Genomic DNA, 72,089 nt, shown 5'->3' on the forward strand with positions numbered 1-72,089 from the left:
AAAAGGGTATTTGGCTTGCCATCGCCAAGGAGGTGCGGACCCTGGGGGTCTATCACAGGCGGAGCACCCACTGCCGCAAGAGATGGGAGGACCTCCGCTGCTCGACCAAGAAAACGGCGGAGGCCCAGCTGGGGCTGGCCTCCCAACGTGGAAGGGGTGCCCGTCGCACCATAACCCCCCTGATGTTCCGCATCCTGGCAGTGACCTATCCGGAGTTGGATGCCCGCTTGAGGGCATCACAGCAGAGTACAGATTTTGATTCCTGACTTTGCACGCTTTAGGAAGTAGCTGGGTTGGGTATGTGGGCTGTAGGTAACCCTAGGCCAGGGCGATCATGGCAGGGTAGGTCCCTTGTGTGCAGGCTCTGAAGCACTCCAAACCCAATGGTGTAAGTGGGCATATACTACTAGGAAGGACCCTGTGGGTGTCAGGTGTGCAGATGCTGGCATTAGCCATTGTATCCCATGGGCTTGTGACTACCTTAGTGACTGGTTGGGCATGGTCTAGTGCATAAGGCTGATCCCTGTGTGTTGTGTACGCCAACGGTAGTGGTGTTGCTGGCATTGACCAAGTGTATCCTCTCTCTCCCTCCCTTTTTGTTTTGTCACCCTGTCCTTGTGTGCATTAGCATCATCTGGCGGAGGAGCAGAGGCACCGGCGACAGAGGGAGCTGCATCCCACATGGCCCATGAGGGTGAATCCAATGAGGGTGAAGGCACCAGTGGGACGGAGGGCGAAGGGAGCACCACGACCGGGACAGGAGGGGAGACCAGTGACAGCAACTTCTCCTCAGATGGAAGCTCCCTGACAGTGGCGGACACCTCTGTGCCCACCCCACCAACAGATACAGCCACCACCCCCCCTACTAGCACCGCCCTCCCAGCAGCCCCTCAGTGTGTTTCCAGTGCCCGCTCACCCAGGAGGGTGGGCATCTCCTTCGCCCCAGGCACCTCAGGCCCTGCCCCAGTCAGCCCTGCTGCCCTCAGTGTGGAGGCTATTTACCTCCTGAGATCCCTCACTGTTGGGCAGTCAACCATTCTGAATGTCATCCAGGGTGTTGAGAGGCAGTTGCAACAAACAAATACATACCTGGAGGGCATTCACTTTGGCGTGGCTGCCCAACGGAGAGCATTTCAGGCTCTGGCCTCAGCACTGATGGCAGCCATTGTCCCTGTGTCTAGCCTCCCTCCTCCAACTTCCTCTACCCAGTCCCAATCCCCTTAACCACAGCCTATCCCAAGCACACCTTCAGATCAGCATTCACCCAAATCAACACACAAAAGTGGCTCAGGCAAACATAAGCACCACACCTCATCTCACAGGCACTCACACATGCACCATGCCCATGCAGACACAGCAACACCCACTGCCTCCACCGTGTCCCCCTCCTCCTCTTCGTCCAACCCCCTCCTAGTTTCGTCTCCACTCACACCTGCATGCACCATATCCTCATCCACTACGTCCATCACCAGCACGCCCATCACTGCACACCCCTCACGAGCACCACCCACACAACCATGCACACGTCCCCTGTGTCCTCTCCCAGTGTGTCTGTGACCCCTCCTCCCAAAGTACAAAAATGCAAGCACCCACCAAACCAACAGCCATCCACCTCACAACAGCATACAGCCCATGCACCTTCACCCAAACTCAGCAAAAACACCTCCTACAACCACTCCCACTTCCTCCACTCCCAAACCCTCTCCATCTTCCCGTCCCAGTGTGTTTAAAAAACTTTACCTTGCTAACTTTGACCTCTTCCCTACGCCTCCCCCCCGTCCTTCCCCTCGGCCCAGGGTGTCAAGATCCCAGGCCAGCACCTCAGCCACCAACTTGGTGTCCGTGGTGGTACCCATTCTGCCACCTGCCAAGGTGAAGAGGGTGCCAGCAAGCAGCACGGCCAAGGAGCAGGACCCAACCAGCAAGGCCCCCTCCAAAACTGCATCTGCCAGTGCCAAGGTGCCAGCAGCGTCTGGCAAGGTGGGGAAGGGCAAGAAAACCCAGGGCAAGGCACTTCAGGCCTCGGACACTCCAGGTGAGGGACTGGTGCCCACCATAAATACTGACAGGCCAGAAACCTGTACCGCGGAAGGCGCCGCCACAGGCACCGCCACCTGCACCGCCATCTGCCCCGCCACATGCACCGCCCCCTGCACCGCCACCTGCACCGCCGCTGCCACAACAACAGTCAGCAGCATCATCCCCAGTGGGCAGCCGTCCGAGGCTGCAGGAGAAGGCCTGGTGTCTCCCTCCACTACTACCTGTACCACGGCCTGCACCGGCAGCACCTCCGCCTCACCGCCACCTGCGCCACCATCTGCACCGTCACATGCCCAGCCAGTGCCACTACATCTGTCATCAGCAGCATCCCCAGTGGGCAGGCGTCCGGGGATGCAAGAGGCGGTCTGGACCCTCCGCCCACCACTTGAAGCACCACCACCAGCACCGGCACTACCAACAGTTTGCAGCCTAAGTCACCGCAGGATGGAGTGTGGCTCTGCCTCCGTGGAGTATCATGCTACCTGTTCCCTGCACATCTCGTGGCTCAGATGCCCTGGTGAGGGAATGGAAACTGCCACACCCCAGGTGCAGCATCATTGGGCACAAGGCCCCCTCCGGAACCAGTGGAGATATGCATCCACTATCACTTTCCTTGGCAGGGTGAAGCACACTGGGCACAAAGCCCCCTCCAGAACCGGTGGAGATATGCATCCACTATCACTTTCCTTGGCAGGGTGAAGCACACTGGGCACAAAGCCCCCTCCAGAAACAGTGGAACATATCACCCACTTGAGAGACTGTGGCCTTGCACTCCCCAGGACCAAGCAGTGGTCAAACCACCCACTTGAGAGACTGTGGCCTTGCACTCCCCAGGACCAAGCAGTGATCAAACCACCCACTTGAGAGACTGTGGCCTTCCACTCCCCAGGACCAAGCAGTGGGCAAACCACACACTTGAGAGACTTGAGAGACTGTGGCCTTCCACTCCCCAGGACCAAGCAGTGGGCAGAGCACCCACTTGAGAGACTTGAGAGACTGTGGCTTTCCACTCCCCAGGACCAAGCAGTGGGCAAACCACTCACTTGATAGACTGTGGCATTGCACTCCCCAGGACCAAGTAGTGGGCAAACCACCCACTTCAGAGACTTAAGAGACTGTGTCCTTGCACTCCCCAGGACCAAGCAGTGGACAGAGCACCCACTTGAGAGACTTGAGAGACTGTGGCTTTCCACTCCCCAGGACCAAGCAATGGGCAGAGCACCCACTTGAGAGACTTGAGAGACTGTGGCTTTGCACTCCCCAGGACCAAGCAGTGGGCATGTTGCCCCCTCGAGGAGCAGTGGCGTAGTGCCATCTTCCAGCTGAGGAGCCCCCCACCCTCCCCTTCCTCCTGAGGTGCCTGTGTGTTTTTGACTTGATGTCCCTGTAGTGTTCTCTCCGTTTTGAGGCAGGAGTCTAGTGTGGGCTTCGCCCCTTTTTTTTTCGCCCACTGGTCCACAGACATTTGCAAAGAACAGTGTACGGCCATCTGTACATATTGTAAATATTTGTATATACTGTTGTTTGCAATCATTAACTTTATCTGCATTTTCTAAATATCACTGATTTAACTCAATTCCTTTTGTCCTTGCGTTCTTCCAGGGGGTTACAGGGTGTAAATATAATGTTGCTGCATGTGTTTGTGTGTATGGGGTTGTGGGTAAGGGTGGGGATGAGGGTGTTGTGTGTTGTGTGTGTGTCACTCTCATTTTCCTCCCCCCCTCCCCTGTGTGCTAGGTGCAGTACTCACCGTGGTCGTCGCCGCCGCCTTCTTTGATGTTCCTGGTGTATTAGCAGATACACCAGCATCGGCAGGACCTGTAGTTCGGGCTCCATGGCGTCCTGGATCTTCGTTGAGTGTCGAAAGGTGAGTGGTTTCCCTTCCAAAGAATGTTTCCGCCGTGCTTTTGATGTCATTGGTACCGCCCCGAAAAAGCTTTTGGATAGGCGGGTTGTGATGTGGTGGGCGGTATATTGTCTTCCAGCTGTCTGTTGGCGGTGACCGCCGCGGTGTTTGTTGTTACCGCTGTGGCAGTCAGAATGTTAAAGTGGCTCTGTTGGCGGTTTCCGCCGTGGTCCCATTTTTTTCACCTCCGGCCTGTTGGCAGTATTACCGCAGCTTTAACACTGACCACCATGGTTGTAATGAGGGCCATAATGATTTGAGAAAGATATTTCATTTCCTTTTCTGTTTTTTCCTCAGACGATTGTTACATGCAACACTTTTGTTGACTCCCATTTGGAATCGTTCAGATGGGAATTCCTGAGGAAAACTAGTATTGGACACCAGCACATTAAAAACCTGAAAGCCAGGACATCATTCTACCTGAAAAACACATGATCATGTGCGTCTATCGCACGTGTACACAGTGGGTGGTTTAGAAAACGACTACACAGATACGTTCTGGTCCGGTGTGCATGATTACAGTGTTTTTACGATAAGGCCACAGGAAGGGATTCCGTGGACACCCACGGAATCAGAGACACAACACACGTTCATTTATTTCGCAAAGACCATTACAGCGTTGTTTTGATCTCGCAAGGACCCCGAACCCTCCTCAGTCCTTTGCTCTTGATTGTTTTGGATCGTTTTTGTCTGTTGCATTTTTATTGATCGTTCAAAGCGCAGATGCCTCCACCAGGGCATATTATGCTCTTTATCAAATTGTAAATAAACACATGTGCCGTTGCAACCCGCGTTATGATTAATATTTAGCCTTTGGGAGGGAATACTTTGGCTGATTATTTTAGCAGCTGGCCAAGTGCTAAGGTCGCTGTTTCTGTCAGTTTTGCTTCATAATTTCACACGGAGTTCAATTTCTCAGGAATTCATGAAGAACAGATTACCATTCCGGTTTGTAAAAGCCAAGACAAAATGAAAAATCGGTGCAGGAGTTTGTGGAGAAATTCCTGGAGGGGACTGCACTTTTGCTTGAGCTTAAAATGTTAAATGGCTGAAGTGAAACCGGCCTTAATCACTTTGCCCTGCAGTTTGATTATTATTCACGTATAATTGCACTGTTACAAAACCATTACAATTTATTCTGTATGCCATCATGCATACAAATGTATCCCAAAGCGCTTTACGGGCCCAAATGAAGCTGCCCATTTGGAGCAGTTCAGCTCATGTAATAAATCAAAGCAATTGATGAAACCTTCAATGTAAAATATAAACTCAAAGCAAATAATGATGCATGAGCAGCTGCACTGTTATTTATTACTACGAACGCCACGCTTCTCGTCACACGAGACTCGGTCAACAACACTGGACATCAGCAATGCATCTTTCATATTCCTGTGCTGCACCACGGTGCACTATCGTTCTGGGCTGTGGGTACAACACCACCTGTCTGGTGTGTGATCTATGGTTCAGCCAGTTAACGCTCGCGCGGAAATCATCTGCAATCTGCTAGATGCGATTCTCGGCAAGGCCGTCATCTTTTTTCACGGGTATGAGGTCATTAAATTTAGAAATATCTACTTATATAATTTGATCCCCAAGTACACAAAAAGTAGCTTATAGTGTTACATTGTCATTATCACAATATCGAAAGAGGACTTCTTCCAATGGGGTCTCTCCTTTATCACCCCATGCTTCCTGAAACTTTCCCATTCCAACACTGGACACGCTTCTGCATCACCCCCTTTTCCCAACCATAACCACTTACTCCGACCCAATTGATCCATTTTGGACCTTCTCAGCCAAATGCCTAAACGCTCCACTTGGCGACACACCTCGCCCTCTTTCATGCCAAAAGACTTTTCCACCCCCATCAACTCAGACATCCGGAAAGCCCCCAAAAACATCCACACTATGCACAAACAAAAAAGAGCCACCTCATGTGAATCTGCACAACATACCGGTACCAGTACATGCAACAGCTCAAGAAGCAAATCAAACATAAGGGCTTCCCTCAGTGCACTACTTGGCCCCACTCTTTCCTTTCAGCAACCTTTCAACATTTTCCCCAAAATGTCATCCTTTGCTGGATCCCAGCCAAAAAACAATTTCCCATAAATGGACACCCGTGTTAACTTGCCTTCAATTGCGGCTGACGATAAACATTTTTGAATCAAGAACAGTACAAAATGCAACAGACGTGGCTCCAGTGTTCCCCACTCCTCTAACCAAAATTGCCCTACAAAATCTTCAAAATCCTGAAATTCCAACCATGCCAGGCAATAACTCCTCAGAGTGGATTCTGCTAGTGACATCTCCACAAGTCTGATGACAGTCACGCCCCCCACTCCCACATGTCTGCAGGGTCTGCTGTCTTATGCTCCTCCGCGCCTGGTGCCAAGTTGCGGAAACGCTGCCACTGCGAATGAGACAGGGAATCTGCAATAGAATTGTTGACCCCTGGAATATGTGCAGCCTTAAATATTATATTCATTGTTGAACATCAAAGCCTAAAAATCCTTAGCAGCCGCAGTACCATGAGATCCCTTGCCCTCTGTCTATTCACCAATTATACTGTCGCATACGCTTTCATTAGTCTATTGAGACTACTGGATATGAGCGGCAGAATCGCCTGCGATGTGGGGGAAGGAGTCTGACCCACTACAGGTGACACCTGTTGGCCTAATCTGGGTTTTGCTCTGGCTAACAAGCAGTGCCTCATCTCTACCTAAGAACAGGGATGATTAAGCAGCCGAGCGCATGACACAATTCTCCCCAGGGAAATCGTGGTCACTCAGTTCTCATCCGTTTCTCTCAGTTACAGTAGTCCCACATATACAAGGACAAGCAAAGGTAGTCTATGTTTCATCTTAGACATTAAAGGATGTACTGCAATTACAAGGACGATAAAGCTTAACAGTATTAATATTGTGACAAGGAGAGTAAAGCATAGGAATAATGCTAACATATTGTCACTAGAGTCAATAGACTAATTCCTACCTAGGCTATATTAGAGCACAGCATGTTAAGCTCTAGTTCTACCCTTCAGGTTTCTCTGGGAAGACATCATCCCCCATACCTGAGCAAAGGCCTGAAGTCAGCATAAGCAGCTGTAGCGAAGCATCACCAATCATCATACAGTTGTGGTCATCTGGCTGGAATCTCCCTCTAACGTGTATGGGACAGGGAAGTGGTTTTATAATAAAACAGCTGATGTTCTGAGAAGGTGTCCCTACGTAGGGTTGTGTCTGTTTCTATGAATACCAGAGACAAAACATTACCACGTTTACTGGCAACCTATCTTACTGCAGCCTTGAGAGAAGCACAGAGTGAAAGAAATGTCTTGTCTAAGAATACAGTGCTGACCTAGGCAAAGAACAGCTAGCCAGAGAGAAATAAAACAAGACCGCAAATGTGGCTATTGTTAAAATAAGAAACGTAGCTGAATAAAATATATCTAGGTTAAAGTGTACCTCGACAGGCCTAATGTGCTAAACTAACGTGCATGGAACTATAACTAAAATGGCTACACAACTCTCTCCCCTTGCCGGTTTAAAGGTGATTCAAAGCATAATTATGTAAAAAAGCTACTAAAACTCAACCTAAGATATATATATAAAAATTTCAATAATGACAAGTTAAAAAAGACACTTGAGCATATATAAAAGGACAATTTAAAAATATTAACTAGTGGTGTAACAATTTCAAGAGTCTGAGTCATTTTGGAATTTGCTGATAGGATCTGGGACAATTGAAGACAGAAAATCTTCCACTTCAGCAGGTAGTAAAGTAGAAAACTCGTCGCCAAGAAGAACCAAGGAGCATTCATGTTCGATAGCCTGAGCATCAGCCAAGGCAGCAGCATTCTGTGGTGTGCCCAATAATGAGTTCAGAGCCGCATCCTCCGTACATGGCAACTCATAAGCAGCTTCCCGTAGCAAACGCACCTTCAACGGGCATGTCTGGTAATGAGCCCTCAGTGAGAACATCAACAGATCAGGGTCCAATGAAAGCAAGCACTGCGTTGAAAGACAGACCTTCAGTGCATGTTCGAAAGAGCACCACAGGCACTGTAACACGGGCTGCACACAACACAAAACTGGTCTGAATGACAGAGACCAGTTATACTCCAATTGCTCTAGGAGTGATGCTCCAAAGTACTACATCATGCGTTTACGACACAGCTGCGCTGGTTGGAGCGCTTACATTCCTCCTTGTTGCGGCGGGACAGCCATTGCGCAGAAAAAGTAGCAATAGCAGAATGCCACCTATTATAGCCAAAGTTAACAGAAATCCCCCGAAAATACTGGAGAATATTGAATGAATGGCTGATGGTATTAAACTAAATATAGAGGAGAAGGTGTGAACAAGACTAGAACCAACAGCCTTAAAGAAATGTGCAATTCCAGTAGTACTGGACGCAATAAATATTCGTCCCACAAGCTCAACAAAGTGTCTCCGAAAGTTGGTATTTAAAAGGGACTGTATCTCTGCTGATGACCTTGCCACGTGAGGTGCGTAGGTCTCGCATGCAGATGTGAGCGCCGCATGTTTTTGAAACAATAAAGCCTTGATTCTGCTCAACTTGTCAAAATTCACATTAGAAGTAGCAATATGGGGCCAAATCTCAGCTACTTCCCTTTGTCTAGTGGGAGGAGAAAGTACGTTGCCGCAGCATGTAACAATCTTAGAGACCGAAACAACATAAACTATTACGGCTCACATCCCACAACAGTTTTCACTATTGAGGAGAACATAGCTGCCATTTGAAAGCACCTGGAACGTAGGTCTAATTAAAGGGACTGGAACTCCCTTCAGATAACAAACCAAGTTCTCTCCTGAAGCGTTACACACCCCGTGCAAGGACAGCTGTTTACAAACCATCGAATGGCAGACAGAAGTCTCGCATTTACTACCGCTAAGAAAGACCTCTTTCATGCCACTAAGACATTTGTACGAGAAGGGCAGCTCCCACACTTCATGGATGTAACTATATCCCAGCCTTTCATATCTGCCTACTGGAATGTGCTTTAAACAGGACATGAATTGGAGTGTTGAAATAGGCAGATTAAGGACCCCCATGTATTAAACACTCAGCAGATGGTATTTCAGCCACAGTAAAAGGCAACTTTTCTAACTTTTTGATGTTTAACATAACATAAGACAATTCTTTCTTAGCCTTTAGTTGTAGTTGTCGCATTAAATTAAAAGTAGAAAATATGTCCCTTGCGCTAACGTAGTGCCAGGGAATGCAACCTGCCTTCAATGTTTGAAGTGTCCAACCCAACTGCATAATGGACCTTAGTTGACTCTGTCCATGGTGAAAAGTAGACATATCACTTTGTATTATGTCTATTGCAGAGGAAAGGATGTTGTTTAATGTGTATAACCGGGGAGCAGCTTCTTGTTAAGAAATCTTCAACATTTTATTATATACTTCATATAAGAATCACTTTCTGCGTGGTTTTCTGGGACCTAACAGGAAGTCCTGTAAGTCAGTGTTATTAGACAGGAGACTGAGGAGTTCTCTAACAGCATCTAGTGAGGAACTCTTCAACCATTGTTGTCATCATTTTCCTACACTGTATGTTGTTACTATACCCACATGTTTGGATGACACATAGCGAGGGCTTGGCCTATTAGTTCTAAAACCCCAGTGGAGTTTATAAAACATTTAGGACACCCATTGGTATCTATTGACCACAATAAGCACCCGCTAGGACGTGACAGTGAAGCATTAAACATGCCATTCTGGACCCATTCATTGAGCTGATCTTCAGTTGCATTTATATATTTTTCCCATTTGTGAAATTTTGCAAGGGCAGGAATACTTGCACGTTCAATTCCGTAATGTTTGCTAAGCCTAAACAATTTGTTTGTTGTACAGTTTCATTTAAAAATATAATTTGAACAGGTATAAGGCATGCTCTAAACAAAGCTTCCTTCCCCCTTATTTGCCAATTTTGTGTTCCTCACACACTTTTTAAGTCAATCGACTTTAACCAATATTCATAGCCTTCTATAGCCAACTGGGAAACAAAGGAATCAGAGTAAATAAATGTTTTATCTGTCAGTATTATATGTGCAGTTTCCATTGGTGGCAATTTAAAATGATATGACTCAGCATTTTTAACATTGTGCCCAGAAAAATATGCAAACTTTTCAGAATATGTTTTAGAACTCCCCTGTGGTGGAGTCGGACAATGTTCCCATTGTGTATAATTAAAAACAGTCTTTGGGGTACTTGCTCTGTGAATGAAATGGTGCCCGTAATAATTATAGCAAAACATCTCACCATAATTCTCTTTAGATTGATAAACATCTTCACTTTCAAATACAGAATAATACTGCAATTCAGTCACCATAGAATCAACTGTTTTCACATGCCAGTCATCAGAAACAACTCCAGGTATTGTTACAGCGTTCATTGAAAGTTTAAACACATATGGTATTTGAATGATGTCTGTGGGGCCACATATTTCAAATGTTACTTTAGCCCAAACAATCCCATCAGAATTGGTATAGCGGAAATGTTCACAAAAGACAAGTCTCTGAGGACCTTGTGAGAAGAGAAATGGGTTTTTAGGACCTCATCCACCAGTTCAACTGTTGATCTTCCAGGAAGAAAATTACCATGTATTAATAAGAAAAATGTTATGACAAAATCAATCCAAAAGAGGAAAGCTAGAACAGTCAAAGAAAGCCACAGATAGTTCCATGGGAAAATAAGGTAATTTGTTTGAATCCAGTTTATCAGCTTATGTTTTTTTGACAGTTCAGATGTAGAAGAGGCGAATGAGTCTGAGAAGGTGTCGTTGACGTTGGCAAAGTATCCAGAAGCAGTTTGTGCAAAAGCTGGAGCCATATTTGTAGGAGGAGAACCAGTAGGGGTCTCCTGTGGTGGTTCAGAATAAATTACGTCATCCGTCTGTGTTGTGGTTGTGTCAAATCGATCAGTTATTTCTGTATTATTTGTTGAAACAGATGTTAGTGGAACTAATGCAAGATCATTTTCCACCCTCCCCAATCTCGGAGAAGTATCAACATTGCTGCTCACAACTTGTAGAGGGACTTCTTGACCAGTAGCGAGAGGAATTCTGGAACTACTGGCTGTTCCTCTTGGTCTTCTGTGCAGGATTGGCCACATGGTGTAACTTGACATTGTCAATAGATATAAAGCGTTTTTCTTTAGCACCAGCCATCAGTGGTAGAACAACAGTTCTGGAACCGTGTATTCCCAGGACTGGGACCAGTGCATGATAAGAAGGACCAAACTCATTTTTCACAGCTACCTTTTCACGTACAAGATCCCCAACTTTAGGAATCCATTTGGTAGGTGTTATTGGCACATCCTTCATTCCTTTGGCGGCAGCATTGGCAGGAGCATTATTGTCATGGAACTGTTGTAATTCCTGCAAGACATTGACACATTCATTTATGTCAGAACGGCTTACTGCAGCAACAGTAGCCGTTGCTAATGCTGATTTCGCGGCTTCATCAGCCAGTGTATTCTCAGCAGCGTGTATTCCAACACGCTGGTGTCCAAATGTATGTAGAACATGGACATTTGGTGGCATTTACTTCAGATCCACTACTTTCCCCCACAGAAGGCTGTGTTTAAGGGTGTTGCCTTTAGAATCTCTGAACCCATTCTGGAGCCAGTAATGCAGGTACTCATTGAAGGACTGGACACAGTAATACGAATCACAAACAATCAGTGTTAACTGTTCAGGATCCGTATGTTTCAGTGCTATCACCAGAGCCTTTAGCTCTGCTAGTTGTGCTGTGCAATCCCCTAGGGTTTGTGTGAACGTATGCTGGGGAGAAAATGTATTATCCTCCATATAGTCGCTTACGACTGTGCAAGCAGCAGAGTATTGATGTTTTGTGCCAATTGCAGGTTGTGCCTGGGCCATCGGTGTACATGACTGTTTGATATTGATCAATAGGCAGTGTATTTGCTGGGAATGGGTATTCCAGTTCGTATTGCAAAAATTATTGAGTTTGCAATTCTGGCTCAAAAATGTAGTCTACATCAGTGGCTGTCAAAGATGTTGCTCATTGAATTCAACGTGGATGTAGTGCTTTAGTGTTAGGAACGCTGGCTTTGGTAACAGCCTCAAGGCTGGGATTGATAAATGGCAATAATGCCTTTCTTTAATGATGGCCATCTGAATAGAAATTAGAATTTTCTCAGTGGGAGCAAAGCGTTGTTCTGCTGCTGAATACAAATGTGATTTGTATGCTATCGGGACTGTCTCACCCTCGTTGAAAGTTACATAGGTGAAACCAATGGCACCAGCAATTACTCTGATGACCAAATGTGTTTTGTTGTCCCTTGTGTGTAAGTGTTGTGCTGCAAGCATGTCTGTTTGCAAAGCTCTGAGAATGCGTGTGTTCGACTGTCCAAAATTTACTTGAAATGTCAGGACTATTAAGTCGTATAAAGGTTTTATGCGTGATGCATAATCAGGAATGTAAGTTCTGTCAAAATTAAGGAAACCCAATAGGGATTGGAGTTTTTTTTATTGTATTTGGAGGTTGTACCTGTGCGCATTTTTTGAAGAATTTTGGCTCTAGGCTCTTTCCTTCACTTGATAGCTCATATCCCAGAAACAGGACCCTAAGGAAGGCTATTTTTGTTTTTTTTAAATTGAATTTGCAGCCAAACTCAGCAAATCCCACAACAATGCAGGTTTCCCGTCTTTAATGTTGTAGCAATTCATCATCCATGAGACAGATGTCATCTACATAGGACAATACTTCAGGGTCAATGTCGTGCAATATTGAAGTTACCCGAGCCCCGAATAGCCCTGGACTGTTCTTGTACCCCTGGGGTAAACAACAGAATTTTTTTGGGGAGCCTGGTGCGCTGAAACTTGTTAAGTCTCTGCTCTCAGATGCTATATTTTGGCAGAAGAAACCATTGGAAATGTCCAGTTTTGTTTTGCATTTTTTGTGTACTATGTTGTTCATGAGTGCTGTGCTATGTGAGTTTTGTATAGCATATGTGTGTGTGTATGACTGTTTAAATGTCTGTAGTCTAAGACTATTCTGTACAAATGGTCCGGTTTAGCTACTGGGAATAATGGATTATTCATTGGTGAAACGCAGGGTTCGATTACTCCCTGGTACTCTAGTTGTGTGAGGATTTTCCTTGCGGGTGCTTTAGCATCATGTTTTATTGGATATTGGAGTTGAGGTTGGGGTTGATTTATAATAGGAATTACATGATGGGAGAATCTTTATCCCATCCTACGTAGTTGCAATATAATGCTGGTGCCTGCACCCATGCAAATCGGTGGAGTAGGATTCTGCAAGCTCCTCGGGAACAAGGGGCGAGAAAGAAGGTTTAATAACGTCTTCCCCGTATGGACATGTACAGACAAATTTAGGTGGCCAATCCATTTCAGCCAGTAGAATATCATATATGTTTACGACGCGGTACAAAAAGAGTGCGTCAATTGTGCGCTCAATGTCTCCTTGTAGCTGTAGCGTTACTTTATACACCCTATCATGCATGGAGACATGCATGTCCGCAGTTTCTACTTGTAGGAAGTCATCAGTTGCTTTCACCTCTAGATGCTCTAGAAGATTCTGGCAAACTATTGTGACCTCTGCGTGCTGTATAATATTGCTGGTGCCCACTCCTTGTTCTTCAAAAGAGCCCTCTTCTTGAGTGGCATGTCGAACTGCAGCTGCTGCCACCTTTTTCTTTTTGACCTGTTGCTTTTGTTGGGGAAGTTTCTCTTCTTTTTTAACATAAACTTCTGTTGAGTGTTGTGATTCCTGCCTCGGTTTCACGTTCTCAGTTGTTCGCTCTGACCGCCCACCTCTCTCACTGCATTTTTCCGGTGAGTCCTGAAAGGAACAATATTGACGTGTATCAGTATATTCATCTCTGTGAGGCATTTTTCTATTATCTCTGCTTCTGAGATTAGATCTATTCTGTGGGGTCGCCGTATGCGGAGATTCTCCCCTTTCTTTTTTAGGTGTTTATTGTTTTTTATACCAGCATTTCTTAGTACCCTCAGGAGTTTGATTAGTACAATCTTTATTAGATTTACCTTGAAATTGTGGTTTTGTTGGTCTGGCCCCCAGACTATCCCGACCAATGCTAGATTAGGTCTCCGCGATAATCTTTGGCAGCTCACGTTCTTGATCCTGTGGAGGAACGTCCTGAAGCCTCATGCACACCGATAGTGTGACCGCTTCCCCTTTAAGGTTACTTAATGTAATTGACAATACTGTGGCAAAATTGCCCATTAGTTGCATCCCCAAGTCCAGGGCCGGGGCAGCCCTGTATTCATCTTGATTTTGTTTCAACACTTCCGGCAAGTTGTCAAGAGTCAGTGTACCGTGTGCGGTAGTATAGAGAGTGGCAAATACCGTGCCCCACGTATCACAATTATCTACAGTGGAAACCATCCCAAATGGCAAGCACATTGTCAATATTCTGTGTTTATCCTGAGGTCCCGTATGGGGAAATACTCCTTCCAGTACGTTTATTTTTTGAGCTAATCAAACCTGAATTTCTTCTAGTTTGGTGAGTACTTTACCCATGATGAAGGTACAGTCGCAGGGTAATGCCTGGCGTTACTGCATGTGGTTGTGCCGGAGCAGCACGTGCTGGGTTTATGTTTAATGTTAGCATTACAAACTGTACTAATCGTCTGTATATTGCCGTCAGATCAGCATATAAGCGACCGACTTCAGCTACCGTTAGGTTCGCTGCAGCAGGGTGAGGTGTATAAGTGGCCAGTAAAGTCCAGGTAGGACCATCATTACTTAGAGGACCTAACCCAGAGTGTAAACTTGTGTGGGGTAGTGGGCCATCAAGCCAATTATTATGTTCTTGATAAGATAGAGGTATCTCTAGATATGCATATGCTCTGTATTGTGCAGGTATGTTTGCAGGTGTATAGTGATGAAATGTATTTGTGTTCCCATCAACTGCTGAAAATGTGACCCGATAATAAAAAAGTTCTGTTCTATAGGCTGCGTGTGCATCAACAACAAATGTGACTGGACCCCCCTGGGCCGTTAGGCCATGTGCCAGTAAATGTGCAGTAAGGAGTGGTCTCATATTGACTGCAATTGCTACCTGATGTGGATTCGCCATAATGAATGGTAAATTGGTTCAGAGATAAGCACACAAAATAGGAATTTACCTTTTAGAGTTCAAGCTTGAACAACCTACAGCTTTAATTAGGTGTTCCCTACATAGCTGAGGAGGAAAATCCTCAATACCACGGGCGTCTCCATATATAGTACTGAGGTTTCTTTGTATGTAGTGAGACAGAGATACTCAGAAGGTCCCGGAAATTAGAGCCTGACCAAATGTTGGCGACGCCATGTCACGTAGGCTCTCATTATTCTAATGAGACTACTGGATTTGAGCAGAAGAATCGCCTGTAGTGTGGGGGACTGAGTCTGACCCACTACAGGTGACACCTGTCAGCCTAATCCGGGTTTTGCTCCGGCTAACTAGCAGTGCCTCATCTCTACCGAAGGGCAGGGATGATTGGGCAGCTGAGCGCATGACACAATTGACTCCTCAGGTAAATCATGGTCACTCAGATCTCATCCGTTTCTCTCAGTTACATTAGTCTCACATATACAAGGACGAGCAAAGGCAGTATATGTTTCAATAAGGTTTTAATGAAGCAACTGCATCTTAGACAATAAAGTGTCACTGCAATAGCCAGGGGGATAAAGCTTGACAAGATTAACAATGTGACAAGGAGAGTAAAGCATAGAAATCACGCTACCAAATTGTCACTAGTGTCAAAAGACAAATTCCTACCTTGGCTATATTAGAGCACAGCATGTTAAGCTATAGTTCTGCACTTTAGGTTCCTGTGGGAAGACATCATCCCCCATACCTGAGCAAAGGCCTGAAGTCTTCAGAAGCAGCTGTAGCGAAGCGTTCAGCAATCAGCATGCAGTTGTTGTCATCTTGCTGGAATCTCCTTCTAACGTGTATAGGACAGGGAAATGTTTTTATAATAAATCATCTGATCTTCTGAGAAGATATCCCTACATGAGGATGTGTATGTTTTTTATGAGTACCAGAGACAAAACATTACCACGTTTACCTGCAACCTATCTTACTTCAGCCTTGAGAGAAGCACAGAGTGAAAGAAATGTCTTGTCTAAGAACGCAATGCTGGCCTAGACAAAGAACAGCTAGATAGAAAGAAATAAAACAAGACCGCAAATGTGGCTATTGTTAAAATAATAAATGTAGCTGAATAAAATATATCTAGGTTAAAGTGTACAGCGGCAGGCCTAGTGTGCTAAACTAACGTGCATGGAGCTAAATCTGAAATGGCTACACAACACTACCACTGTCGTATTGTCCATGTGAAACATTACTGTCCTGTTAGCCAGTTCGCCCTCCCACAGCAGTGGGAAGAATTCAAAGAAAGCAATGCTGTGCCCTACTTCAGCCATTGTTCCGGCCACGCCTCCACGCACCACCACCCATCCCAGAAAAGGCCAAAACCAGAGGCTCCTGCCGCAACAGAGAATATCTGCACCTGAAAGACCGTGTCTTTCTCCTGAAAGGCCATAAATACCCCATTGAATTATGTCAAGAACAGTTCCCATACCTTCATGTCTTCTCTCAGACCCACTGTCAACTGAACTCTTTGAAGAGGGAGGGATGCACTTGACATCGCCAACCCCATGCGCCTGCAGAACGTCCTACCCCTCCGAACCACCCTTCATGCAAAATTGAAAAACCCCAGAGTTGTTGTGCCATGCGCAGTTCAATCTTTTGTCACCACCGGATCTGTCGCAAAAACCTCAAAAATTCTTCAATTATTTCCACAGGCAGTCATGCAGTAAGGGCCACTGTGTCAAGTTCAATACCCAAAAAGGTCAGTACACAGCTTGGACGTTCTGTCTTCCCTGGAGCCAGAGGCACCCCTGACTCCCATGCCAGCCATTCAAAACACTGCAAGGCCCTGCCACATGCCCCAGAACCTGGAGTACCCACAAAAAAGAAATCGTCCAAGTAGTGGGACACCGTCCGATGCCCGCTCACCTGTACAAAGACCCACAGAAAGAATGTACTGGACGCCTCAAGCAATGCACAGGAGACCGCGCACTGCATGGAAAGCACTCTGTCCACATAAATGGCCCCATTGAGTTGCATACCCAGCAATGAGAAGTCATCAGGATGGATGGGTAAAAGCTGGAAAGCCTCCTTGATGTCACACTTAGCCAGCTCCACTCCCCTTGCACCTCCGGATGAGCTGAATGGCATCATCCACCAAGGCATACACTACCCACGTATCCTCAGGGGTGATGAAGTCATGCACAGGCACTCCCTCCAGCCATGACAAATGGTGTATGAGTCAAAACTCCCTCTTGCTCTTTTTAGGAAGCACATCTAATGATGAAATCATCAGGTCTTCCATAGGCCACTCATAAAAGGGGCCCACTATTCTGCCCTCCACCACCTCCCTGCTCAATTTTGTATCTACCACTTCTGGCATATCTTTTGCTGAATGCAAATTGTCAGCCCATCTTCGTGTTTGCGGCCCCTGGTAACCTACACGAAACCTTTCTTTGGAACCCTATTCCAATTTTCGCACCATATCTGTAGACGGGTACTTGTGTAACCAGGGCAGCAACCTGTCCAGCTCAATTGAGTTGGCGCCCTTCGGTCAAGGAGTGCCCTGGTCCCCTCTGCCCTTGGTAGATCTCCACTGTTCCGCCGGGCTGGGAAGTGAAAAGCATTGCATGACGGGGTGCCTCCCCCCACATTTGGAACACTCGTGCTTAAATTTGCAGGGGTCTGGAGCAAAACCCTTTGTTAAAATTCCAACAGGCTCCTGAGCCAGGTACTGGGGGTCGTTGTGCATCATCTGCCCCTCCTTGGGCGGGATGCTGTTGAAACGGCTTATACATTACCGGCAAACCACTCACTGTGTCTGTCGATACAGCAGAATGCGAAGATGCTATCCACTGCATCCATTATTCTGAATCCACGTCCCCCCATGGTTTGTCAAGATTGACGCTCACTCTGGCCTTGAATTCTTCATCGTAGCTCAACCAAGCAAAACCCCCAAAGTGCATCTGGGCCTTGCGAATAATATCCATATACTTAAATATTGCAATGGTCCCATCCAGATATTTCTCACAGTAAATGCTAGCATTAATCAAAAAGGCAAAGGTCCAGTCATCCAAGGTTATTGTAAACTCTAGGCCTGCACACCAGTTCCAATTCCTCCTCTTTAGATCCCTCCTTAGCTTGTATATCCCTATGAAGGAGCTTGAACACATCCACGTTTTCATGTCTCTAAATCCTTGCTTTTGTCTTTTCTGCTGTGTCAGAGCCTAATGGCATTGCCAGTCCCATGTATGGAAGCTGTTTCTTGTGTCCATCTCCCTCCTTGTCATCGCTATCCGTCCCACCTTTGCGTCACTCTCTCCCCACCTCCCCAGAGGTTGTAATTTCCTTGTCAACCACCTTTTCCTCGCTCTCCGCCTCTACCACACATGTATCAGACATGCCATGTGTTGAGTCCTCCCGACCCAGGTGGATCTATAATGAGAAGAACCGGAAACTCCCTGCCAAACACCCCATGCCAACCACCATTCGCCCTTACCTTGAACACCTTGGGCTGGAGCTTCCAAATTCACCCTCGCCGTGCGACTGGGACCATCATTGAGAGATAATTCTTGCACCTGTGTATCATTCTTTGCAGCATGTAAAACAGTAAACGAAGAGGGGGTTGCGCCACTCCTGTGCCCCTTCCCCCTCCCTCCCCCCCACTCACCTCCTTTTCACGAAACTCTCCATCTTCCCATTCCTCCAACTCTTCCTCATAATCAAGCTCTACCACATCTTCTTCTTTAATTCCCCACACATCATCAGCACCCTCTGCATCCGTCACCTCTTGCTCAGCTTCCATACCACCCCCCCCAGGGCGTTTGGCATGCGTGTGTTTTATGCGCTCCTGCGTCGTAGAGAAGGCTGCCGAAGACCCCTCTAGTGCTTCTGACCAACCTCCTGGGGCTGTGTTGTGCCCCGTTGCTTTGCCACCTTTCTGCCAGCCTCTGACGCCGGCTTCACCTCTCCGCGCCTTGCCTAGCAGTATGCACCATTTGCGCCCTTCACGCCACCTGCCCCACCAGACGCACTGGCCTCCTGCTCATTTCCCCTCACATGTGGAACCCACACCCAACTACCTTCACCTGAACTGTACCCCTCCAAGGCATCTGGGCTGCCACGGCTGCCTTCCTTTTTTCTTGCCTCTCCCTCCCCTCCTCTTCCTCCCTCACCCCCCAGACCTGGGCCCACCTCTCCTCCGTCTCAGCCACCAACCTCCTCTGCTCCTTTATGCGAGCCTCAATGTCTACAGCCGACCAGTCATTGGCAGGTTCCTGCTGTATCCACCCTACATATTGCCCCTTTCCTATCATACCTGCCTGTTCCCCAACTGCCCCCCGTTTGGGCCCCACCCTCTCCTCAACTTTGCCCCCCGTGGCCTTGCCACCTGTGCCTTTCCTCAATGCCCTTTCCCTTGCCCTTGCTGCGCACAGAGGCCTTGCCCACCCCCTTTGCTGTGGCTGTCTCTCCAGCCACAGAAAGATCATGGGGCTGGTCCAGCCCCTCAGTGCTCCCTGCCATGAGCTCTATGCTCTGTTGTCTAAAGCCAGCAGGGAGGCCCAGCCCAGGCACCCCCCCACTGCCCCCAGGCTGTTCTCTGCCTCGCCCCGGGCCCTTGGGCATCGCGCTAAAGAGCTGGGTGAGGACGCGCTGCCTCCCCCCCAACAGACTTCCACTTGGACCCTTTCACAGGCGATTGGCATGCGGCGACCACCGCTGCCATGCTCTTTGCCCCTGTGTGCATGGGGTGCACCATGCCCACCAAGGCCTAGTCAAGGACACCAGGCCTGAGTAAGTCAGCATGGCCCACTTCACCTAAGACACGAAGCGCGGCCCGTACAATGTCCGATCTGGACCCGCAGTTGTCACTAAGCCTATAGTGATGTGCAGCCTATCTGCAACACTCCATGTGCTGTCCCAAACTTCCTGCCTCCTATGGCCAACCTCAGCACAGCACGACAGTCTGGCGCAGAAAAGCCAGTCCCACCCTAACCCCTCCCTAAATACTCCCACCTTAAACCCTCCCCAGCTTATCCCTTCCCCAATCCCTGTCCTGGCTGTCTCCTTCCAGCCTGAATGCTCCTGTGGAGAGACTAGACTGTGTCTGCTCTCTATGGGGCCCTACATTCTGTGGAAATCACCAGCCACGTCATACATTAACAAAAGTGTTTTAGTTAAACATACAACAGACATATGAAATACTTCATTTGGAGATATGAAAAAAAAGCTACACGAAAAAGTAACAATTAAGTAGCAGCAGGGCTAGCAATAAGCACATGTTTTACTTCACTTCCAAGCCCACTTTATAACATGTGCAGGCATGTTAATAACATTTTGAGTTTTATTTGTTTACAAATAGTTAATATGGAATACTTTGTAGGCTCCTCAGAATATCCCAGAAGGGCATGCTCACTTTCAGGAAAAATGAAAATGATCAAAGTATGCTATTTATTGCTCTTATTTTTTCTTGACGTTAATCTGATGTCACTAACATTTTCCAGAAGTTTACCAAATGTAGTGCTATTTTTTGTTAGTATTGCTTAGAATGAAGGTGACCACTCCAACCAGACAGACTCTACAACACTTCAGTTCCTGGATTTTTAGGACCATGCACAAACCAATGATATGGACAGTGTGTGAATGTACTCGACCAGGTCCGATACCTGAAAGACAATGCCTAAGTACTGCCTGACAAATATCGTTCATGAAAAGAGAGTTAATAAGGGAACATTTGCAACCAATGGAGTGATAGTTTTGTAAGCAATATTTAGGGTACAATATTTATGCCAAGCAAAATATTTTCGTTGTTGTTATTCTACTACACAACCATCCACCATGGTTCACCATCTTGTTTATCGAATATATTGCTCTGACTCCTTTGAAGTCTCGCCTGCATGAGCATGTGCTAGTGCATGCACTCTTGCTTGTGAGACTCTTGTGTTCTGTCATGGGCTGGGAACCAGCCCACTACTTACCATTCTTTTGCAGCGCTGTCATTCTTCTTTGTTGCCTTCCGACTGAACAGCACCGCTCATCCGTCACTTACTTTTGATTTAGCAACGCATGGATCAAGCGCAGATCATATAAATATAATTTTGCTTCCCTCCTCTGCTCATGCTAAGAGTCAGGTACTATTTATTTAAGCAAAAACAAAATGCTATGACACGATCCCATCCTGGTTCTCCCCTCAACCAGTACCTGTTTCTTCTTCCCCCAACACTCTCACTTCCATGCTTTTTATTTTCTTTTGCCCCCTCTCTGATCCTGGTTATTCTCTGAACCCATCCCTGTTTCTTCTTCCTACCTAACACCCTCCTGGCCATATTTTGTGTTTTTTATTAAAACGGTCCCATGTTTCTTCTCTTCCCTGCTACAGGACACTTCCTTGAGTTGGCTGCCCACCCCTCACCACCCGGTTGTCTCTCCAGTGTTTGCGCTGTAAGTAGCAGACCTGTAGTGCCTATCTCATTATAGCCATATTCAGCTTTTCTGAAACAAAGGCACTTTGGGGCAGATTTAAGAAAAATGGTGCTGCACCCAGCGCCACTTTCCTTGCGCCTCCTCGCGCCCCCCCACTGCCACCATGTGTGCACCATATTTAAAATACGGTGCACCATGGCGCTGGGTAGGGGCAATAGCATAATTTTTTTTTTAACGTTCTTGATGTACTCTGCAATAGTAGCACCAAAGGTTTGGCCTTACTCCTGCAGATTTCATAGGGGCCCATTATAAATAATGGTATGCCCCTTTTAACGCCTGCTCTGAGCAGGCTTTAAAAGTGCCAAAAAAAAAAGCGAAAGGAAATGTCATAGATTTCCTTGCACCATTTTTTTGTCACCCCACTTCCCCCTCTAACAAGGGAACGCCCACCTTGAAAAAATTGGTGCAGGCATTATGTGGTGAACGTTTTGTAAATATGAGCCAGAGAAAAAGGCTCTTCAGCGCCGCTTAAGCGTTAAAAAATTACGCTATGGCAGCGCTAAGGTGGTCTAGGGGACCCCTATGTGTATGTGTAAGAAGGCTGCAATATAGCCTAACTGCTCTTTTGTGGTGAGGCTGACATTTCCTGGAGCAGAATGCCATGACTGGGGTGCTAGAACACTGATCTCAGTCAGGCAGTGTGCCATCTGAAACCCAAGGGCTCTTCTCCTCTGTCACTCGATTGGCATGTGAACTTACCTCCTCTGCAGTCACGAGGCCCACAGAGGGTGGAGTATCTCTCGCTGGTGAGGACCTTGAACCCTTCATGGGACATGAGTTGGGAAAGTTCAATATCTCTCAGTGCACCACTAACGCTTACCCCTCTGTCCACCAAAAAATCACAAACAGGACCCAAGGGCAAGGCCAAAGAAACACCAACACACCCTATCCTTGCTACTTTGTAATGCTCTGTGGCAGTTCAGCCCAAACATCAGCCTATCACAGGAACATACTTATGAACCAGACTCACACTCATCTTTGCAGGTTGACAAAATGAGTACAATTGAACATGATGGCTGCAATTACAGAATGCAAGTGCCTAAAGGAGTGAAAAGTGTGCACTATATTATCATGGTCATTTGTGAGGTTTTATGTATTTCATTTCAAATAAAAGGAATGGGGCTAACATGGTGTAAATTCAACCACTAACTACACATTGTTGGAAAGTGGATTACTGGTAAGGGCAGGCAAGTACCAACACTTAGCAATAGGGCACTAGCCCCCAATAGGTTCAGTTAGGTCTCAATAAATTAACCACAATGAACTTGGCAAATGAGCAACAGGGCTTAACTTAGGAGACAAATGCCCTCATTACAACCCTGGCGGTTGGTGTTAAAGTGGTGCTAATGCCGCCAACAGGCTGGTGGTACCTACCACCAAATCATGACCATGACGGAAAGATCTCCGAAAGCCAGCCAATGTACCACACCGACCCCCAGGGTGGAAACAACAGGCATCACGGCGGTAGCCACCTACAGCCAGACGGAAGTCAATGTTCCGCCCACCATATTATGACCCTGCAAACCGCCAACTTTTCCGGGGCAGTACCAACGACTTCAAAAGCCTTGCGGTAACTGAGCTCAGAAGGGAAAGGACTTACCATTGGAGACACAGGGAACAACCATGCCGCCATGGAGCCTGAACTGCATGTCTTCCACTTTCTGCTCCACAACGAACACCAATGCCGGCGAAGACAATGATGGTGAGTGCAGCCGCCTACCACACAAGGGATGGAGGGAGGAATACAAGAGTGACACACACATGCACGACACCCCCCCAACACCATACACACAATCAACTACATAACAAAAACAATTTTACCCCGTAAATCGGATAAATAATGCAAGGACAAAACTAATTTGCAAAAGTGAATGTAATGAGATCAACATTGCATGAAAAATAAGTTAGACAAGATGAGAGATATGTACATATGTAGAGAAAAAGGGACACAGCCCAGTCCACTATTTGCGTAGTCCACATGGCCACAGGCCAAAGTCTAAGGCCACACATGTCACCTGCTTCAACACAGAGAGAACACTGCAGGGGCATCAGTTTGTAAATAGGCAGGCACCTCAGCAGGGAGATGTTACAAGACCACTGGTTCTGGAGGGGGCAACATGCCCTGTGCTAGGTCCTGTGGAGTGCAAGGTCACAGTCTCTCATGTGGGTGTCTCACCCACTGGTTCAGGAGGGGGCAACATGCCCTGTGCTTGGTCCTGTGGAGTACAAGGTCACAGTCTTTCATGTGGGTATCTCACCCACTGGTTCAGGAGGGGGCAACATGCCCTGTGCTTGGTCCTGGATAGTGCAAGGTCACAGTCTCTCATGTGGGTGTCTCACCCACTGGTTCTGGAGGGGGCAGCATGCCCTGTGCTTGGTCCTGCGGAGTGCAAGGTCACAGTCTCTCAAGTGGGTATCTCACCCACTGGTCCTGGAGGGGGCTTTGTGCCCTGTGCTCTTGATCCTGGGGAGTGTTGGGCATGTGGGTGTCTTACCCACTGGTTCTGGAGGGGGCATTATGCTCTTGATCTTGGGGAGTGTTGGGCATGTGGGTATCTCACCTACTGGTCCTGGAGGGTGCTTTGTGCCCTGTGCTCTTGATCTTGGGGAGTGTTGGACATGTGGGTGTCTTACCCACTGGTTCTGGAGGGGGCATTGTGCCCTGTGCTCTTGATCTTGGGGAGTGTTGGGCATGTGGGTGTCTTACCCACTGGTTCTGGAGGGGCATTGTGCCCTGTGCTCTTGATCCTGGCGAGTATTGGGCATGTGTGTGTCTTACCTACTGGTTCTGGAGGGGGCATCGTGCCCTGTGCTCTTGATCCTGGTGAGTGTTGGGTATGTGGGTGTCTTAACCACTGGTTCTGGAGGGGGCATCGTGCCCTGTGCTCTTGATCCTGGGGAGTGTTGGGCATGTGGGTGTCTTACCCACTGGTTCTGGAGGGGGCATTGTGCTCTGAGCTCTTGATCCTGGGGAGTGCAAGTTCACAGTCTCTCAGGCGGGTGTCATACCCACTGGATTTGCAAGGGGCAGGCCGCACAGCAACCGATGGAGGCAGGATTACATACTGTCCGCCGGTGGTGATGGCTGCTCAGTGGTGGTGCTGCTGCTGCTGGGGGGAGGCTCCTGCCCATCTCCTGCAACCTCAGACGGCTGCTCAGTGGTGGTGGTGGTGCTGCTGGGGGGAAGGCTCCTGCCCATCCCCTGCAACCTTGGAAGGCTGCTCAGTGGAGGTGGTGGTGCTGCTGGGGGGGGAGACTCCTGCCTATCCCCTACAGCCTCGGACGGCTTCTCAGTGGTGGTGGTGGTGGTGCTGCTGGAGGGGGGGCTCCTGCCCATCGCCTGCAACCTCAGACGGCTGCAGAACCATGGTTGGTGGTGGGGGTTCCGTCACAGTTCCTGCCCCAGGCCCCTTGATCTTCCTGCCTGCTGGTGCAGGGTCCTTGCTCTTCCTGGCAGCTGGGGCAGGCTCCTGTCCCCTCTTACCTGCTGGGGCAGGCTCCTTTCCCATCTTACCTGTTGGGGCAGGCTCCTTTGTATTTCTGGCAGCTGGAGCAGGCTCCTTTCCACTCTTGCCTACTGGAGCAGGCTCCTTGTTATTTCTGGCAGCTGAGGCAGGCTCCGTTCCCTTGAGGCTGCCTGGTGCAGGCTCCTTCACCTTCAGGACATGCGGCTTGGATCCTTTTCCACCACAAGTGGGTGTGGTGGCGACTTGGCCTGTGGACTGTGTGGCTGAGGTGCTTGGCTGGGTTCTTCCTACCCTGCCCATATGCGCTGGGCAGGGGGTAGGGGTAGGGAAGAGGTTAATGGTGGATAGGAACAGTTTTTTAGGGACATTGGGGCTGGAAGATAGAGAAGGAATGGGAGTGGAGGAAGAGTGAGTGGTTGTTGGAGGTGTCTGCTGCTTTTGGGTGCATGTGCATGGCTTGTATGCTGTTGTGAAGTGGATGGCTGTTGGGTGTCTGAGTGCTTGCGTTTGTGTACCTTGGGGGGGAACAGACACAGTGAGAGAGGAGACAGGGGACGTGTGCATGGCTGTTGTGGAGAAATCTGCCAGAGAGGTGTGTGTTCTGCTTGGTGTGGTGATGATGCTGGTAGTGGATGATGTTGTAGTGCATGCAGGTGTGAGTGTAGACTGAACTGGGAGGGAGGTGGAGGACGAGGAGGAGGAGGGGGAGTCAGTGGAAATAGTGGATGTTGATGTGTCTGCATCTGGGTGGTGTTTGTGTGAGTGCATGTGGGATGAAATGTAGTGCTTATGTTTGCCTGTACCGCTCTTGTGTGTTGTCTTGTGTGCATGCTCATCTGGCTGTGTGCTTGGGATGGGTTGGGGTTGAGGAGAATGGGACTGGGAAGAGGAAGTTGGAGGGGGAAGGGTAGAAACAGGGACAATGGGTGCCATCAGAGAGGAGGCCATAGCCTGGATCGATCTCTGTTGGGCCGCCAATCCAGTGTGAATGCCACCCAGGAATGCATTAGTCTGTTGCATCTGGGCTGCCAGCCCCTGGATGGCATTCACAATGGTTGACTACCCAACAGAGATGGATATCAGGAGGTCAATAGCCTCCTCACTCAGGGCAGCAGGGCTAACTGGGGCAGGGCCTGAGGTGCCTGGGGCGAAGGAGATGCCCACCCTCCTGGGTGAGAGGGCAACTCAATGATGGGCTGCTGGGAGGGCAGAACTGGTACAGGGGTGGTGGATGTACCTGTAGCTGGGGTGGTCACAGAAGTGTCCGCCACCACCATGTAGCTTCCATCGGAGGAGGTATCTGTGTCAGAACTGTCTCCACTGTGGTGCTCCCCTCAGCCTCTGTCCTACTGGTGCCCTCAGCATCGGTGGACTCTGCCTCCTGGGTCCTGTGGGACGCAGCTCCCTCAATCGCCGGTGCCTCTGCTCCTCTGCCAGTTGATGCTAATGCACATAAGGGCAAGATAACAAAACAAAAAGGGGGGGGAAGAGACAAAGGATACACTTGGTCAATGGCTGCACCAACACCACTGTTGGTGTACGCTGCACCCTCACACACAGGGAACAGACCTACTCAGTATGCCATAGCACTAGCAGAGAAATAGCTTGCCACCAAGGCATGGGGAGGGGCACACACCGCCAAATGCAGCACACCTGGGACCCACCCAGCCCTGACCAGTAGTAGATGCCTACAAGCTAGATAGCACAATTATCCCTTCAGGACCCTAGCCACCAGGGGACCTACGCTGCAATGTAAGGCCTGGCCAAAGGGCGCCCACTGACATCCCCCACCCGGATACCACCCGTACATGCATAAGTTGTAATGATGGGCACTGTACTCACCCCCTTGTGGCTGCTGTGATGCCCTCAGGCGCCCATCAAGCTCTGGATAGGCCACCGCCAGTATGCGGGCCATCAGCGGGGGTCAGGGTTCGACGGGCACCCCATCCACTGCTGGGCCTCCACGTTCTTCCGTGCCCAGCGTCTCAGGTCCTCCCACCGTTAGCGACAGTGGGTGCTCCACCTGCCATAGACCACCAGGGTCTGCACCTCCTTGGCAATGGCACGCCATATAACCTTCTTTTGATGGGCGCTGACCTGCAGAGGAAATACACACAGGAAAATAGAATTATTCAAACAGTCCTGCCTGTTACACTTATGGCCCACCATACCCCTTTACATCACAATTTACACACACATGGCCCAGTACACAACCTATACGCGGCTAAAAGGAGATCCACCCACCCCCTTACATGAGGCCTTCACACACACCACTCCATGCATTCCTGCCATATGCATCCTGGCCACAGTGTACTCACCTGTTGTTCTGGAGGCCCATACAGCAGTCCGTACTGGGGTAGGACCCCATCCACCAGTCTCTTCAACTCCTCCGAAGTGAAGGCTGGGGCCCTTTCCCCAGTCACATGGGCCCTGGTAGGTTCCAGACACAGGTCACAGCAGCACATGCAGTGTAGGTCCTCTCCTGTGGAAGATCAGGTAGAAAGAGAGGGATCAGATAGAAAATGGAGGTCATGTCCACGGCGGTGCATACCATCACCGCCGGCGTAGATCACCATTGACCACTGTAACCCAGAGGGCTCAATGTTAAGCCAAGGAGGAATTGCACAGCGGTTCCCACCCACCTCCGGCAACGACACACAAAGTCAGCGGAATCACCTCACTTCCAGCTGTCCCTCCACAAGGGACAGACGGACGCCATTTCAGGTGGGGGGCAGGCCCTGGAAAATAGCTGCATCACTGGTGAAATTAGGAGACACTGGACAAATCACACTGACCCATTACAAGTTAACAGCATGCAAAGTTCTGTTGTAGCTCCATTGTTCAGTTTGTGACCGCTCCTTATTCTTTTGCCCTATAGATTCCTACCACTGTGGGATGAATAGGGGATGGAGACAAACCCCGTGTACAGACCCCTGGTGGACTTGGCAACACTGGAGTACAGGCACATAATACTCACCTATAGACTTGACAGGGCCACAATCAATGAGCTGTGTGCACAATTGGAGCCTGACCTGATATCTGCTATCCATCACCCCACTGGGATCCCCCATGTTGTGCAAGTTCTATCAGTGCTCCATTTCCTGGCAACTGGTTCTTTCCAAGTGACAGTGGGCTTGGCAGCAGGAATGTCACAGCCAATGTTCTCAATAGTGCTGACAAGAGTGTTGTCTGCCCTTATTAAACACATGTGCAGCTACATTCTTTTCCCCCAGGTTGAAGAATTGGCCACAGTGAAGGCAGAGTTTTATGCAATGGGACATATCCCCAACCTAATTGGGGCGATTGATGGAACGTGTATTGCAGTTGTCCCCCCCTCCGTCAGAATGAACCGGTGTTCACAAATCGTAAGAGTTTCCACTCCATGAATGTACAGATGGTGTGCTTGGCAGACCAGTACTTCTCCCACGTCAATGCTAAGTATCCTGGGTCGGTGCATGATGCCTTTGTCCTGAGGAATAGCAGCATCCCAAATGTGATGGGCCAACTACAGAGGCACAGGGTGTGGCTAATAGGTGAGCCCTGGTTCTCACCCAGTAGATGCTGGCGTATGGGTATGGGGTGGGCCATATGGGATAGTGTGTGGCTAAATGCTGTCCCTAAATATGTCAGGTGACTTTGGTTACCCAAACCTATCATGGCTGCCAGAAGTGGACCCTGTGGACAGTGAGGATGAGGATGCAGAGGATGAGAATGAGGACAACAGAACATCAGTGATCAGACAGTGCTTCCAATGACACACAGGTAGGACAGTGTTACTTCACATTTCAATGATATTTGTTTGAATTTCTGTGGCACTTCCATGCTGATATTTCCCACCTCTATGCCCACTTACTGTTTCCCTCTGGCAATTCAATTTGCAGATGTTGGTGACCACCCTTGTACTCCTGGTGTAATTACTGCAGCCAGCTACAGGTCATTAATTTATGCTCATTTTACATATGCTATGAAGTTTGGGTCTTGTTGATGGCCTCCAAATCCTCTCTGATTCCCTGGTACTGTCCCTCCTGCAGCCGCCTGTTCCCCTGCACATTGTCCAGGATCTGGCCTATTGTGTCCTCGGAATGTTGATAGGCTCCCAGGATCTCTGCAAGTGCCTCCTGGAGAGTCGGTTCTCTAGGCCTGTCCTTCCCCTGGCACACAGCAGTCCTTCCAGTTTCCCTGTTAGCCTGTGCATCTGTCCCCTGATCCATGTGCCCACTGCCACTGACCCCAGGTCCCTGATTGTCTTGGGTATGAAGTGTGGCCTGGGTCCTGGTAGAGGTAGACACACTGCTGATTGACATATCCTGGGGACAGAGGTGTGGGTATGCTGGGTGGGTGCTGTGGTGGTGTTTCCTGATGGGGAAGGCTCTATGGTGGTGTGTGACTAGACCTGGGTAATCGACTGTCCAGAGGTCCCTGATGGGCCAGGTTGGTCACCCAGATCCTGAAGACCAGAGTTGCTTTCATCACTGTGGGCCTCTTCAGTTGGAGGACTGGATATTGCTGGCACCTCCTCTCCGCTGACCTTGGTTGGGGTGCCTGTGGGGATGTAAATGATGTGTTATGGTTTCTGTGTCTGACATATTGTGCATCCACGGCTTGCCTTCTTTGGTTGTATTTACCCTGGCAGCTTTCACTTTTGTATGTTAGTGTATGGTGGGATTCTTAGTTCTCCATGGTGTGCATGCTTTAGTGATGAGTGTCCATGCAGGCCTGTGAGTGGTGTCCATTCATTGGTAGAGCATGCAGGGCTGGGCATTGGGATAAGTGAGCTGTGATGGTGGGGTGTGTGGGAAGTGGTGTAGTGATGGGAGTGAGGGTGAGGGTGGGGGTATGTGGTGGCATGCAGGTGTCGCGTAGGCTCTCATTATCCAAATGAGACTACTGGATATGTGATCCAAGAGTAAAAAAGTTCTGTTCTATAGGCTGCGTGGGCGTCCACCACAAATGTGACTGGACCACCCTGGGCCACCAGGCCGTGTGCTAGCAAATGTGCTGTGAGCGGTTGTCTCATGTTAAGAGCTATTTGTACAACCTGAGGATTCGCCCTTATAAGAGCACTAAAGGTTCAGAGAAGGCACACCAAGATGGGTTCTTTATCCTTTTAAGGTTCAAGCTTGAACAACCACTCGCTGTAATTAGGGTTACCTATACAGCGGTTGTGGAAATCCTCAGTACCACGGACGTCTCCGTATAAGTAACTGAGGGATCATTATATTATATGAGACCGAGATATACCGGTGGACCCGAAAATTAGAGCCTGACCAAACGTTGGCGGCGCCATGTCGCACAGGCTCTCATTATCCAAATGAAACTACTGGATTTTGGGTGGCAAGATCGTTCGCAGTGTGGGGGACTAAGTCTGACCCACAGTGAAGGACCCTTGTCACCCCAAATCTGGGTTTTGCTCTGGCTAACTAGCAGTGCCTCATCTCTCCCAAAGGGAAGAGACAATTGGGCAGCCGAGCGCATGACATCTTAGTACTTCCCAGGCAAGTTGTGGTCACTCAGGTCACAACCGGTTCTCTCATACACAGTACGGTCTCATATAGAAATGACAAAGGCAGTTTAAGTTTGAAAGATTGGTTTAATAAAATGACTGCATTTTAGATAGCAAAGCGTAGGCTGCAATAACCAGAACTACACAACACAGTAGGATTGAAATAGTAATGATGAGAGTGAAGCACAAGAATAAGGCTATCATAGTGCAACTAGATTAGGGTCTCTCTAAGTTATATTCTGAGCACAGCATGTGAAGCTCTAAGCCTGCCCTTCAGGTTCCCCCGGGAGGACATCAACCCTCATACCTGAGCAAAGGCCTGTAATCTGCATCAGCATCTGCAACGGGGCAGTCAGCATCTAGTTGTAGGTTCCTGGTCGGAATCTCCCTCTGACCTGTACTAGGACTAAAAAGTGGTTTTGTAACTAACACGCAGATGTTCTAAGAAAATGTCCCTACGTATGGATGCATGTTTTCTACGAACACTAGAGACTAAACATCAACCACGTTTACCGGCAATGTACCAGACTGTAGCCTTGACTGAAGCACAGGGTGAGCAAGAATGCATTGTTTGAGAACACAGTGCTGAAATAAGCTAAACAGTGTGATAGAAAGAAATAAAAAAAGACCGTAAAACTGGTTACTGTAAAATAACAGTGCGAGGCTAAATAAAATGTATCTAGGACAAAGTGCACAGAGGCCTAATATGTTAACCTAATGTGCATGAAGCTATATTAAAAATGGCTACTACACCCTCCCCTTGTCGGTAGAAAGTGGTTTAAGCCAAAGCTAAAATGCCCTAAGCTAAAATATAAGTAAAACCCTATTCAATTTCAACAAGTTAAGAGGACACACAAGCATAATAATTTTCAATAAAAAAAATTAGCATGCGGCCAAATGCCGAATTCAAAGGATAGTGTCAATTTAGAATAAGTCCAAATCAAGCATTGGTCATGGAAAGCAGGAGATTCTCCACTTCGGCAGATGACAAAACCGGAAAATCCACGCCAAAGACTATCAAGGAGCAGGTGTGTTCCAGAGCCCCAGTGTCAACCAAGGCGGCATCCCGTGCAGAGCCTATGAACGAGTTAATATCAACTTCCTCCAGGAAGGGTATCTCGTAATCAGCTTCTCAAAGCAAACGCGGCCGCAGCGCGCATGTCTGGTAATGAGCCCTTATCGCGAACATCAACAGATCAGCATCAACCACTGGGGGGCGTTGCTTTGAGAGACAAACGTCCAGTGCATGTTCAAAAAAGCACCAGCGGCACTGAAACATGGGCTGCACACAATCCAAAACCGGTCCGAATGACAAGGACCAGTTACACTCCAGATGTTCCAGGAGTGTTGCTCCAAAGTGCTGCATCATGCGTTCACGACACAGCTGCGCTGATGGGAGCGCCCACATTCGTCCTTGTCTCGGCGGGACAGCCACTGCAGAAAAACAACAGCAACACCAAAATGCCGGCTAATAAAGCCAAAGTTATCGTAAATCCCCCAAAAATGCTTCCAAAAATTGAATGAATAGCCGAAGATATTAAACCGAATATGGAAGAGAAGGTGTGAACGAATCCAACACCAACAGCTTTGAAAAAATGTGCTAATCCAGCCGTGCTAGAAGCTTTAAATATACGTCCCACAAGTTCACCAAAGTGGCTCGAAAAGTTGGTATTTAACAGGGACTGTATTTCCGCCGATGACCTTGCCATCTGAAGTGCGTAGGTCTCGGGTGCAGATGTAAGGGCCACATGCTTCTGAAACAATAAAGCCTTCAGTCTGCTTAACTTGTCGAAATTCACCTTGGAAGTAGCAATGTGAGGCCAAATATCTGCTACCTCCCTAATTTTAGTGGGGGGAAACAACACGTTCCCGCAGCAAGTAACGACCTTAGTGACCGAAACAACGTAAGCTATTCCGGCCCGCATACCACAACAGTCTTCACTATTGAGGAGGACGTAGCTGCCGTTTGAAAGCACCTGGAACGTGCGTTTAATCAAGGGGACCAGAACTCCCTTCAGATAGCAAGCTAAATTCGCAACCGAGGCATTGCACCCCCATGCAAGGACAGCTGCTTACAAATCATCGAATGGCTAACTGAAGTCTTGCATTCACTACCACAAAGAAAGACCTCTTTCATGCCATTGAGGCATTTGTACAAGAAGGGAAGCTCCCACACCTCATGGATGTAACTATCTCCCAACTTTTCATATCTGCCTACCGGAACATGTTTCAAACAAGAAGTGAATTGTAATGTAGAAATAGACAGATTAATAACCCCACTCTGCAGAGGAAATCTCGGCCACGGTAAAAGGCAATCTTTCTAACTTTTCAATGTTGAGCATGACATAAGTCGCCTCCTTCTTAGCCATTAGTTGTTGTTGTCGCGTCAAATTAAAGGAAAAAAATATTTCCCTGGCACTGATGTGCTGCCACGGAACGCGACCCGCCTTCAATGTCTGAAGCGTCCAACCCAACTGCATAATGGACCTGGTCTGACTCTATCCATGATATAAAGAAGACATATCAGATCATGTAATGTCTATAGCAGAAGAAACAATGTTGTTAATTGTCGGACAATGTGTGAATTCCATTATCCACAACAGCTAATTATTTTTTCAGATTTTCCTGATCTATCTGCCTTAACCGGGCTGCAGCCTCTTGTTGGGAAAGTTTCCATATTTCATTGTATACTTCATACAAGAAACGCTTCCTGCGTAGTGTCTTCGGGCCTGACAAAAAAATCTTGTAAGTCAGTGTTATTAGACAGGAGAGTGAGATGTGTCTTGACTGCATCTAGCGAGGAGGATTTTAGCCATTGCTGGCACAATTTTCCTACACTATGGGGGTCATTACAACCCTGGCGGATGGTGTTAAAGCTGCGGTAATACCACAAACAGGGCGGCGGACGAAAAAAAGGGAACTATGACCCAGGCGTAAAGCGCCAACAAAGACAGCCACTTTAACACACCGCCCGCCACGGCGGTACAGACAAGCAGTGCGGCGGTCACCGCCAACAGACAGGCGGAAGACAATGTACCACCCATAGTATCACAACCCGCCAATCCGCCACCTTTTCCGGGGCGAATTCACCGTGGATAAAAACACGGCGGAAACAGTTTTTGCAATGGGAAAACGCTGACCTGAACACATCCCACGAGGAACGAGGACTCCATGGACCCGGAACTCCAAATACTCCCTGCCCTTGTCTTTCTGCTCCTCTACGACCACCATCTACGTAGGCGCGGAAGACAACGGTGAGTACTGCACCTACGACATGGGGGAGGGGGAGAGGCAAAAGTTAGGGGGACACCCACCAAACACCCCCACCCCCACCACCACCCTCGCATATTACAACTTACACACCAATGCATCCACAAAAATCACAGTAACAACCCACAATCCCCCCGGAAGAATGAAAAGACAAAGCGAAATTCGTTCAAACATTGTAATGTTGCAATATACATGTCTTTCAAAAATATACAGATATATACGAAATTCAGTCAGAAATATATACATTACGAGAAGAAGTGCAGATATGTTCATAACAATTTCCGTGCACCAACAGTCCAAAAATGCATGGGTGAGGCCCACAAAAGATACCTGACCACAATCAGAGAGAACACTGCTGGGGCATCAGATAGAAATACTACAGGCACCTCAGGAGGAAGGGAAGGGGGGGCACCTCAGCCGGATTACTGCAAAGCCAGATCCACGACGGGGCTCCATGCCCATTGATGTATCCTGGGGAGTGCAAAGCCACAGTCTCTCAAGTGTCTACACTGGGTGGGTTGCCCACTGTGCCATCCTGGGGAGTGCAAAGCCACAGTCTCTCAAGTCTCTACAGTGGGTGGGGTGCCCACTGTGCCATCCTGGGGAGTGCAAAGCCACAGTCTCTCAAGTCTCTACAGTGGATGGGGTGCCCACCGTACCATCCTGGGGAGTGCAAAGCCACAGTCTCTCAAGTCGATAACATTCTCCACTGGTTCTGGGGGGGACTGGTGCCCAGAGTGCTTCATCCTGTGCAGGACTCAGGTAGTGGATGCATGTCTCCACTGGTTCTGGAGGGGAACTGGTGCCCAGACTGGATGAGTCTCCCCGTGAAAGTTCCTGTCCTGTCACTGTCCCAGCTGCACATGGGATAAGGATGCCTGATGTGGCGGTCTATTCATTCCTACCCGGTGCTTGCCATGTTCAGCGGTCTTCACCATGGCGGTCTTTGCCCTGTTCAGCGGTGCTTTACCATGGCGGTCTTTGCCCTGTTCAGCGGTGCTTTGCCATGGCGGTCTTTGCCCTGTTCAGCTGTGCTTTGCCATGGCGGTCTCTGGACTGTTCAGCGGTGCTTTGCCATGGCGGTTCTGGACTGTTCAGCGGAACTTTGCCATGGCGGTTCTGGACTGTTCAGCGGTGCTTTGCCGTGGCGGTCCTGGTACGGACATTGGTGTGTGGCATGACGTTCCCTACACTGGGCATTGGTGTGTGGCATGATGTTCCATCATAGCCCACCTGGGCTATGGCAGCCGGGGCCCTCCTGGGCACTGACTCCGGCAGTGGCGGTGGTCTCCTGACCAGTGACGAAACTTGGGCCCTCCTGGGCTTTGACTCTGGCGGTGGTCTCCTGACCAGTGACAATACTTGGGCCCTCCTGGGCTGTGACTATGGCGGTGGTCTCCTGACCAGTGACGATACTTGGGCCCTCCTGGGCTGTGACTATGGCGGTGGTCTCCTGACCAGTGACGATACTTGGGCCCTCCTGGGCAATGACTCCGGCGGTGGCGGTGGTCTCCTGACCAGTGACGATACTTGGGCCCTCCTGGGCACTGACTCTGGCGGTGGCGGGGGTCTCCTGACCAGTGACGACGGTGCTGGCGGTTGTGTCTCGACTGCCGGCAATGATGCCGCCCTTCACCGCCGTGACACTCACAACAGGCTGGGCAGACTTCCTCTGGCCCTTCCCCACCTTTGGTGGAGTCACAGCTGACTCTCCAATCCCCTTGGAACCCATGTCAGTTGTTTTCCCACCAGGAGTCCTCCTCTGAGAAGCGGGGGTGTCTTTGGCGTGACAAGGGGTGGTGTGTGTGATGTGTGGGGCGTTGTGAGTGTTGATGTGTGTGGTGATGTGTAGTGGTGTGTGGTGTTTTGTGTGTGGAAGTGGTGTGGGTGATGGTGTTGTGTGCCTCTGTATGGTGGTGTTGTCTTGGCTGTGCTGTCTCTCTGGCCTTCGTCTCGAAATTGTGGTCATAGGGGTTTGTGGGTGATGTGGGTGTGTGTTTTATATTGTGTTGGGAGTGGCGTGTGTATGTGTATCAGGTGTGTGTATTTTGAATTGTCCAATGTGGCGGTGTTTTGGAGATGTGTGTGTATTTTGAGCGCAGCGGTGTGTACCGCCAATAGAATACCGTGGTTGAAAGACCGCCACGTGGATTTGTGGGTCGTAATAGCATGGGCGTGTTTCAGTTGGCGTGGAGGTGGAGGTTTTGTTTTCGCCAGTTTAACACTGACCTTTGGTGTGGCGGAGTTGTGTGGGTGTCTGAATTTCGGCGGATTCCGAGATGTGTGTCATAATAGCTGTGGCGGACTACCGCCGCCGCGGCGGTGTATTGGCGGTCTTCTGCACGGCGGTAAGCGCCTTTTATCGCCAATGTTATAATGACCCCCTATATATTGTAATTATTTCAGCATGTTCTGGTGATATATAGTGAGGGTCTGACCTACTCGTTCGGAAACCCCCCGAGAAGGTGACAAAACATTGATGACACCCTTTGGTATCTTTTGGCCACAATAAGCACCCACCTGGACATGTCAGTGAAGCATTAAATGTCCCATTCTGGACCCATTCAGTAAGCTCACTAAAAGTTGCATTTGTTATAAAATTTTGCAGGGGTAGTTATGTTAGGCATGTTTAATTCTCTGATTGTAGCTAAGCCTAAGCAGCTGGTCTGTTGTACTGTTTCATTTAAAAAAATCATTTGAACAGGAATGAGACTTGCTCTAAACAATGTTTCTCTACCCTTAGTTTGCCAATTTTTTGTTCCCCAAACACTTTTCAAATCAACATTTTTTTACCAATATTCATAACCTTCAATTGATAACCGGGAAACAAAGGAGTCTGAATATATAAATTTTGTGTTGGTCAGCAACATTTGTTTATCTTTAGTCGGAGTTAACTTAAAATAATATGACTCAGCATCCTTTTGATGATGCCTAGAAAAATACGTAAATTTGTCAAAATAAGTTTTGGATCTCCCTTGCGGGGGAGTTGGGCAATGTTCCCATTGCGTATAGTCAAATATCGTTTTTGGACTACTTGCCTTATGTATGAAGTGGTGCCCATAATAATTATAGCAAAACATGTCACCATAATTGTCTTTAAACTGGTAAACATCTTCATTTTCATAGACAGTATAATATTGCGATTCTGTCATCATTCAGTCAACTGTCTTCACATCCCAATCATCAGATACAATGCCTGGTATTACTATATCATTCATAGATAACTTTAGCACATATAGGTGGTCATTCTGACCTCGGCGGTAAAAGGCGCCTACCGCCGGTCAGAAATCCTCCATAATTCCGCTGCGGTCGCGGTAACCCGCCACGGTCATTCTGACCCGCAGCAGCCAAACCTCCGAAAGTCCGACAGCCACAACAGACCGCCAGACCAGCGGTCGGCGGAAAAGTGGAGGTGACCAAACCTCCACCGTCACGCCAACAGAAATACGCCCATGCCATTACGACCCACGAATCCACGCGGCGGTCATTCAAACGCGGTTTACCATTGGCGGTACACACCGCCGCGGTCAGAATACACACAAACGAACAAAACTCAGCCACATTGGCCGATTTGAATTCCACACACCTGATACACATACACACACCACTCCCACACACACAATACAATATAAAACACACACCCACATCACCCACAAACCCCTACGACAAAAAATTCAGAAAGAAGCACCGAGAGACACATCATCGAACACAGAATACCATCACACAGAGGCACACTACACCATCACCCACACAATATCCACACACAAAACAACACACACCACCACACTCAACACACTTAACTACACATACTCCACCCCACACATCATACACACCACTCCATGGCACCCCAAAGACAGCCCGCTTCTCAGACGAAGAACTCAGGGTCATGGTGGAGGAAATCGTTCGGGTAGAGCCCCAGCTCTTCGGCACACAGGTCCAATACACCAGCATTGCCCGGAGGACGGAGCTATGGCAGAGGATTGTCGACAGGGTCAACGCTGTGGGACAGCACCCCAGAAATCGGGAAGACATCAGGAAGCGATGGAACGACCTACGGAGGAAGGTGCGTTCCATGGTATCCCGGCACAACATCGCCGTGCAGAAGACTGGCGGAGGACCCCCACCTCAACCCCCACAATTTACAACATGGGAGGAGGAAGTCTTGAACATCCTGCATCCTGACGGCCTCGCAGGAGTCGGCGGAGGAATGGACACTGGTAAGTTGAAGCTTCACTACTGCTTCCCCCCCACCTGCATGCCAAATCATACCCCAACCCTCACCCCATCCTCGAACCCCACCCTCACCCCCACCCCCATCCTCACCCCCACCCTCACCCTCACCCCCACCACCATCCTCACCCCCACCACCATCCTCACCCCCACCCCCAGCACACCTATTCCCTGCCAATGTCTCACCATCACAACCCACACATCCCAAAACCTAGGCCTGCATGCGTCCACTAAGCATGGACACCCATCACCAAAGCATGCCCAATGCATATACACATCCCCCCCACAAGCCACCCTCACCAAAGCCCCCACACACGAATGCCAGCACTTGGGGACACGGGAACCCACAGATACACCCATATGCCACACATTGAAACTATAACCATACCTCTATACCCCTGCAGGACCCGACCGCCAACACACCGCCACGGAGGGCCCAGAATTCTCCACACCCCCCACCCAAGAGGCCGTCAGCGATGACAGCAGCTCTGTCGACCTGGACACCGATGACCAGCCCGGACCATCGGGGACCTCTGGACAGTCGGTTCCCCTCAGACAGCCACAGGCCACCACAGACCCAAACCCCTCTGGGAACACCAGCACAGCTCCCACCCAGCGGGCCCATGCCTCTGTCTCCAGGGCGCGTCAATCTGCGGTGTGTCTACCACTACAGGGCACCCAGGATGTTTCATTTAAAAAAATCATTTGAACAGGAATGAGACTTGCTCTAAACAATGTTTCTCTACCCTTAGTTTGCCAATTTTTTGTTCCCCAAACACTTTTCAAATCAACATTTTTTTACCAATATTCATAACCTTCAATTGATAACCGGGGAAACAAAGGAGTCTGAATATATAAATTTTGTGTTGGTCAGCAACATTTGTTTATCTTTAGTCGGAGTTAACTTAAAATAATATGACTCAGCATCCTTTTGATGATGCCTAGAAAAATACGTAAATTTGTCAAAATAAGTTTTGGATCTCCCTTGCGGGGGAGTTGGGCAATGTTCCCATTGCGTATAGTCAAATATCGTTTTTGGACTACTTGCCTTATGTATGAAGTGGTGCCCATAATAATTATAGCAAAACATGTCACCATAATTGTCTTTAAACTGGTAAACATCTTCATTTTCATAGACAGTATAATATTGCGATTCTGTCATCATTCAGTCAACTGTCTTCACATCCCAATCATCAGATACAATGCCTGGTATTACTATATCATTCATAGATAACTTTAGCACATATAGGTGGTCATTCTGACCTCGGCGGTAAAAGGCGCCTACCGCCGGTCAGAAATCCTCCATAATTCCGCTGCGGTCGCGGTAACCCGCCACGGTCATTCTGACCCGCAGCAGCCAAACCTCCGAAAGTCCGACAGCCACAACAGACCGCCAGACCAGCGGTCGGCGGAAAAGTGGAGGTGACCAAACCTCCACCGTCACGCCAACAGAAATACGCCCATGCCATTACGACCCACGAATCCACGCGGCGGTCATTCAAACGCGGTTTACCATTGGCGGTACACACCGCCGCGGTCAGAATACACACAAACGAACAAAACTCAGCCACATTGGCCGATTTGAATTCCACACACCTGATACACATACACACACCACTCCCACACACACAATACAATATAAAACACACACCCACATCACCCACAAACCCCTATGACAAAAAATTCAGAAAGAAGCACCGAGAGACACATCATCGAACACAGAATACCATCACACAGAGGCACACTACACCATCACCCACACAATATCCACACACAAAACAACACACACCACCACACTCAACACACTTAACTACACATACTCCACCCCACACATCATACACACCACTCCATGGCACCCCAAAGACAGCCCGCTTCTCAGACGAAGAACTCAGGGTCATGGTGGAGGAAATCGTTCGGGTAGAGCCCCAGCTCTTCGGCACACAGGTCCAATACACCAGCATTGCCCGGAGGACGGAGCTATGGCAGAGGATTGTCGACAGGGTCAACGCTGTGGGACAGCACCCCAGAAATCGGGAAGACATCAGGAAGCGATGGAACGACCTACGGGGGAAGGTGCGTTCCATGGTATCCTGGCACAACATCGCCGTGCAGAAGACTGGCGGAGGACCCCCACCTCAACCCCCACAATTTACAACATGGGAGGAGGAAGTCTTGAACATCCTGCATCCTGACGGCCTCGCAGGAGTCGGCGGAGGAATGGACACTGGTAAGTTGAAGCTTCACTACTGCTTCCCCCCCACCTGCATGCCAAATCATACCCCAACCCTCACCCCCATCCTCGAACCCCACCCTCACCACCACCCCCATCCTCACCCCCACCCTCACCCTCACCCCCACCACCATCCTCACCCCCACCACCATCCTCACCCCCACCCCCAGCACACCTATTCCCTGCCAATGTCTCACCATCACAACCCACACATCCCAAAACCTAGGCCTGCATGCGTCCACTAAGCATGGAAACCCATCACCAAAGCATGCCCAATGCATATACACATCCCCCCCACAAGCCACCCTCACCAAAGCCCCCACACACGAATGCCAGCACTTGGGGACACGGGAACCCACAGATACACCCATATGCCACACATTGAAACTTTAACCATACCTCTATACCCCTGCAGGACCCGACCGCCAACACACCGCCACGGAGGGCCCAGAATTCTCCACACCCCCCACCCAAGAGGCCGTCAGCGATGACAGCAGCTCTGTCGACCTGGACACCGATGACCAGCCCGGACCATCGGGGACCTCTGGACAGTCGGTTCCCCTCAGACAGCCACAGGCCACCACAGACCCAAACCCCTCTGGGAACACCAGCACAGCTCCCACCCAGCGGGCCCATGCCTCTGTCTCCAGGGCGCGTCAATCTGCGGTGTGTCTACCACTACAGGGCACCCAGGATAACCCACCACCCCAACAACAACAGGGACCTGGGGGCAGTGGTAGTGGGCACACCGGCCAGGGGGCAGAGGCCCAGGGAAACAGGGCAACTCGGAGGGCAGCTGTGCGACAGGGGGGGGACGGGCCCAGGGAACCCACTCTCCACGAGGCCCTCACCACCATCATGGGAGCATACAACTGCTCCCAGGAGACGATGGCGACGGTACTGGCCCGGTTCCAGGAGATCCAGGTACTGCAGGAGGAACACTATCGGGGGTACAGGGAGGACATCAGAGCCCTCACCTCCACCCTGGTTACCATGGTCGGGCTGCTGCAGGACCTTATCAACACCAGGACGGACACTCAACACCAACAAAGGGCCCCTGCCACTAGCCTGGACCAAGAACAGCCAACCACCTCCGCCGGCGCTAGTGGTCAGGAGGCCCCCGCACAACAGCAGCCCACCAGACCCCCACCTCCTGCAGGAGAAGAACCACCCCGCAAGAGGGCCCTGAGATCTCACAAGAAGACAGAGTAGGATGTCAAGACCCCCGCCAGCAAAGGATACCACCTGATGTCATCCCACTGTCCCACATTGTCACCCTGTCCATCCTTGAACTGCCCATGCTCCATCTCTCCACAGGCCTCTGGACAATGCACCTGTGTGACTGTTACTCTGGACTCTGCCATGGACATTCCTTCACCATAGCCCCCACCCACTTGAAACCACCCATCCCATTTTGAGCACTTAAATAAACACCCATTTAGCACAAAACTATCTGGAGTCTGGCTGTGATTTCAAAATATTGTAATTGACATGACATTGCAAATATGTCCTTGTACATAGTGAAGTCAACAAACAGCTGCCACAAAGCTGTAGTCCATGGGGAAACGAAGCACAGGACTCGTAGTGGGGACCCCAGATCTGAAATAGGGAGGGAAAAGCCACAACTCAGTCATCATACACTGGGGCAAATAGACAGGCAGCAGAGATGCAGGAGAGTAGTTCACATTCACTAAATTATGTTTGAATTGTTACCTGTGTCCTATTGGAAGTACTGTTCAATGATTCTGTCCCTGTTGTCTGTTTCAGCCCCGTCGTCTTCCTCCTCGTCACTCTCCACAGGTTCCACAGCTGCCACTACACCACCGTCTCGACCATCCTCCTGCAGGAAAGGCGCCTGGCGGCGCAAAGCCAGGTTGTGAAGCATGCAGCAGGCCACGATGATGTGACACACCTTCTTAGGTGAGTACATTAGGGATCCACCTGTCATATGCAGGCACCTAAACCTGGCCTTTAGGAGGCCAAAGGTGCGTTCGATCACCCTCCTAGTCCGCCCATGGGCCTCATTGTACCGTTCCTCTGCCCTGGTCCGGGGATTCCTTACTGGGGTCAGTAGCCACGACAGGTTGGGGTACCCAGAGTCCCCCAATAGCCATCCACGGTGTCTCTCTAGCTGTTCCATCACGTAAGGGATGCTGCTATTCCTCAGGATGTAGGCGTCATGCACTGACCCAGGGAACTTGGCATTTACATGCGAGATGTACTGGTCAGCCAAACACACCACCTGGCTGTTCATGGAATGGTAACTTTTTCTGTTCCTGTACACCTGCTCCCTGTCTCTTGGGGGAACCAAAGCCACATGGGTCCCATCAATGGCACCAATGACGTTGGGAATATGTCCAAGGGCGTAGAAATCACCCTTCACTGTAGCCAATTCGCCCACCTCAGGGAAAATGATGTAGCTCCTCACGTATTTCATCAGGGCAGACAACACTCTGGATAACACCTTCGAAAACATGGGCTGAGACATCCCAGAAGCAATTCCCACTGTTGTCTGAAATGACCCACTTGCCAGGAAATGGAGTACTGACAGGACCTGCACCAGAGGGGGAATCCCTGTGGGTTGGCGGATGGGGGACATCAGGTCGGGCTACAGCTGGGCACACAGTTCATGTATAGTGGCACGGTCAAGCCGGTAGGTCAGGATAATGTGGCGTTCTTCCATTGTCGACAAGTCCACCAGCGGTCGGTACACGCGAGGATTCATCCGTCTCCTCGCCAAACCCAGCGGACGGTGCCTAGGAAGGACAACATGGAGCACAGAGTCAAGCAACCCACAGGTACGTACTCACAGCTTGCACAGTAAACGATTCTCTATGCAGTGAATGGCGTGTCTGAGTGGCTATGCAAGGCCTAGGCCTGTGTGACACAGTTGAAATTGAGCCATGTGGACCCTCGAAATGGCGGCTGCCTGACCTGTGAAGTGTGACAATGGGATGTGAGGTCAATGCGCTGGCGTGGCACACCGCGGCGGTCGGCGGGCGAAGACCGCGGGGCGAAGCCGCATTGGTTAACATTGAAGCCTATGGGTTTCAGGAGCCAATGGCGAAGGGCGCCGGCGGTGGCGGGACGCACCGCCGCGGTACGCACCGCCGCGGACGTGACCGCCATTTCCTATCTACTTATCCACTTGCGACTGGAACTTTCACAGGAGAGGACCTATACTGCAAGTGTTGCTGTGACCTCGGTCTGGAAGGGACAATGGCTGCTGCGACTGGGGAAAGGGCCCCTGCCTTCACTGGAGAGGAGTTGGAGAAACTTGTGGATGGGGTCCTCCCACAGTATGCACTACTCTACGGTCCTCCAGACCAACAAGTGAGTTTAATTCAATATGGATTTGGGGCCACTGGCTGGCTTGGGGGCCTAGCGGGGATGGGGGGCACGTTGGGCCTGGCGGAGGGCCTGGCGGGGGGCCTGGCGGGGATGGGGGGCATGTTGGGCCTGGCGGAGGGCCTGGCGGGGGGCCTGGCGGGGATGGGGGTCATGTTGGGCCTGGCGGGGGGCCTGGCGGGGATGGGGGGCATGTTGGGCCTGGCGGAGGGCCTGGCGGGGGGCCTGGCGGGGATGGGGGGCATGTTGGGCCTGGCGGGGGGCCTGGCGGGGATGGGGGGCATGTTGGGCCTGGCGGAGGGCCTGGCGGGGGGCCTGGCGGGGATGGGGGGCATGTTGGGCCTGGCGGGGGCCTGGCGGGGATGGGGGGCATGTTGGGCCTGGCGGGGGGCCTGGCGGGGATGGGGGGCATGTTGGGCCTGGCGGGGGGCCTGGCGGGGATGGGGGGCGTTGGGCCACTGGCAACGATAATGCAGACAAACTTGAACGTGGTATTTCTCCCTCCGTGTACGTGTCACATAGGTCCGCGCCCATGAGAAGATCGGGATTTGGCGTGCCATCGCCAAGGAAGTCCGGACCCTGGGGGTCCACCATCGACGGGGCACCCACTGCCGCAAGAGGTGGGAGGACATCCGCCGAGGGACCAAGAAGACCGCCGAGTCTCTGCTGGGGATGGCCTCCCAACGTAGGCGGGGTGCCTGCCGTCAACTGACCCCCCTGATGTTCCGGATCCTGGCGGTGGCCTACCCTGATTTGGATGGGCGCGTGAGGGCAGCACAGCAGACACAAGGGGGTGAGTACAAGCATCATCTACTCTGTTGTCGCGCAGTGGAGGTGTCTGGGTGGGGGAGGAGGGCTGTGGGTCCCCCTAGGCCAGGGCGATATCTGTAGGCTGGGCACCCCCGTAAGCCCCTGTGAACCCAGCCACCACCCTCAGTAGTGTGTCAGTACAGCCATCCCTGGGCCGTGTCATCCATGGGTGCAGTTGTCAACTCTAGCCGTGTAGGGCATGTTCCACGGAATGCGTAGCGGACCCCAAGTGCGCAACTTAGTGCAGGGGGCATCTGTGTCTGTCATGTCCGCTAACTGTACCGGTGATCCATGTACTCAAAATCTCTTTATTTCTCTCTCCCCCCCCCCTTTTTGTTTGTCCTTCTGTGCTTGTGTGCATCAGCATCATCAGGCGGAGGAGAAGTGGCATCGGGGCAGGAGGGAGCTGCATCTCACATGGCCCAGGAGGGCCATGCCACAGAGTCTGACTGGACCAGTGAGACGGAGGGCGAGGGGAGCTCCACGACGGGGACGACTGGACCCTGCAGCGACACGGACACGTCCTCGGAAGGGAGCTCCCTTGTGGGGGTGGCACCATCCGTGCCCCCCGCCATTACAGGTACAGCCGCCACCCAGCGCACCATCTCCGCCCTCCCAGCAGCCCCTCAGCGTTCGCCCCGTGCCCGCTCTGCGAGGAAGCCGGGCATCTCCTTCGCCCCAGGCACCTCAGGCCCTGCCCCTGTTACCCCCGCTGCCCTCAGTGAGGAGGTCATTGACCTCCTCCGAACGCTCATTGTTGGGCAGACTACCCTTTTGAATGCCATCCAGGGGGTGGAGAGGGAGGTTCATCGCAGCAATGCGTACCTGGAGGGCATTCATTCGGGTCAGGCTGCCCATCAGCGATCGTTCCAGGCTCTGGCCACAGCACTGACGGCAGCCATTGTCCCTGTCTCCTGCCTCCCTCTACTAACTCCCTCCTCCCAGTCTCCTGTTCCTCTGCCTGTCCCACCCACACCATCAGACCAGCCTGCACACACCTCAACACCCAAGAGCAGCTCATCCAAACATAAGCACCACAGATCACGCAGACATTCACACAAGCAACATTCCGATGCAGACATGCCAACAGTCACTACCACCTCTGTGACCCCCACCTCCTCGTCTCCCTCCTCTCTCCCTGTGACGTCTACACTCACACCTTCATTCACCTCACCATCAGCCAGTGTTTCCATCACCAGCATACCCTCCACTCTAGTCCGCACACGTGCAGTCACCACCCTCACTGCCATTTACACGTCCCCTGTGTCCTCTCCCACTGTGTCTGTCACCCCCTCTTCCACACCACACAAACGCAGCCACCCACCCACCCAACAGCCATCAACCTCACGACAGCCTCCCGCTCCTGCACCTGCACCCAAAGACAGCAAACTTGTCTCGCCTACAACCACATCCTCTCCCTCCACTCCCATACCCACTGTACCTTCCACTCTCCATTGTCCCAAGAAAATCTATCTCTCTACTGCTACCTTCTTTCCTGACCCTGACCCCCCCCTCCTTCTCGTCGGGGTAAAAAGAGCACCTCAGCCACCACCAGCCCTGCAGCCCCCTTGACAAGGGTGCAGGGGTATTGGAGCCCACCAGCCCGCAGGTCTGGATCTTCGCCCAGCAGCAAGGGGACAGCCAGCCCACCCCCTGGGAAGAGGAGCAGAAGGCGGAAGGGCCGCCGCCGGAGCCCGGATTCGATATCCCCCCAGGACACTAGCCAGCCACCGTCAACAGCCACAACTCCAAAGGAAGGAAAGGGCCACAGACTCCCGACTAAGAAGGGCAAGGGCAGCAAGGCGGAGAAGTCAGGCAGCAGGCCTGCTGCCCATGGAGGACCCGTCGCAGCTGCCCAGGAGGAGCCCGCAACCCCCATAGCCGCTGCCCCGGGAGGAACCGGCACAGCTGCCCCGGGAGAGCCCACCACCCCCATAGCCGCTGCCCAGGGAGGACCCAGCCCAGCTGGCCAGGAGGGCCCCACCACCCACAGCCCAGGTGGGCATTGAAGGAGCACCATCCCCGCTGCCCAGGAGGGCACCACCAGGCAATGAGCAGTTGGCCATAGAATGGCCGCCGTCTCCAGCACCGCTCCGCTGGGGCCCGCCGTCTCAAGAACCACTGAACTGGGCCCTTCAAGGCAAGAACCGCTGAACAGGGCCCCGCCGTCTCCAGCACCGCTCCGCTGGGGCCCGCCGTCTCAAGAACCGCTGAACTGGGCCCTTCACGGCAAGAACCACTGAACTGGGCCCTTCAAGGCAAGAACCGCTGAACAGGCCCGCCGTCTCCAGCACCGCTCCGCTGGGGCCCGCCGTCTCAAGAACCGCTGAACTGGGCCCCGCCGTCTCCAGCACCGCTCCGCTGGGGCCCGCCGTCTCAAGTACCGCTGAACTGGGCCCTTCAAGGCAAGAACCGCTGAACTGGGCCCTTCAAGGCAAGAACCGCTGAACTGGGCCCCGCCGTCTCCAGCACCGCTCCGCTGGGGCCCGCCGTCTCAAGAACCGCTGAACTGGGCCCTTCACGGCAAGAACCGCTGAACTGGGCCCTTCAAGGCAAGAACCGCTGAACTGGGCCCCGCCGTCTCCAGCACCGCTCCGCTGGGGCCCGCCGTCTCAAGGACCGCTGAACTGGGCCCTTCAAGGCAAGAACCGCTGAACTGGGCCCTTCAAGGCAGGAACCGCTGGCCCTTTGGCAGACGTGGCAGGGCAGGATCTGTCTCGGGCAGGGCTGCAGGATGTCCTCTGGCCAACATGCCTCCTCCAGTGGCAGTGGAGTCTGTTATGGACTGCTTGGACTGTGGCTTTGCTCTCCCCAGGATGGCCCAGTGGGCAGGCCACCCACTGTATGAACTGCATGGACTGTGGCTTTGCTCTCCCCAGGATGGCCCAGTGGGCAGGCCACCCACTGTATGGACTGTATGGACTGTGGCTTTGCTCTCCCCAAGATGGCCCAGTGGGCAGGCCACCCACTGTATGGACTGTTTGGACTGTGGCTTTGCTCTCCCCAGGATGGCCCAGTGGGCAGGCCACCCACTGTATGGACTGTATGGACTGTGGCTTTGCTCTCCCCAGGATGGCCCAGTGGGCAGGCCACCCACTGTATGGACTGTTTGGACTGTGGCTTTGCTCTCCCCAGGATGGCCCAGTGGGCAGGCCACCCACTGTATGGACTGTATGGACTGTGGCTTTGCTCTCCCCAGGATGGCCCAGTGGGCAGGCCACCCACTGTATGGACTGTTTGGACTGTGGCTTTGCTCTCCCCAGGAAGGGCCAGTGGTCATGGAGTCCCCTCGTGGATCTGGCGTCGTGTACTCAAGTGGCTGAGGTGCCCCCCCTTCCCTTCCCCCTGAGGTGCCTGTCCTTTTTTCTTTCTGATGCCCCTGCAGTGTTCTCTCCGTGGAGTTCTTGTCGTGGGACTGGGCCTTGCCCCTTTGCTCAGGACCCCTGTGGTCCACGGACAGTGGTTGGACTACATTTAGTAGATGTATATATTTTGTACATAGTTTATTTATTTATTTGGATTACTGCTGTCCATTTTTCAATATATCTGCCCGTTTGAGATCTCTTCTTTTGGTCTTTGCATAATTTCGGAAGGGGGGGGTTTGTGGGTTGTGACAGTGATCTGTGGGAATGCATTGATGTGTGTGTTGTAGTGGGTGTGGGTGGGTGGGTGTGTGCCGGTAATCTTTGCCCTCCCCTGTGTCGTAGGTGCAGTACTCACTGATGTCTTCCGCGCCGCCGGGCGTGCTCCTGGTACAGGAGCAGGTATAGGAGTGCGGGGATGACCTGCAACTCGGGTTCCATACTGCCGGAATCTCACGTGGTGTATGTGGAGGTGAGCGTTTTCCCGTTCGTAGTCTGTTTCCGCCGTGTTTTTATCGGCGGTGCTCCCGCCCCGGAAAAGGTGGCGGATTGGTGGGTCGTGATAGGGTGGGCGGTACATTGTCTGCCGCCTGGCTGTTGGCGGGGACCGCCGCGCTGTTTGTTTATTCCGCCGTGGCGGGCGGAGTGTTAATGCGGCGGGCTGTGTTGGCGGTTCCCGCCAGGGTCAGAATTGCATATTTTGGACCGCCGGCCTGTTGGCGGGTTGGCCGCCGCTTTATCACCGACCGCCAGGGTCAGAATGAGGGCCATAGTATTTGAATTATTTCAGTGGGACCATATATATCAAACATTACTTTATCCCACACAATCCCATCTGGAATTAGCACTGCAGAAATGTTCACAAAGGACAAGTCTCTTCGAACCTTATGTGATGAAAAATGTGGTTTCAACACCTCCTCCACCTGTTCAACCGCTGATCTCTCGGGAAGAAAATGACCATGTATCAACAGAAAAAAGGTAATGACAAACCCAATCCAAAGAAAAAATGCTAGCATAGTCAATAAAAGCCACAGATAGTTCCATGGAAAAACAAAATACGTATCTTTAAGCCAACGTATCAGCTTACGTGGACCTGACAGGTCAGCAGTCGAAGAGGCAAACGAGTCCGGTAGACCATCGTTGTTGTCGGCAAAGTAACCAGAGGCAGTTCGTGCAAAAGGCGTTGCCATAGTCAATGGAGGAGTTGGCGTTTCCCGTGGTGGTACACTGTAGACAGCACCATCCATCAAGTTTGTAGTCATGGTGACTTGATCAAATGTTTCTAAGTTGGTTGTTGTTAGTGGAACTAATGCAAGATCATCATTCACCCTCCCCAAGTTCGGAGAGTCAACAGTGTTAGTATAGACAACTTGAAGCGGAACTTCTTCACCAGTAGTGAGAGGGATTCGGGAACTACTGGACTTCCTCTTGGTCGGCTGTGTAGAATTGGCCACATGTTGTAACTTTACATTTTCAATAGAAACAGAGCGATTTTCTTTGGCACCTGGCAACGGGGGTAGAATAACAGTTCTTGTTCCGTGGATCCACAACACAGGGACTGGTGCACGATAAGAAGGGACAAATTATTTTTTCACTGCGACATTTTCGCACACAAGATCCCCAACCCTGGGAATCCAGCGGGTAGGTGTTACTGGCACATCCTTAATTCCTGTGGAGGCGGCACTTTTAGAAGAGTTATCTTCACGGAACTGCTGTAATTCCTGTAAAACAGTGACACAATCATTTATGTCAAAAAGGTGTTTCCGCCCGCCTCCACACCAGGACCATCAAGATCCGGAACAAACATTTGTGTTCCGAACAGGCACTCATAAGAAGTACGACCCCCCCAGGGACCTTCTAGGCAGGTTATTTAGTGCTCTCTGAACTCCATACAGATGGGTTAGCCAACTACGACCTGTACCTAAGACTCTGGCTGTTAAGGATTGCTTTAAATCGCGGTTTAATGGCTCCACAACAGAATTTCCCTCGGGATGAAATGGAGACGAGTACTGGAGCTGGACCCCCAACAAAGCCATGGTGTCCCTGAATGCCCTTGAGGCAAAAGCAGGGCCCTGGTCCGAATGGAATGCCACAACTGCATATGTACTGACAAAGACTCGCAAATCTTTAATAACAGTCCGAGCGTCAGCCGAGCGTTGTGGCCACACCCACACAAATCTGGAGCAAGAATCAACAGCGACTAGTATTTATTTGTATGCACTATCCGGTGTTAGTGGACCGCAATGATCCAAGTACACACATTGTAATGGTCTGTTGGATATTGAGAGGGGTGTCTGCGGCAGGCGCTTAGCTGTTGAAACTTTAATTTGTTAACAGATGTCTCAACAAAGGACATACTGCTTAGTCTCTTTATAGAGACCAGGCCACCAATAACGGACCTGCAAATAGTGAAATTGTAGCTGCCACGCCAGCATGTGCAGATGCCACTCCCTCATGCGCTGCTTTAATCAATTGTGGTCTTACTTCTTTATTGGGGATGTCGCGTACGCCTACGCTTGGAATTTTAACTTCAGCGTTCAGCATACTTCCCATGAAGTATTGATATTTATTAGGAAATTCTTTTGGATAAGGTGTGCCATGAACCGTAGCTTTTATGGCAGCCATAATGTCTGTGTTTGGTTTGGAACGAGTCACTGCAGCTACAGTGGCAACTGCCACTGCCGACTTTGCGGCTTCATCAGCCAAGGTATTTCCAGCAACGTGCCTTCCAACGTGCTGGTGCCCAAGTGTATGCACAACATGGAGTTTGGGTAGGGTCTCTTTCAAGTCTGCTACCTTCCCCCACAGTAGTCTGTGTTTTATGGTGTTGCCTTTTGAATCTGTGAATCTATTCAAGCGCCTGTAATGCAGGTATTCGTTAAAAGACTGGACGCAATAATACGAATCACAAACAATCAGTGTGAACTGCGTCGAATCTGTATGTTCTAGTGCCATTAGTAGAGCTTTTAGCTCAGCCAATTGTGCTGTACAATCCCCTAAGGTCTGTGTATAGGTATGTTGGGGGCAGAATTTCTCCCCCTCCAGATAGCCGCTCACAACCGCACATGCAGCAGAATATTGGTGTTTTGTTCCAATCGCTGGTTGAGCTGAGCCATCGGTGTACATGACTACTTGATATTGATCAATAGGCAACGTGTCAGCGGGAACTGGATATTCAACTTCATATTGTAGAAATTACTGAGTTTGTAATTTTGGGTAAAAATTGTAGTCTACGTCAGTGGCTGTTAAAGACGTAGCCCATTGTATCCATCATGGATGAAGTGATTTTGCGTTCCGGATGCTAGCTTTTGTAACAGCCTCAAGGGCCGGAATAGGAGAAATGACAATAATGTGTTTTCCCTGGGCAAGAGGTCTCTCTTTAATAACAGCCATCTGTACAGCAGTGAGTATTTTCTCTGTGGGTGCAAATCGTTGTTCAGCAGCAGAATACAAGTGTGACTTGTATCCAATCGGGACTGTCTCACCTTCATTAAATGCGACATAAGTAAACCCAATGGCCCCAGCTATCACCCTGATGACCAAATGTGTCTTATTGTCCTGTGTGTGTAGATGTTTCGCTGCTAGCATATCTGCTTGTAACTCATCAAGAGTATGTGTATGTTCAATTGTCCAGAATTTGCTTGAAAAATCAGGACGTATTAATTCATATAAAGGTTTTATGCGTGTAGCATAATCAGGAATGTATGTTCTGCCAAAATTTAGAAAGCCCAACAATAATTGGAGTTTCTTAATCGTATTTGGTGGTTGCAATTGTGCACACTTTTCTAAGAATTGTGGCGCTAAGCTTTTCCCTTCATTCGACAGCTCATATCCCAGGAACAGGACGCTGAGGAAGGCAATTTTCGATTTTTTAAAGTTAAATTTGTAGCCGAGTTCGGCGAACCCTACAACAATGCAGGCTACCCGTCTTAAATGTTGTAGCAACTCGTCGTCCGTGAGATATATATCATCCACATATGACAATGCTTCAGGGTCTAACTCGTGTAAAATAGCAGTCACACGAGCTGCAAACAGTCTTGGGCTGTTCCTATACCCCTGAGGCAAACCACAGAATTTTTTTCTGGGAGCCTAGGGCACTAAAGCTTGTTAAAGCTTGTTAAATCTCTGCTTTCAGGTGCTATATTCTGGCAGAAGAATCCATTCGAGATATCCAAAGTCGTTTTATATTTTTTCCGCACAATGTTGCTCATTAGGGCAGCGCTATGTGAATTTTGTTTAGCATATGCATGTGTATGTCTGTTCAAATGTCTGTAGTCTAGGACTATCCTATATGAATGGTCCAGTTTAGCTATAGGGAATAAGGGATTATTCATCGGCGAGACACAGGGTTCTTGCACCCCCTGGTATTCTAATTGTGTAAGTATTTCTCTCACCGGAGCCCTTGATACTGCGGTTGTGGCTGAGGTTCACCTTTAATTGGAATTACATGATATGGAGAATCCCTACCCACCCTACGTGATTTCTATATAACGCAGGTGCCTGTGCGAGAGCCCATTTTATAGAATAGGACTCAGCGAGTTCCTCTGGAACAAGGGGCGAGAAGGAAGGTTTAATAACCTCCTCTCCAGCTGGGCAGGTGCTGACAAAATCAGGCGGACAATCTTGTTCGGCCAGCAAAATGTCATATATCTTAACTACACGATCCCAAAAGATTGTGGCCCTCATTCTGACCTTGGCGGGCGGCGGAGGCCGCCCGCCAAAGTCCCGCCGTCAGGTTACCGTTCCGCGGTCGAAAGACCGCGGCGGTAATTCTGACATTCCCGCTGGGCTGGCGGGCGGCCGCCTTCAGGCCGCCCGCCAGCCCAGCGGGAAAGAGGCTTCCACGATGAAGCCGGCTCGGAATCGAGCCGGCGGAGTGGAAGCTGTGCGACGGGTGCAGTTGCACCCGTCGCGTATTTCACTGTCTGCGCAGCAGACAGTGAAATACATTTATGGGCCCTCTTACAGGGGCCCCTGCAGTGCCCATGCCAGTGGCATGGGCACTGCAGGGGCCCCCAGGGGCCCCGCGACCCCCCCTACCGCCATCCGGTTCCCGGCGGGCGGACCGCCGGGAACTGGATGGCGGTAGGGGGGGTCGGAATCCCCTCGGCGGCGCAGCAAGCTGCGCCGCCTTGGAGGATTCCAACGGGCAGCGGAAAACCGGCGGGAGACCGCCGGTTTTCCTGCACTGACCGCGGCCAAAGCGCCGCGGTCAGAATGCCCTGCGGGGCACCGCCAGGCTGCCGGCGGTGCTCCCGCCAACCGCGAGCCTGGCGGTCACAGACCGCCAGGCTCGTAATGAGGGCCTGTGTGTATAGTGCGTTCAATGTCTCATTCTAATTGTAAAGTTACTCTTTACACCTTAGCGGGTTCGGAGACACGCATATCTGCCGTTTCTACTTGTATGAAGTCATCAGTTGCTTTCACCTCCAGATGCTCTAGAAGATTCTGGCGAACTATTGTGACCTCTGCCACGCTGTCTAGCAGTGTTAGAGCCCATATCTTGTTCTTCAAGAGAACCCTCTTCATGAGTGGCATGTCTAACTGAGACTGCTGCCACCTTTTTCTTTTTAAACTGTTGTTTTTGTTGTACCGGTTTCTCTTCCTTCTTAACAGAAACCTCCGAAGCGCGTTGTGATTCCTGTCTCGGTTTCATGTACTCTGTTCTCCGCTCTGACCGCCCACCTCTCTCATTTCTCTTTTCCGATGAGTCCTGAAAGGAACGAGATTGGCGTGTATCAGTATATTGATATCTAACAGGCGTTTTTATATTATCTCGATTTCTGAGATTATACCTATTCTGCGGGGTCTCTGTACATGGAGATTCTCCCCTTTCTTTTTTAGGTGTTTGTTCTTTTTTCTCCCAGCACTTCTTATTACCCTCAGGTTGCTGTTTAGTATTATCTTTATTATTATTTCCCTGAAATTGAGGTTTTTGCGGTCTAGCCCCCAGGCTATCTCGACCGATACTGGAATATGTTTCCGCTATTATTTTAGGCAGTTCCCGCTCCTGATCTTGTAGCGCAACGTCACGAAGACGCATGCGCACTGCAAGTGCAACTGCTTCCCCTTTAAGATTGCTTAGGATTATCGAAGAAACTGTGGCAAAGTTGCCCATCAGTGGCATTCCTAAATCTAAGGCCGGGGCAGCCCCGTATTCATCTTGAATTTGTTTAAGCACTTCCGGTAGGTTGGCTAATGTCGGTGTACTGTGTGCCGTTGTATAGAGCGCAGCAAACACCGTGCCCCATGTATTACAATGTTCCACTGTGGAAACCATCCCAAAGGGTAAACACATAGTTAGTATTCTATGTTTGTCCTGAGATCCCATATGGGGAAATACCGCCTCCAGCGTATTAATTTTTTGCGCCAGCCAAACTGGAGTCTCCTCCCGCTTTGCTGGGACTCTACCCATAATAGAGTGTACAGTCACCGGATTTATACCTGGTGTTACTGCGCGTGGTTGTGCTGGAGCAGCACGCGCTGGGTTTGTATTTAGTGTCTGCATCACAAATTGTACTAAGCGTCTATATATTGCAGTTAAGTCAGTATATAGGCGTCGAACCTCAGCCACTGCCATGTTTGCAGCCGCAGGATGTGGTGTAAATGTGGCCAATAAAGGCCAGGTAGGACCATCATTACTTAGTGGACCTAACCTTACTGGTAATATCATATGGGGTAGGGTGCCATCAAGCCAATTATTAGGTTCTTGATAAGATAGAGGAATCTCTAAATATGCGTACGCCCTGTATTGTCCAGGTGCGTTCACTACTGTATATGTATGGAATGTATTTGAATTCCCATCAACTGCTGGAAATGTGACCCAAGAGTAAAAAAAGTTCTGTTCTATAGGCTGCGTGGGCGTCCACCACAAACGTGACTGGACGACCCTGGGCCGCCAGGCCGTGTGCTAGCAAATGTGCTGTGAGCGGTTGTCTCATGTTAAGAGCTATTTGTACAACCTGGGAATTCGCCATTATAAAAGCACTAAAGGTTCAGAGAAGGCACACCAAGGTGGGTTCTTTATCCTTTTAAGGTTCAAGCTTGAACAACCACTCGCTGTAATTAGGGTTACCTATACGGCGGTTGTGGAAATCCTCAGTACCACGGATATCTCCGTATAAGGAACTGAGGGATCATTATATTATATGAGACCAAGATATACTGGTGGACCCGAAAATTAGAGCCTGACCAAACGTTGGCGGCGCCATGTCGCATAGGCTCTCATTATCCTAATGAGACTACTGGATTTTGGGCGGCAAGATCTTTCGCAGTGTGGGGGACTAAGTCTGACCCACGGTGAAGGACCCCTGTCACCCCAAATCTGGGTTTTGCTCCGGCTAACTAGCAGTGCCTCATCTCTCCCAAAGGGAAGAGACAATTGGGCAGCCGAACGCATGACATCTTAGTACTTCCCAGGGAAGTCGTGGTCACTCAGGTCACAACCGGTTCTCTCATACACAGTACGGTCTCATATAGAAATGACAAAGGCAGTTTAAGTTTTAAAGATTGGTTTAATAAAACGACTGCATTTTAGATAGCAAAGCGTGAGCTGCAATAACCAGAACTACACAACACAGTAGGATTGAAATAGTAATGATGAGAGTGAAGCACAAGAATAAGGCTATCATAGTGCAACTAGATTAGGGTCTCTCTAATATATATTCTGAGCACAGCATGTGAAGCTCTAAGCCTGCCCTTCAGATTCCCCCGGGAGGACATCAACCCTCATACCTGAACAAAGGCCTGTAATCTGCATCAGCATCTGCAACGGGGCAGTCAGCATCTAGATGTAGGTTCCTGGTCGGAATCTCCCTCTGACCTGTACTAGGACTAAAAAGTGTTTTTATAACTAACACGCAGATGTTCTAAGAAAATATCCCTACGTATGGATACGTGTTTTCTACGAACACTAGAGACTAAACTTCTACCACGTTTACCGGCAATGTACCAGACTGTAGCCTTGACTGAAGCACAGGGTGAGCAACAATGCATTGTTTGAGAACACAGTGCTGAACTAAGCTAAATAGTGTGATAGAAATAAATAAAAACAAGACCGTAAAACTGGTTAATGTAAAATAACAGTGTGAGGCTAAATAAAATGTATCTAGGACAAAGTGCACAGAGGCCTAATATGTTAACCTAACGTGCATTAAGCTATATTAAAAATGTCTACACTACACAGGTAGCGGGGTGATAGAAGTAGAGAGTTGACTTACCAGAGTCCAGTCCTCCTCCTACTCCGGCCAGGCCCTCAGGATGCAGGATTGCCAAGACTTGCTTCTCCCATGCTGTTAGTTGTAGGGGAGGAGGTGGGGGTCCACAGCAGGTCCTCTGTACAGTGAGCTGGTGTCTCGCTGCAATGGAACATACCTTCCCCCGTAGGTCATTCCACCTCTTCCTGATGTCATCCCTAGGTCTTGGGTGCTGGCTCACAACATTGACCCTGTTCACGATTCTCCACCACAGCTCCATCTTCCTAGCTATCGATATCTGCTGCACCTGTGCTCCAAATAGCTGTGGCTCTACCCTGATTATTTCCTCCCTTAGCTCCTCCTCTGTGAAGCGGGGTGTCTTTGTGGCGCCATGGGTGTTGTGTGAGGTGTGTAGGTGAGGGTGTGTTGGGTAATGTGTTGGGGTGTGTGATGTGGGGTGCATGAGTGGTTTATAGGTCTGTATAGTGTGTGGCTCTGGTTGTGTCATTGGTTTTGGTGTCAATCTCTTAGCAGTAATTGTTGTTTGTAAAGGGTTGTGGGTAGTGTGGGTGTGTGTTTTATAGTGGTGTGGGTGTGTGGGTGTGGTGTGTGTATGAGTGTCAAGTGTGTGTTGTCTGAATTGGCCAATGTGGTGTTATTTTGTGTGTGTGTGTCCATTTTGAGCGTGGTGGTAGGTACCGCTAATGATTTACCACCGTTGAATGTCTGCCGTGATGATTCGTGGGTCATAATGTGGTGGGCGTCGTTCTGTTGGCATAACGGTGTGGGTTTTGATGCTGCCAGTTTATCACTGACCTTTGGTGTGGCAGATTTGTGTCTGTGGCTGAATACTGATGGATTGGTGTGTGTGTGTCATAATAAGGTGAACGGATATCCGCCACGGTGGCGGTAAGTTGGCGGCAGTCAGGGATTGCGGTAAGTGGGATTTACCACACTGTCATAATGAGGGCCAAAGTGTGTAAAGCATTCAAGTATCACAAAACAGTAATAAAATAAAACACAGGAAACTGTTTAAAAATCCAAAACCAATTTATAAAAATAGGGAATATTTTTATCTTTAATTGGACACCAAAACAAATAAAATTAGATAAGGGAAAGTGGAGATATGAATTTTTAAAGAAGTGCCCTGGGAGCCAAAGTCTCAAAACCCACACCAGCTGATCTGGGTGATATTCAGGCATGGTAGCTTTCTGGTCATGCCAGAGCTTCATGACCTCTTGGCTAGTCTCCAGGTTGCTGCTTGCCTTCTTCATATACTCAGCCAGGCGTGACCGCAGGCCCAGCACATTATCCAGCACATTCTGCTTGGACTTCTTGAGATGCTTCTCCCAAGACTCTCTCACCAAGCACAATGGGCCTCTTACAGCATGCCCAAACAGCAACTCAAGGGAGCTAAATTCACCCCACTTTTTGTGGCACCTCCCTCTATGCAAACAGAAGGCATGGGAGGAGAACATCCCATCTCCTCCTGAGTTTGTCAGACAAACCCATGATCATGCTTTTCAGGGTCTTGTTAAACCTCTCCACCAGACCATTGGTCTAGGAATGTTAGCGGGTGGTAAGCGTATTTGTAACATCACAATCATCCCACATTGCTTTTAGATAGGCTGACATAAAGTGTGTGCCCCATCTAAGACCACATCCTTGGGTAATCCCACTCTGGTGAAAACACCAAGTAGGGCCCTAGCCACTGTAGGAGCAGTGACTGTTCTAAGGGGTATTGCCTAAGGGTACCTGGTTACTAGGGAACCAAAGATATGAATTTTTAAAGAATTAATGTTTTCTAGCTCATAGAAATTAAAAGCGCCAATCTGGTTGAACCTCGACTGGGGCAAAGTCAAAGTTTCAGGCTGACCACGATGGAGCCCTGCTTGGCTACAGCAAGCGATAGGCCTCGGTCAAAAGTTCACCTTCGGACTTAGTCATTTTTGTGAAGATTTTCTTCAGTGGGACAAAGTCACCAATCTATCTGACCTCCCTGGAGCCATCTCCGAAAACGTGTCGCAGGAGACCTCATTGAAGATTTGTACGTTTGGACTTAGATGATATTTCAAGGCAAAAATCTTTGTCCGAACCAAAGCTAAATCTTGATTCGGTGTCCCTGGAGCCCTCCTTGGATACGCTGCGTGGGAAATCCCGGTCAACTTTTAACCTTTAGATTTAGTCACTTTTTGGAGCTTTTTCTCTCTGACTTCAGACGATTCTCCACAGCAAGCCTATTTTGAGCCAACGTCATCGCATTGCCATTCCAGGTGCCCCTGATGAAATCCTGGAAGTCTGGGGCTCTGGAGCTTTTCAGCAGAATGAACCTTCAAGTCAGCCCGGGTTGCGGTTGACGTAAGCCGGCTTGACTCTCGATGGCGGTCGGTCCCTTTATGGAGATTTTCTTCCAAAGTTCTCAAAACGTCTCCAAACTTCTGGATCTTCTTCCAGATGGTCTTTGAAGGTCCTTTAGGAGTCTACAGCTCACCCCAAGTTTCCAGAGGCTCTGAGTTGCTCCTTGAGGGTTAGGACTCCAACTCCCAGGATGCAACTGACTCAAACTCCAAAATGAACACTGGTCAGTGGTCAGCTCGTCAGTTTCTTCAGAATCATATGCAGGGGACTCGGGTTAGCTTGTTTTTTACCTGTAGCAAGCAGGGAGTCCCTTCCTGAACCAGTTGAAGCCAGGCAAAGTCCTTTTAGTGATGAAGCCCAAGTGTGCAGCTGGTGCAGTCCTTCAGAGTGCAGTGTCCAAGTGCAGAACAGGGGTCCAGCAGGGCAGTCCTTCTTCTTTTGATGTTCTTCCTTGTAGGGATCTGAGATGTGGGTGCAGCTCTGCCATATTTATACTTGCTCCTGGGGTGAAAAGGGAGGAGGGCAACTATCCCATCAGAGGCAGGCTTGTTCCCCCTTCAAGAACCACTTCCTGGGAAGTGTGTCAAAAGATCAATCCCAGGAGCAACATTCTTCAAAAATCCAACATGGCTAAAACTGGTTTTTGGAGGTTATAGGTGGCTGAGCCCACCCACTGGTGTAGCCAAAAATCCTAAACACATCCCACGCCCTCACCTAATCTAATCAAGAGGTCACCTAATTGTCTGGGGTTGCAGGAAATAGGGAGGTCCTGAGCTGCTCCAAATGTCCTTCCCTGCCTTTGAGACCAGTTTGGACCCTCTCCCCCATCCTGTTTTACCACCTGCTCAGGCAGGTCTCCTCCCCAAGGCACATCCTTTGTGTTTAGCCCAGGCCACTTCACACCTTATCAAGGCAACCTGGCTGCCAGAGGCTGGCCAATCAGAGAAGGACACTACAGAGCTGAAGTTGACAAGTTTCAGGTAGAGTTTTAACACTTTTTACCTGAAATAGTTAAATTAAATCCAACAATAGCAATAGCAAGTTGTAGGATTTATTATAACAATTAATTTGATATCAAACTAAAGATATCTGGGACTTTGTTAATTAAATTAAAGTCTCCCCATTTTAGCCAATGGAGGCCATTCACAACAGTGAGGGGAAAACACATTTGGCTATTTTACTTCACCAGGGCCTTTAAAACAATGTTTATAAGGTCCTTGCTTATAGCGACATGGCACCCAACCCTAGGAGCACATAAGGCACACCTTAGGGGTAACTTATATGTAGAATAAGGTAGGTTAAGATTTTGCAAGTACTTTTAATTCCAAAGTCGAATTTGCTAATAACTTTAGTTTAATAGTAGCCAGCAAGGCAGGCCTGCCTTTAAAATGACAATGGGCACCTCAGCAGTGCACTACCTATGCTGGGGTCCCTAAACGTACATGCCCTATCATATACTAGGGACTAATAGGTAGGTTGATACTGCCAATTATAATTAGCCTAATTTGCATATCCACTTTACACAGAGCACTGGCCCTGGGACTGGTAATCTCATAGATTTCCTTGTGACAATTCCCCCCCCCCCTCAATGGGGGAATGCCCCCTTTGCATATGTTATGCTTGGTGCAGGCATAATGTAGCACAAAGGGTTACAGAGTGGCTTAATGCATGCATTGCGCCACTAGGTAAATACGGCGCTACGATTTTGCCCTTGTTGGGCCACATTAACATAAATAAGGATGACATTAATGTGGCGCAAAGGTGGCGCTAGGGGACTATAAATATGCTCTTTATTTTTCAATCAATGTATAAAAGAAAGAGCAGAACAAATACAAAGTTTGTAGTTAATAGTCATACACTATCTCTTAGTTAACACCCGAAGCCTAGAACCCTATTTGTGATTATAAGTAATCCACAATACCAACACACCCACTTTCACTTAAGCACCTTACACGTTTGGTGGTCTTTTCCCACCTGGGGGGTGGTTGGCAAATTTGCCAAAGCGCCCTTGCAATACCATAAGACAGCAAAGCACTATTCACTTTTTACTATTTTACTATTTTGCACTTTGTCAGACTTGGCATCCTTGGCGTGGTCTCCCCTAACTTTTTGCCTCAGTTTCCCAGGTTGTTGATGTATGCTGGACTCTGTGTTTGCTGTTTTTTGTTACTCTGGGCACTTTACCACTGCTATCCAGTGCTAAAGTGGAAGTGCTCCTATGTAAAACGTATGTGTAATTGGATTTCCAGGACTGGCATATTTGATTTACTGGTAAATCGCTAGTACAGTGCATTAGAGGTGCCCAGGGCCTATAAATCAAATGCTACAGTGGGCCTGCAGCACTGGTTGTGCCACCCACATTAGTAGCCTTGTAAACATGGCCCAGACCTGCCACTGCAGTGTCTGTGTGTGCAGTTGATAACTGCCAATTCGACTTGGCAAGTGTACCCACTTGCCATGCCTAAACCTTCCCTTTTCTTAGATGTAAGACACATCTAAGGTAGGCCCTAGGGAGCCCCATGGGCAGGGTACAGTGTATGTTTAAGGTAGGACATGTACTACTAATATGTTTAATATGTCCTGACAGTGAAATACTGCCAAATTCGTTTTTCACAGTTGCAAGGCCTATCTCTCTCAAAGGTTAATATGCGGGCTGCCTTTAAAAACGATTAAAGCGTAGAATACATTTTTTAGTAAAGTTGTTTTTGAGATTGTGTGCTTGAAAATGGCACTTTTAGAAAGTGGGCATTTTCTTGCTTAAACCATTCTGTGACTCTGCCTGTTTGTGGATTTCCCAGTCTGAGTCAGTTTGCCAGTTGGGCTGTTTGCACCTCTCTCTAGACAGTGACAAAAAGGAAGCTGGGGTGTAGCCTGCATATCCTGATGAGCCATCTGTGCTAGGAGAGAGGGAAGGAGTGGTCACTTACATCTGAAAGGGCTGTGCCTACCCTCACACAATGCAGTCTCCAACCCCCTGGTGTGTGTCTAGGGCCTGGCCTGGGCAAGGCAGGATTTCACAAACAAGACTTTCCTTTGAAGTACGCCTACTTCAAAAGCCAAAATGGGTATAAGAAGAGCACCTGAAACCACAAACATTAGATCACTTCTGGACATCAAGAGGAACCTCTGCCTGGAGAAGAGATGAAGAGCTGAGGAGAAGTGCTGCCCTGCCTCTGACTGTGCTTTGTAGAGCTATCCTGCAGTTGCTGCTTCTGCCTGTGCAAGGGGACAAAGGCTGGACTTTGTTGTGCATTCCTGCTTGTGAAGAAATCTCGAAGGGCTCGACCTTAGCTTGCCTCCTGTTGTTGAAGTCCAGGGCCATCAAAAACTTCTCCTGCCAGCACCGAGACTCTCTGTTGTGACTCCTGCCCTGCCAAGTGGTGCCTTATTCAGTTCCTGGGGCCTTGACAGGTGAAGCTGGCCGGCCAAGTTTGAAAATCCAGGCACAACACGCAACACCCGCTGACGGAGGCTGATAATGTCGCAACCCACATAGCGCAGTTTTGCTGATACCGTGCGGCAGGATATTCGACGCAAACCTTGCTGGGAGTGCTTGTCAGGATCGACACATCGCTCTCCATACGGAGAGGGAAAACAATGCATGCCGACCCGACTGGGAAAGGAAAAATGACGCACGGGGTCTCTTGCTGGTGAGAAATCGATGCACCGCCAACCTTTTTCGATGCACACTCGCCTGTGCGTGTTATTTTGATGTTACCCAGGTACTTTTCAATGCTAACAGTGTTTTTACTGTTTACAAAAGGATTTAAGACTCTTTTGCTTTTAAAAATTAATAACTTGACTTGTGTATGTTGGATTTTTGAGGTTTTGGTCCTCTTTTGTTTAGATAAATATTTCCTATTTTTCTAAACCTGTGTTGTGTCACTTTGCAGTGTTTTCACTGAGTTACTGTGTGTGTTGGTACAAATACTTTACACCTAAACTCTGAAGTTAAGCCTGCCTGCTCATGCCAAGCTACCAAGCGGATGAGCTGGGGTCAGCTGAGGGTGATTCTCCTTTACCCTGACTAGAGTGAAGGTCCTTGCTTGGACAGGGGGTAACCTGACTGCCAAACAAACACCACATTTCTAACAACTCTCCTTGGTTTACTGAATATTCTGTCCGGGCCAATTTCTGACCTATTTTAATTTGTTTTTCTCTTGAAAGAGTTAACAGTTCTTTCAGCAATAGGAGCCTCAGTTCCGAGGCCCTAGCGGCACACTGTGCCACTGGAGCTTCATTTTTTGACGGTCCAGTAGCACAGTGTGCCACCTTATATTGACAAGGCCATGCAAAGCCACCTTGCATGGCTTTTCATGGCCTTGTAAATATGGACCCTTTCACGCATAACACTGCGTGAAAGAGGCTTTCCATATGTGTTGTTTGGGGTGTTATCACACAAAACCCATGGAACATGAAGGATTCTGAAGCATTCCCAGATTTATAAGTCTCGGAATGTGTCAGATTCAGGTGTGGAGTAAACGCGATGCAACGAGAAGACATATCTCTATTTCTCCCTGTTTTTTCCTCTTTCTATGTGTGTTGCATTCAGCAGCACACTTAGAAAGAGGAAAACACCCACTGTGAGTGTTTTTGTTGCAGTAGGGTGTTCCCACAATGGTGCAAGGGTTCGTGCATTGGCACTAGGCAGCAATTTGTTCACCAGTGCAGGGGGAGAGGATGTGCCTTGTAGATATGGTGCATTTCTACCCTTTCCCAGTGGGGCAAGGGGGTGCAGGACAGCACTTGCTGCACCGCCTTGTACCACAGGCCTTGTAAATGAGGTCCTTAGAGGCTTATTTACTAGCCACTTGCGCTGCCGGTCTGTGACTTTTTATATGGGAAAAAGCTTGTAAATAAGCCCCTTAGTTTGCTGAAAGTAGATGTGCAATTAGTATTACATAAACGTTGCACACAGCCTTCAGCCTTGCAGTCACACATATATAAAAGGAAGGCAACATATACCTGAACACTGTAAAGAAAACAAAAGCAAATCAAAGAAAAACACTGTAGATCTTGCCTTCCAGCAGTAAAACATATTGTTTTCAACAGCTATATGTACACATGTTCCCGTAACACGTTTCCGGCTCATAATTCAGCGCGCAAAAATCAATTTTTAAATATATGTTTGAGATACAGACTTGGATTAACAGTGTTGGATACTTGATCAAATTTAGGTTTTTTGACTTTCAAAATGTAATTCTCTTCGGAAATGAGATTAACGCAATCTGTTTCCTCGCATCATTCAAGACCGTCAAGTAATTGAGAGCAGTTTATCTTCATCCTGGGTTGGTTTGTATTCTGAGCTCGTGATTAGACAGCTTCTGGAGGAGCACAGAATATAATGCCAGAGACCCCGAGGGAATAGTGACAACAAGGCGGCTAACTTCATATTAAATGTGACAGCATGAAGCAGAGAACACAATGCACAGTTTCATTAAACCACTTCAAATTGAAGCAAGGTTTAGGTAAGTAAACTGAAACAACTGCCTACGAAAAGCATAAATAAATATTTTGTGTGAAAGGCCTCAGTCAAACTCATGGAAAAGTAGACGGATAATTTCTTAGCAGAAAATATAAGGTACTGAGAAAGTACTGCCTTGTTGGCATTGGAATCATCAAAGCTCAGCAATGGGTCCACAGTTCAAATACCTGGATTACATTTTCTACTCTAAAATATATCAATAAACAAGGCCATACTGCACAAAGCAATTAGTGCAAAGGGATTTGCCTTCAATTTAAATTATGAAATAAATGAGAGTCGATTTTAACACTGCAAAATACAAGACGGCAGGATGCTGCAATGACCAAAAGGTATGCTCATAACAGAAGAGAACCTCTGATCAAGGTAACACTGGTCTGAATCGGTTCAAAACAGTCACCCGAGGAAAAGGCCATTCTGAGTCAAGCTGAGAGAGCGTAGTATAAATATCATATATTATAGATGTGAAACACTTACATTTGGCAAAGCAATATTAATAAATAATAATTAAAACGCATTAATAAACGTGAAGATTTACTCATTTATGAACACTGATGTTGAATAATAATAATAATAATAATAATAAGATATATGCATTATTACAATCAAAACTGTATTCATTAAAACGTGTATGTCTTAAGTTAGCATGAGTTGCGAACTAGCCGTGTAACTCTCATTTAAAGCTTATTTTTCCTGCTTTTTCTGTGTGCGGACTCGCAAATGACTATGACCCAGCTATTGTTCTTTCTGTATTAATTTGAAACATGAAGAAATCTTCCTATCCGCATGCTAGCAGTTTTTAGTATAAAAGATATGTGCTTCGAAACAGTAATGGACACTCTCAAGGACGATGAGACGAGGGGAAAAGAACTCCTGACCCGAGACATGTGCCAAGATGGTGAAGTAACCCCCGACGTACCACCTACGAAAAATGCTGATTATGAAGACCAATTGAAAGACAATTCAATATCAAGAAATAACAAATGCATTACTTAATGAATAATTTGATTGGTTACCAATGATGGGGTGTAGTTAATAACCAATAGAATTTTAGGGGAATGTATTATGGAAAAAGGGATAAAAACTCATGACACAAGAGACGAAGTTCAGTTAGGAAGGGATGACATCAATTGCATCCAGAAACTCTGTCACTCTATTTGGTGATTTGAGACTTAGACAAAATTATCATAGCCCATAACCCGCCCTATTATACTTTCCTCCATATGAGGAGAGTGTCCCTTGATTCCATTTAGATAGATTGACGGTGAACCATCTGATGTCCTGAAGACGAAGACTGACCTTGTATGCTGACTTAACTCGAGGAGGGTAATTATTAATGCTAACAGAATCTATATGCCTTTCTTTCTAGGTACCAACTGCTGTATGTTTAATTAGGTATCTTAGTTAGATGTTTTCCAAATTGATGTTCTAAATTGTTTTGCATGAAGCCCAACATGCTAATGCTAATCTGAGGTTAGATGAGGTATTCATTTGACGGACGGAACTGACGTGACTGACATGTAGCTATGCTGAACTGATATTCTGTTGTTTATCTTGCACTATGGTCTATTCTCTTCTAACATATCTATTCTATGATTCTGATCATCGCATTGTTGAAAGTTCATCATGATTGCCACTTTGTGATTATGCTTTTATGCTTCTTGGTTTTAAGAATAAGACGTTTATTATTAGATTGTAATCAATAGGGAATAAAATTCACAAATTCTTCTTTCGAGGTGTGGTTATTTGAGTCAGAAAACAAATGAATGCGTCGAAGATTCTTTAATGGGTTTTGTGAAATATATGTTGATGGTTGGTAATTTCGTCTTACGGAGACTCACCACTGGGTCAAAAGGTTCATCGACCTAAAACGAGTCCTGATGTGTATAATTTAACATAGACGGACACGTTAGCAAAGCCATACCATTGAACACACACGGGACTTAGCAGCTGATAACCTGTAAAAGGTTTGAGAGAGCGTAGCTTATATAATTTATACTAACATAAATGTTTATGAATTAATGTGTGATAAGGCCGCATAGAAACTGCAATAGTACTTTTGCTTAAACGTGCACCTGAAATGTGACCACGGGGAGTGGCCGCCAATGTATACGTGGACTAATAATGATGACTAAAATGTTTATGTACTACTATTATGTTGAATAAGTTTATACTAATTATTAATAATTATATCATTGAATTTATGCTGAAATCCTTATAGGCCTTAAGTTAGCATGAGCCGAAGTTTAGCTGCTTGGCTCTCATATTAATTGTATTTTTCTTATCTTGCAGTGTGCTGACTCACAAAAGGACATGAACTTTGATTTTTTTCCTTCAAACCAGAAGACGAATGTAACCATGCTAGATCCGTTCCCATGAATTTTTCCATTGCTTGTAGGATGATATTAAAATAAAATGAAACAGTGTAGATTAATGTAATGTACAAGGTCATTCAAACCGGTGAAGACAATTAAGTTACTGACCAAAAGATGTGCAAAGAATTACAGAAAGATGAAATCATACCAGACGTGCCACCTCTGAAGACGTCGAATAAGAGAACCAATCAAAGACTTGTAAAATAATATGGGGTGAAAGTTAAGTGACCTTGTCGCGTGGGCTCTCATTATCCTAAATGAGACTACTGGATTTCTAGGCAGCAGGATCGATCACGGTGTGGGGGACTGAGTTGGACCCACGTGTAAGGAACTCTGTCACCCTAAATCCGTTTTTTGCTCCGGCTAACTAGCAGTGCCTCATTTCTCCCAAGGGGAAGAGATGATTGGGCAGCCGAGCGCATGACATCTTTGGAACTTCTCAGGGAAGTCGTGGTCACTCAGATCCAAACCAACTCTCTCATTTACAGTATGATCTCATATACAAATGACAAAGGCAGTATAAGTTTTATATAATGTTTTAATAAAACGACTGCATTTTAGATAATAAGGCGTGAGCCGCAATAACCAGAACCATACAACACAGTAGGATTGAAATAGTCACCAGGAGAGTAAAACATAAGAACAAAGCTATTATGGTGTCTAATAGTTTCTACTCTGCCTCTGCTTGGTCTATTTCGAGCACAGCATGTTAAGCTTCTAACTTTCCTTCCTGAATCACTGGGGAGACATCAGCCCTCAAACCTGAGCAAAGGCCTGTGATCTTGGTTCAGCATCTGCAACGAGGCAGTCAGCATCTAGTTGTGGTCCCCTGGTCGGAATCTCCCTCTTGCGTGTATTGGGACAAGGAAGTGATTTTATAACTAACATGTCAGCGTGATCACAAAATGTCCCTACGCAGGAATGCCAAAGACTAAACTCCTACCACGTCTATCGGCAATGTACCAGACTGTATCCTTGACTGAAGCACAGAGTGAACAGGAATGTGTTATGGAGAACTCCAGTGCTGAAGTAGGCTAAACAGTGTGATATGAATAAAAAACAAGACAGTAGAACTGGCTATTTGAAAAATAACAGTACGAAGCCTAATAAAAAGCATTTAGAGCAAAGTGCACAGAGGCTCTAAGCTGCAAGGAAATGAATAAAATACATCCAGGGCAAAGTGCACAAAGGCCTAAAGCCTGAAGCTAATGTGCAAAGGATACGTAAAACTAACCACACTACAACCTAATGTGTTTTCTGATAGGTTAAAGATAGTGTGGTATAACAAATGTCCAATAGAATTTTGGGGGAATGTACAACGAAAAAGGGATAAAAACCCATGACACGGGGAGCCATTTGGTTGGGTTAGGGAATGCTATTGATTTTATCCAGAAACTTTGCCACTCTGTTTGGTGACTTATTGCTTTACTTAAAACCTTCCTCGCCCTTAGATTTGTCCATATTACACTTTGCCTCCTTATGAGGGATGTGCACTTATGCCCTGAAGCTGAGTCCAGACTGATGGCGATTTGACTGATGTCCTGAAGACGAAGACTGAACCTGTGTGCTGACCTAAACCTTGGAGGGCAGTTATGACAATGCAATTGTGATTTGTCTGTTTGCTTTTCCTTTCTAGGTACCAACTGCTTACTTTTGACAGAGACCATAGATAGATGTTTTCCAAATTGGTGTTCTAAATCGTTTTGCATGAAGCCCAACATGCTAATGCTAATCGGTGGTTAGGATAGGTGTTTCATTAAGCTGACGCAAATAGACAAAAGACTGAAGCTATGCCTTGTTGAAATGACGGGTATTTGACACTTTGCTAAATTGATCTATGTTCACGCTGTGTTATATTCTGATGTTTGTGATTTTCACCTTAATGAAATCTTATCAAAGTTGCCATATCGTGACTATGCTATTATGTTTCTTGGTGTTGAGATTAACGCATCTGCTCTTAGATTTGTTATCAATAGGGAATAAAACTTATAACATTCTTCTAAACTGGTGTGGTTATTCATGGCTGCAAGGTCATGGTAGAGTTTTGAATTGACTAATGATTTTGAAATGCATCGTTATGATAAATATTGATGACATTATTGACGTATTAATTGACATGTTGATTAGCTATCTCGTCCTAAGGTGTCTCTCAACTGGGTCAAAAGATTAATTGGCCTAAACGAGTCCTGATGTGTAATAAATTATCATAAAGAGACGCGTTAACAGTTCAATAACAATTGACACTCGGATATTACGAGGTTGTTCATGCAGTACTTGGATGGGATGCCAGTCCTCAAAATTTCAGATGAGTAGACAGTCTTGTCCGTGGACGAAGACTTTAGAGTCTGAGCAAGGAATTTTTGATAGTACTAAGAACGTGGTATCTGTCTTCTGAAGAGTCACCCTTCTCATAAAGATTCCCCAGGCCATCATGTGTGCAATGGTAGTTGGATAGTGGACTCCAGATTACATTTATCGCTGTGAGAGAAAATTTGGCGAGGAGACACGAGTATCCAAGCAAGAGAGTGGTTTACTTGATGGCTTGCTAGCTTAAACAACGCAAGGTCCTTAACTTTGCTGAACCTTCAGAGAGCCAAAGAGGAAAATACCTTAAGCGTGTGGATGCTTTTCAAATGACATATGTCTAGTTTCTTCACTCTGTCCAAGACAGCCTACTCTGATGTAATTTATGGGCAATAGATTGTGGCAATTTCTATAAGGCCCTGTAACTTCTGATTTAAGGATATGAATATGAATTTGAACATGAATACTTTATATTTTATTTCCAAGAAAAAAATATACATTTCAACAAACAAAATTCATTTTTAAGATATTTTAAAATATTTTACATAAAACTATTTAAAAGTTTTCAATACATCCAAAAACTGGGAACTCCACCATATAGTATCATTATTGAAATGTTCAGCTTTGATGTCCTAAAAGCACTGATGCATAAGTCATAAAATAGTTTGACAATTAAGAATTTTGACAATGATACCAAAAATGTCATCCATAGTACATAATAAAAACATATCTAGTTATTTTACTAAAGATGTTGTCTCCTAGTAATACTGATAAGGTACAAATCCTTGCTTTCACATAAAAACACACTCCAAAATGACTAAGTGCATCAACAACAAAAGGTGGTCAAGATATATTAAACGACTTGCCTTAGTTGTGATAATTTGTCTTGTTTCAAATGATTTAGAAAATCAAGTGGAACAATAAAATATAGCACAACAAAAACATTTCAGCCAATTGCTAGCAGGATATCAAAGACAAAAAAAGAAAGTCATATTCTATTTGCTGGTAGTTTTCTTGGTTTCTGTCCCAAATTATCTGGTGGGATAAGGTTACATGAAATGGTAACAATCAACAAATGACAAAGCAGCAGTCAACAAGGAAACGTTTCTAAGAGACATCTTTAAAAATTGGCCTACAGAAAACGTTATTTCGGCCTAGGGAAGAGAGAAAAATTAAGTATATTACAGTAAACCGGTTCTGGGCATCCATTGTTCGGGAACAGATGTTGAAGAATAATGTTCATTTCTTCTAGAAGGAAAAAAGTCAAGCAAAATGTGGAATCATGGTATGTTTGGTGTTTAAATTGTATGTGCAAAGACATTGTTGAAGTAATTTTTAGGTGTCCGTTCTCAAAATGTCAAGTAAAGTCCAATCTAACCTGTAATATAAAGATCACATCTGTTATCAGTCTATCTTGAACTGCAACCAAATAAGGGAGTAAGCCCTTTGAACCTAGCCATTGGACAGATTTCTTTGCCAAGCTCTTAGTCGCCAGGTAGGAGGAGTCAAGATTAAAACCTACTGCTTGCTCCTGCTCTTTTGAGCCATTTAGGTTAGTGTGAAGAGACTGGGGGCGCGATGTTCACTTACCTGATGAAACAGCCGGCATTACTGCATCAGATCAACCCGGCTGTCCAGGAATCCTAGCAAGGGAAAAGGGAGAAGAATTACAGGAAAATGAAAGGAAAGAGAGGTCAGGGAAAAAATTAGGAAAGACTAACCATTGACCACAACTCACAAGAGAAGGAAGAGGGTGGACAATAGGAAATGAAAGTTTAGGGAGTGACGCAGAGCAGAGAGGGGGAGGAGTCACAAGACAACCATGAGATGCAGAAAGGAGGAGGACATGTGAGACTGAGGAGGGATGTGAATTAGGGAGAAGGAGGAAGAGGAGGAGAACAACTCTTGGTCAGAAGACTGGTAGTTGCCACTGACCAAAGCTGACAGTCCCACCACAGCTCAGTATGGCTTTTGCTCGGGTAAACTCAACAACCTGTATGTACATAATTTTCTCTGCTTGCCCTGTACCCTGCACCGGCGTTCCCCTGGGCATAATGGGTGAGCTTTTGTGTGCTTGTATTTGACCTCAGGTGGATTGGTGGTTCAGGGGCACCAGGCTGTATATGTATTGGAGATATTTGGGGTGGGGCAGATAAGAGAAATCCAGGTAACTAAGCACCCCACAACCCCACTGTTGGTGATGGAAATCCAGGTCAGGACCCCTAAGTAAGACCCAAACCTGAAAGTCTTAACTAACAGATAGTGAGGAAGACATTTCTAATCTATAAGGAAACAGATAGATGAAGAGTGATACTTTGGTATTCGTTGATCACTCTCTTTATCCTTACTCAGGCATTCCTTTGTTTTAGGGGCTATCAGTGGCACTATACTGCATAACCTAATTAGGGAAGGAAAGACGGTGAAGAAATTGCTTGCTACAAGACCCAGACCTTGCCCTGAGACTGAATGACACCTTCAAGATGTGTTTTTCTCTCCCCATGTACATTGAGAGTTTATTCTTCAATTAGTGCAAAATCCCACCCTGCTCTTTAAATTTAGTGTATCTAATAAACCACCATTATTTGCATACAAGAACCGTCTCATAAGCATGATTTCCATCTGTCCCTCCACAGTTACATAAATGTAAGGGACAATAAACATCTGACCAGGGGGAATCTGAAACAAGGCCAAAAATCAGTGGGCCTGATTCACACAGGTAAACTTAGACGTTTGGTCTAAACTTAGACCAAACGTCTAAGTTTACGACTTTGGGAATTCACAAAGAGCATTTACGAGTAGTATCTTTACATCCACATTCGGGGGGATCGCCGCCCCAAGTGCAGACGTAAAGATAATATGTGTACATGCCCTTTGTGAATTCCCAAAGTCATAAACTTAGATGGTTAGTCTAAGTTTAGACTAAACTTCTAAGTTTACCTTTGTGAATCAGGCCCAGTGAGTTAAAACTGCTGATAACATAAAAACCTTATTTCTCTAAAAGAACCCCCCCAAAGCTAAAAGCAGCACTGCCCTATTTGCAATATGGTGTAAGTCATGACAATAACAGACTTCTCATGCATTTGAAGATAGATATTTATGATTTGAAGATATCACAGGAACTCTACCATATGAAGTGGCTTTAGACAAAGGAGGTTCTCTACCCTATGAAACTGATAATTTGTCTATTGGCCTACCATAGAAATTCTATAGAAATGAGATGGTGTGTCCATGTTTTCTATGGTATAGAATGACCAGTGTGAATGTATCATGTGAATGTATCATGTTATCATTGGGATTCTCCATAGTCATTCATTGTGTTGTGTAAAGTTTAGAGCCTAAAGAGCTTTTTTAGTTTTTGGAATTCATATTACTTTTTTTGTGAGAGGCCCAAAATGTTACCATCTTTAGCAAGCTCTTGAAAAATAATGTACCTGGAACCCTCATATAGTGTGAGGGATGTGTAGGGCTTTGGATGCTTTACACATTTCTTGTACCTTAAATCCAGCTGCACAATAATCAAAGGAGACAACTTGCCTAGTTGCCACTTTTGCAGGTAGGCCCCATAGCACAATTAGTCAAAATTGTTTCAGTGAACAATTCCAATTAACAT

This window comes from Pleurodeles waltl, chromosome 8 (genome assembly GCF_031143425.1).
Source record: "Pleurodeles waltl isolate 20211129_DDA chromosome 8, aPleWal1.hap1.20221129, whole genome shotgun sequence".
NCBI classification, from domain to species: domain Eukaryota; kingdom Metazoa; phylum Chordata; class Amphibia; order Caudata; family Salamandridae; genus Pleurodeles; species Pleurodeles waltl.